Below are 72,089 nucleotides of genomic sequence, written 5' to 3' on the forward strand. Positions count from 1 at the left end.
ATAATATGAATATATATGAATTTTAATTCATGTAATACGGCTCATCATTGTTTTATTAGTGAGAATTATCTTATAGTGGTAATATTTTGAAGATGACTGCTTTGAAAATGCTCACAAATTCTACATTTCCCATTTTTCACAGATGAGGACACTTACTACATAGTGATGGACTATTGTCAGGGAGGAAGCCTCGCTGAAAAGATCAAAGAGAAGAGAGAATCTGGAGGAGAGTTTGAGGAGTCTCAGGTATCCAACATAAAATACATTTCAAATTTACCCTTATTTAGCTCTTATCCAGAGCGACTTATAATAACTGTGACAGTAGAATGTATTTATATTCCTTTGTCACCAACATTACAAACAAGGAAGAGTAAGAGGTTTGAGAGTCAAAGCCACAGTGCCCAGACTAAAGATGTAACAAATGCTCTTGTGGCTAGAGAAGAATTATGCATAAATAGAAGAATAATAGGAACAAATAACGGCAAGGCAGAAAAAGGTAAAGTTTTTCTCACTTTGCTAAAGTTAAAATGTGTTTGAGTTTATGTAAATTCATACAAGATTATTTAATCTCAAATTTTTTATTTTTTTTAATTCTGTGAGATCAATTAAAAGTATTTGTCATTTGTTTTCTCAAACTCTTCCTTTTGTGATAGATACTGAACTGGCTCGTTCAGATCTGTATGGCTATGAAGCACATTCATGATAAATGTCTACTTCACAAAGACCTGATGCCAAAGGTACTGCACACATTCACACTGATGGTTAACCATCTTAACTATCTTAACCCATTGCTTTTTAAATATTTTACATATATTGAGGAGGTAATGATTATTAATTTAAATCAATAATCAGCAACTCTGCAGTTTTGGATTTGTAATTAAAAAAGTAATTATTTGTCAGCATATTACCTGATCATGACGGAAGCACACTTAATAAGGAGCTAAAATACTAATACGTGGTTGATTACTGCTTTATTACTATTTATTTAAGCATTAATTAGTAAAGATAAGGTAAATATGTATATATATATATATATATCTCATATATATCTAATTTAAAGCTAAGATTTTACATTTTTTTTTAGACTATATTTCTGACTGAATTTGGAACAGTGCGCTTGGGTGGATTTGGAAAAGTTGGTGAAAAGTACTGTATAATTTATTTATTTTTTTATCTAACCTCATTACATTCTTCATTAATATATTTATCAATTACAATACAGTTGTTTATTACCCTGTAATATATATATTTTGTTCACACAGTTCTACTTCTCCATCAACCACTAATTCAAATCCTTTGGAAAAAGGAGCAATAAGTTACTTGGCACCAGAAACCTTGACAGATGGGATGTACAAATCCGAAAGGTAAAGAGCTTTGCACCATGACTTACCAGCCACCAGCCGAATGTTGGGAAACCTTTGGCTGGCTTAGTTGGTAAAAAGGTAAAACAGTCAGTGTCAATTTGGCTGGTTGAGAAAATAGTGTCCTTTCCTGTTTGACACATTACAGCAGGTGTATTGAACCATGTGCCATGAAGGGCTGAGAGTATGCTGGTTTTCATTCCAACCAAAGATGATTTCACTAATTAGTTCCTCCTCTGTGGTTGAAGCTGTGCTAATCAGTAAAATCACCTAGTGTTGTCTTGGTTGGAATGAAAACCTGCATACGCCCGGCCCTACAGTACATGGCACACATTCAATATCCCTGCATTACAGATTTTATGACTTTCTTTTCAAAATGCATTTTTTTTTGTCATTTTGGTAACAAATATTACATGGCTTGGCCCCAACATATACAGTATCTCAGAATTGTCAGTTCCCAAGTCTAGACTTAAGACCAAATAAGATAGAGCTTTTGTGCTGAGGGCCTCCAAGTTATGAAACGGCCTGCCTGAGAATATTAGAAGGGCTGCGTCTGTCACTGCTTTTAAATCACAATTGATTACTTTTTCCTAATTGTTTTATTGTCCTTCTCTCTTGGCTTTTATTGTTTAGTGTCTTTTCATGCTATTTCTTTTTTATTTATATATTGTATTTTATGTCATTGTTTGAATCTTTTGGTGTTCAGCACTTTGTAACTTTGTTAAGAAAAGTGCTATATAAATATATTCTTAGAAATTATGATAATATATTATAAATATATTATGAACTGTTTTATTAATATTATTAACAATATTATTATTGTTGTTGTTGTTATTATTATTATTATTATTATTATTATTATCATTTTGACAGCCAATGACTTAAATTGCTTTCTACTTCAAAGGTTCCTTATGTTTTAATTTTGCACTATCATTCATTTTCTAAGAGAGGGCGTCACCTTTTTTAGTGATTGCTATCTAATTTTGGAATTAAAGTCTTCATATTTTTCAGCTTGATGGAACAATAACACTAGTTTTGATTTTGTTGACATTAATCAACGTGAAGTCTCTTAAAAAGACAGGAATTATAAATAAGGAGATTTTAATATAATTACATGAACAGCCCCATTTCCATTTCACTGCTGTCACAAAAAATAAAATCTTTTGGTAATTTTTATACTTTTACTGAACAGAAGATTCATGTGGTGCTTTTTAGATCGAACACGTTTTATAACCCTAGGATTTATGTAAGCCTTTTAAAAACTTTGATATATTTTCAAAAATGCATTTCTGTTAATCTGAAAATAGGGCTTTCTAAATTATTGATAACTTTTGACTTTTTGGTGCTGTACATCTAACTTTTTGAAGACAAGTTCTTAACCTGACAACAGCAATTTAACAGTCCCAATAACAAAAAGATGATGACGCATGCTTTGTTTGCAGTGACATTTGGTCAGTGGGATGCGTACTCTATGAGCTGTGTACTCTGACGTTAGCGGTGAGTATTACCCAGAGTTATCGGTCTCATGGTCTCAGGACCTAATTTTTCTCTGTCTTGGTCTCGGATATCAGTTTCCAATTTCCTATGCCCTGCTTCACTTGTTTGCTTGAAAAGAGTTTATCAGTTTGATGGTCTGTTTTGACCACCCTCGGTCTTGGTCTTGTCTTTGGGCATTTTCACACCTAGTTCATTTGGAGCCTTTATTTTGGACCCTGGAGCATTTCCCCCCCAAGTTTGTTTTGTTTGGGCATATATGAAAGCAGCAATCGCACTGGGATGCAGACCAAAACAAGCGGACCAAAACCATCTTGAGAGGGTGGTCTCAGTCCGCTTCCAAACGAAGTCTGGCGAAGTTCCTTTCTAGTGAGAATGCAATCCGACCCAAAGAACCAAACCAAGCTTACCTGATGCATCTTCTGAGTAGAAATTGGTGGGTGAATGTCACTGTAGGCGCTCATTAGCGCGCCTTCTATGGAGGTGTCTGGAAACAGCGCGTCTTTGTCAAATCAAATGAAGCAACACATTGTTTTCGAGATGCAACCTTGATTCACATTCAAATTGAATATTCTGCTCATGCAGTAAACACTGGTATGCAAACCAGAGAATAACAGCAAAGAAAATAACCTGTCCTTGCTGGAGCGCCAGCCTATGCTCCATTGTGTTCCTGTGTTTTTTGTTTTGTTTTTTTCGAGGAAATAGAATTCCCACATGAAAATTCTGACCAATGAGGGACCAGTTTGATCATGCATGGCCTATGTTTACAAATCTTGGTCTGCTTAGAAGTATTGCTATGTGAACAGAAACTGAACCAAGGGTTAACTACAACATTGTAACAAATTAGTTGCTGATTCATAACAAAGCAAACAAATTACAGGTGTGAAAACGCCCTTTGTCTCAACTGGGGTGATCTTCACTCCAACTTTGATATAACCTCATTCTTTCTGCCGTCCTTTTGATCTTTTATAACTTTCCATATTTCCTAAAATTAATCCTCCTTCAGTTCTCAGCAGAGACCACAATCAAGCTAATCCCCAAGATACTGGGTGGTCCTTACCCGGCTCTCCCAGAGCGCTACTCACCTGAGCTTTGCCAACTCCTGAGTGACATATTCAGTAGAGACCTTCATGCAAGACCAACAGCCAAGGAGATTCTGGGAAGACCCTTTATTATTAGTTTTCTCTCAAAAAAGGTTTGACTGCCACCTTTCCTGTATTAGTATCACAGCTGTAGCCTTTTTTCCCAAGTGTTACAAAATACAACTGAATAGCCATATAAAACACAACTCGATCAACTGACAGCTGAAAATATGAGACTTTTTGAATATCTACCTATTCCTCTTTCTACCCGTTTGTCCATTAACACTTTCTATGTTTCTTGAATAGAGTAAAGCAACTTTGGAGGAACTTCAGATCAACTTGGACAGGCTGAGAGAGGTGGCAGACGGTTTGGAGCGTGTGCACCAGGGCACCACCATTGGCAGTCTGACGGGGGGAGTGATCGGGGCAATGGGGGGGATTACGTCTATAGTGGGCCTTATTCTGACCCCCTTCACTCTGGGGGCCTCCCTTATTGTTACTGGGGTCGGTATAGGGGTGGCTGCAGCTGGTGGGGCCACTGCTGGTGTCTCGAACATCACTAATATGGTCAACCAATCCTCTGATCGTAAAGCTATCCGAAGCATCATTAAAGAGTTTGATGAAAAAATTAGCGCTGTGGTTGTGTGGCTCCAGGAGATCACAGAGGGCTTAGAGAATATCAGGATGAGATGTGAGTCTGCTGACTTTGAGGGCAGCAGTTTCAGTCAAGAAAACCTGGCAAGGCTTGGCATCAGGGCAGGCAGAGGAGTGGGCGGCATTTCTGAACTGGTCCGACTAGTTCAGGTGATGAACATTGGCAGGGTGGCAGCACAGACAGCCAGGGCAGTTCGTGTGGCAGAGGTAGTAACAGGTGTGCTTGCTGGTTTATTTGTGGCAGCAGATATCTTCTTCATTGCCATGGATGCTAAGGAGATCCACCACATTAGACAGGCAAAGGCAGCAGTGGGAAAAGACAAAACCTGTTCTAAGGTAGTAGCTGCGGCTGACACCACAATATTAGTGCCCATCTCTGACAGATCTGCACTAGTGCCGTCCACATCGGAGGCCACGTCTGACCCTCAGGCTGATCCAATCAGATCTGAGATCATGAGATTTGTCCGATCAATCAGGGAGACAGCAAAGAATTTGCAGGAAGTCTTGGATGAGCTGAAAGGCATCCTCTCAGTTATTCCTTCATTAGAGGACTAGAGAGGCCATCATGTAACCCGAAGGTTACAGATCCTTCGATGTGTGCTTCCTTGGTGAAGTGTCCTTGAGAAAGCTATAGGCACTGCTTCTGGCTTCAGATGCTCAGATGGATATGCAAAGAAAATAAATTTTAATGTGTGACTGATTGCTGTAAATGCCTAAATAATACAAAGTTTGCAAGATTTTTCTGCCTTTATATTCATGTATTTACATTGATATTTCTCTTTTTTGTATTAAATATGACCACTCCATATCAAAATATACAGTTTTTATTAGTGAAATCAATCTAAAAAAAGATTAAAATAAATCAATGTAATTAATATAAATCATTACCGTAAATCCTCTAATATTGGCCCGGGCCTTTATTTACATCAACTGCAGAGGGTACCAGGCCTTTATTGGAAGCAGGCTTATATTAGAGACAGGCCTTTATTTCTAATTCCCTCTGTTTGATAAGTATATTTGCTCATATTTTAGTACGAAGCCTCCTTGTTTTCTGATCTGCTTCTGTTGGGGTTCTTTAGGTAGCCGTTCTTTTGTTACTGCAATGCATTACGATAAGTACGGTAATCGACGACGGCATGCTCCAGAGACTTCCGCCGGCCGAGCCATCTTGTGGCACTTGTACATTACTACAAACTACAGTTACAAACAGGCACCAGGAGTTTACCGGTATCCACCGTTGTTTGCATGTAAGCTGAAGCTAACTGAAGCTAAGAATAGAATCTATACAGTAATATCATATCGCCGTTGGAGGTTTCGGCGCGCCGAGGGCTAGTCTTGTTTCCTTTGTTTTTTTCCCCGGCCTGTATTTGAGGCCGGGCTTTATTTGTTCGTGTCGACCACGCCCCCGGCCATTATCGGATTTTAATTGACTACAGGCCACTATTAGAGGATTTACGGTAATTACCAATAAATACGTGAATAATGAATTGAAGTTGAACTGTGTTAACCACAGGGTCACTCTTCACATACTTGTTTCATACACTGAATCATTATGCCATTAATACCTATTTGTAGTTACATATCCTCTTGTATTTTATCTTTTGTACTTGATCAGATTTTTCATAAATGACAACTTAATCCATTATATTACTCATTAAAAAAAGATTGATTATTCATTTAAATATCTCCTGATGTGTTGTCATCTTTATTGCAACAGTGCAACTTTTTCTTGCTGCTTTAATCTGTTTCACCATGCTGGCAACTTGAAAATAGTTGCCTGATATCCATTTTCTGTAACCAAAAAAACTCGGACAATATTGACCATTGTCAACAGTTGGCTGCAGGTGAAGTCATCGGCCATCGAATGCCAATCTCATACAGTATTGGCACAGACAACAGGCACGCAGTTTAAATCTGACAATAGTACTACAATATTGTTGCTAGCAATCTGAACACAGAGGTTATGTCTTGTTTTTTTTTTTTTGTTGGTATATTCACGTACATGTGAATATACTCTACCAGTATTTGACCTCTTCAATCAGTATTTCAGTCTCTCCCCCCTCAATTTTCCATTGCGTGCAGTCGGCCAACTAAGACAGACCAATTCAATCAATTAAAAGATTTTTTTTTGACTGGATATAATTATGCAACTATTAAATCTTAATTAAATGATAATTCTAGTCGTGTATAGATTATATCAACAGGCAACCAATTAAAATATATTTTCTTTTTCTGCCTACAGTATTGATTGTGTCTGTTCTAGTAAATGTTGTAAAAGCGGTATGACTTTAACATACGGTGCTGAAAGAACAGGGTAGCTGCCGGATATTGCAAGACAAATGCGAGTACCGTCAATAGAACGTGCAGAAGTTACCTGTTGGTTAGTGCGCATTAGTCAGAGTTAGACAGTAGTTACAGTTACATCTCCCAGGAGGTATCATTCAGTTTCTTTTATTATTATCAGTACCGACCTTACGACCCATTGACGGTACTCGCATTCATCTTGCAATATCCAACAGCTACTGTAAAAGCAACTAGATGTCTCTGTTTCAGCTCTTTGCCACTGAAAACTGTACTGTGTCCCATATCAAGCCATGTATAGCTGGCAGAATGCCTTCAGAAAGGATTTAGCTCCCTTGATTTTTTCCTCATTTTGTGGTGTTGCAGCCTTAATTCAAATTGGATTAAATGGAGATTTTTTGTCAACTGTCTACACAAAATAACCCTAACCCCATAATGAAAAAATGTTTACAAATTTAGTTTGTAATTTTATTGAAAATTAAATACAGAAATATTTAATTTAAATAAGTAGTCAACCTTCTGAGTAAATACTTTGTCGAAGCACCTTTGGCAGTAATTATAGCCTTGAGTCTTCTTGGATACGTCTATCAGCTTGGCACACCTGCGACCTCATTTATAAAACTGTACGTAGAATAAAAAGTTACATATGTACAAAGGAGTAAAAGTGTGGATGCCAAAAAATTATATTTATAAAATTGTATGTACGCTATCCGTCATGCAAGTTTTCCGCTATAAATCTCAAACAACTTGTATTTTTGCATTTCCATTTTATTATGTTTGCTTTTATTATCACATTCTCTCCCCTTAATTGTTTTCCATCAGCTTCTTACACACATTCTCTACACATTACCCTCCCTGACCCATTTCCAGATCCTTCATTTTAATAGTTTTGTCTTCTTTATATGCACATCATCCTGTTTACACTGCTCATGGGTTACAATGACCTGAGGTTTCTACCGAAAACCAAAAGTGAAAGTAGTAAGATGTTTACATATGCTACTGTGACGCACACTGAATGTATGGTCACATATTTGTTTGTGTATATTGTTTTTTTGGCTGGACCGCAACAGCGGGCCCAGCCCTATAAACACGAATGTCTGTCACTCACTGACTGACTGACTGACTGACTAACTGACTGACTGAGTGATGAAGTTACACTATTGGTCGGCCGTGGCACGTGGCACATCATAGGCTTACAGAGCCAGAAATTTTAATTTCGTTTTCTCCTCCATCTTGTTTCTCTGTGAGATCGGGAGCCCGTTTCTCCCATAGACATATATACGTAGACGCCGCATTGTCTGCTTCGGCCCGTTGCTGCGATACGTCAACGTCGCCCGGTCCATATTGGAGCGGGCGACTGGCCTGTAAACAAATACAAGGAAACGGGGGAGCTGCGGTTTTTCTGGATAAAAAGCACTATAACGTTTACATTTCTCAACCGATTTCAATGAGTCGTTTTTATATTCAAGGGTTTATGATCATATATGCTCATTCACTTTGAAATACTGAAAAAAAAATCTAAATAGCGCATTTTTAAGTACTTTTTAAGTACACCATCATTGAGAAAAATTGAACAAAATCGGATAGCAATCATTAAAAAAGGTGAAGCCCTCTCTTAGAAAATGAATGATAGTGCAAAATTAAAACATAAGGAACTTTTGAAGTAGAAAGCAATTTAAGTCATTAGTTGTCAAAATGCTAATAATAATAACTAGTCCCTACCTGGGGATGCGCGCGCCACAACACAACAAAATGAGCTCTGTCAGTCCCTGCCTATGCCAACGCTCAATGGCCATGTGCAGTTTCAGATTGATTGGCCAACCCGTTGAGGAGCAAAATGGATGCGGACGGACGGACGGACAGAGATTTCCTCATTTATAGTAGGATAATAATAATAACAACAACAACAATAATAATATTGTTAATATTAATAAAACAGGTCATAATATATTTATAATATATTATAATTTCTAAGAATATATTTATATAGCACTTTTCTTAACAAAGTTACAAAGTGCTGAACACCAAAAGATTCAAACAATGACATAAAATACAATATATAAATAAAAAAGAAATTGCATGAAAAGACACTAAACAATAAAAGCCAAGAGAGAAGGACAATAAAACAATTAGGAAAAAGTAATCAATTGTGATTTAAAAGCAGTGACAGACGCAGCCCTTCTAATATTCTCAGGCAGGCCGTTTCATAACTTGGAGGCCCTCAGCACAAAAGCTCTATCTTATTTGGTCTGAAGTCTAGACTTGGGAACTGACAATTCTGAGATACTGTATATGTTGGGGCCAAGCCATGTAATATTTGTTACCAAAATGACAAAAAAAAAATGCATTTTGAAAAGAAAGTCATAAAATCTGTAATGCAGGGATATTGAATGTGTGCCATGTACTGTAGGGCTGGGCGTATGCAGGTTTTCATTCCAACCAAGACAACACTAGGTGATTTTACTGATTAGCACAGCTTCAACCACAGAGGAGGAACTAATCAGTGAAATCATCTGCTGTAAACTTTGGTTGGAATGAAAACCAGCATACTCTCAGCCCTTCATGGCACATGGTTCAATACACCTGCTGTAATGTGTCAAAAAGGAAAGGACACTATTTTCTCAACCAGCCAAATTGACACTGACTGTTTTACCTGTTTACCAACGAAGCCAGCCAAAGGTTTCCCAACATTTGGCTGGTGGCTGGTAAGTGTCCTTGAGTTATAGTAGGATCCTACAGTGGAGCTGAGCGACAGGACAGAATAAGTACAGATAGATAGAATAAAATACAAAACATAAATAAAAATAATCAGAGTGTCCTTGATCAATCAGTTTGTCCGGGCTGAGATTGGTTCAGAGGATGTGTTTTTTCTTAGGGAGCACATTCAGGAAACACAGTTTGGAATTGACAACAATCATTTTTTGCTCTTGTCATTAGTTGTGTCTGTCTTCCACAAACTAAGGCTGCACCACATTGCCAAACTGAACACTCTTAAATTACAGAGTGGCAACTCACGAAAAAAGCTGTGCAAAACAGTTTTGCTCCAAGGGTTTTAGCTTCCATCCCCGTTTTGTAAAAGAAGAGCATAACTTGTACAGGACAAAATGTAGAAACTTGCACATCTATTGTTAATTTTTATTTGTATTTTATTCTATCTATCTGTACTTATTCTGTCCTTTCACTGCTGTAACACCTGAATTTCCCCTCTGGGGGGCGTATCTTATCTTATCTTATAATTGTCTTTGTCTGTAATTGTCTGTCTTGGAGTATATCTGTATCCTTTCACTGCTATAAAAATATAGAAAGCAGACTGACTGCCAGTGTCTCACTATTTGATTTGTATTTGCCGATTTTGTTCCATTTTTCTCAATGATGGTCAAGTATTAGTACTTCATTTTCTGAGAGGGCTTCACCTTTTTTAATGATTGCTATCCGATTTTGTTCAATTTTTCTCAATGATGGTGTACTTTAGTACTTAAAAATGCGCTATTTAGATTTTTTTTTCAGTAATTCAAAGTGAATGAGCATATATGATCATAAACCCTTGAATATAAAAACGACTCATTGAAATCGGTTGAGAAATGTAAACGTTATAGTGCTTTTTATCCAGAACAACCGCAGCTCCCCCGTTTCCTTGTATTTGTTTACAGGCCAGTCGCCCGCTCCAATATGGACCGGCGACGTTGACGTATCGCACCAACGGGCCGAAGCAGACAATGCGGCGTCTACGTCTATGGAGTGAACTGCATTGAGCAAAAAATTCCACTCAACTGTCAGGACCTGTTGTGAGGACCTCACATTACGTCACTGGTTACACCTGTTCGACGAGCATTGTTTTGCCGACCGTGCTTTCAGACTATTGCTAACGTTAGAACTGCTAACGTTAGATCACGAAAGCTAGCATAGCTCATCCAAAGATATTGGCGTGACTACCAAGGAGGTTCTATATTAACTACAGTATCGATAGGAGCTAAGTCAGTATGATGGAATTTCGTATTTATTTGCATAAAGTTAAATCATCTTCAACTTTTCTAGCTCTTTGTCAACAGAACTGGAACAGCTCTGGGTGGAGAAAATAATCTGCGACACACCGATAAGTGAAAGTGAAATTAAATCAGGGCAGGACGGAGAGAGAGAGACACACACACACACACACACACACACAGAGCGAGAGAGAGTGAGTTCAACCCAGTTTTTTTATGTTATTTTATGTTGTTTTATGTTGTCCCAGTTATTTAAGTAATACTTTTCTAAGTAATAATAATACTAATACTTTTATACATTTTGAAGATGAGCGTTCATTTGGAAGTGGATGGTAAAAATATCCCTTCTTTGATTGCATCGAAAATATGTAAAATGTGTGAAAATGTGGCAACTATTCTGACAAAATGATTATTGTCATGACAATAACACTAACTACTGAATATTACTGAAATGATCATAGAACCTACAGTATAGCTTACAAAGTTGTAAAACTATAGAGGATATTTGTTTTATTATTGAAATAATCAAATTCATTTTTTTCCCACACAGTGGATACAAGTTGTTTAAGAATGAAACCCCAATATAATGAAGAATTGTCGTGTGTGTGTGTGTGTGTGTGTGTGTGTGTGTCACAAGGCGATAACCACAAAGATGGGGAGTGAACAGAGCATCCTTAAGAAGCATGGCTACATTTTTGAAAGAGAAACAGAAAATGGTGTTGTAGCCACAAAGGAAGGTGACACATTTCTGATAAGAGAGATCAATGTGTCTAAGGTAAGTGGTGAGCTCCTGCACTTTTTGCTTATATTTCATATTAAAATGTGAAACATGTATACACACATTCCAAAATCTCACAATCAAATCTTGACAGATTTTAGGATCTTTGAAAGAAGCCAGACAGGATCTTTTGGATCTTTTGGAAACCTGTTTATAGCCCTTCTTTATCCAGGGAAGATCAATTTGATCAGTGTACTTAGTTGCCCCCCTTCAATATAATGGGCGATAGATATTTCATCAGGGTATTTGAAGAGGATAAGTAAAAAATAGCATTAAATCACCTCTCAATTGACATTAAATAATATTCCATTTGTTTCACATATTCAAACCCAAAACATCAAGATGATTTGATATCAACTACAAGTCACAATTATCTGTATAACTTAACCCCCAGGTCTGTTTTTATTATCAGCTTTTTGTATCTGAAAAAAGTGCCGTCAGTTAGCCTACCCGCCGATGTCGTTACCACGGCAACCAATGCAGATAGCTTAAAGGTGCCCGAACACACAAATCCGACCTGCTCACTTGCAAATAACAGTGTGGACAGTCAGTCCTAAAAATCAGATTTGCCTGCAGTCTTTGATTTTTTTTATTCGAATATGTTAAACTAAAAATCTATTAATTGTCAATGAGTCAACCATATGAATGATCGATAATCATGGGCAACGCTTGAGAAGTGATTATTGCTCTGACCACCAGCCTATTCTGCCAGACTATTCTTATGTCAGTGGTGTTTTAAACAGATCCCCAGGAACACTGTTGCAGAATTAAAGGCAGAGATAGAAATCCTCAAGACAACAAGCCATCCTTATCTTGTTAGCAGCAAGAATTCTTTTCAAGGTAAGCCTTGAGAAATGTATTGAAAGTGTATTATTCCTTTTTCATGAATATGTTTTAAAATGTACAGTTTTAAGACAAGATTACACTTAATCCACTGGTGTTTTTTTTTATGCATTGTCATTGCGCGGGTCTAGGCTACCATGTGTCTCCTCCAAGTTGCCAGCCGCTTCTTTTCTGACAGCGGGGAGTTTTTCCCGGGAAAGCGTAACACACGCGGAGGTTCATGTTATCTCCCCCAGATAGCAGGAGATCTAACCATTTGATAAAATAAGATGCTAATATCCTTGCTCATGTACAGAACTTGAAGATGACTGCTTTGAAAATTTACAAATTATGTCTTCCATTTTTCATAGATGGGAACACTTACTACATAGTGATGGACTATTGTCAGGGAGGGAGCCTCGCTGAAGAGATCAAACAGAAGACCGAATCTAGAGGAGAGTTTGAGGAGTACCAGGTATCCAACATAACGCATTTTGAATTTACCCTTACATTTAACTGATTTAGCTTTTATCCAGAGTCACTTACAATGACTGCAACAGTAGAATGTATTTATATTCCTTGGTCACCAACATTAAAACAAGCAAGAGTAAGGGGTGTGCAAGTCAAAACCACAGTGGCCAGACAAGATCCACAAAATGTTGCAGCTTGATCAATTAAGAGTATTTGTCATTCGTTTTCAAATGTGAATGTGACGTGGTGGTAAGCCGCCTTGGGAATTTCACCCAAGGAGATAATCCAAGCAACACACTAAGCACTAGTATGCATACCCAAAGATGTGATTCCAAACAAAAAAGTAATGTATTCAAAAAATCTAAAGGAGACTGGAAGAAGGTGAGGAAGGAATGGCTTAGTCACAGAATTCAAATGGATAGAACTGTCTTTCCACTGTTTTCTATGGTATTTTGGCTAGTACACCAAAAAATGGCGTCTATGGTTAGTTTCTATGGTGACAACATAAGTTTGGCCATTAAGGCCATAAAGTGTGTCACACCGGCTGCCACACAACGTGAGTGGGTTAGCTTTGTAATGTTATAAGACTAATATTAGATGAATAAAATGTGACGACTTACCAACAGTATAGCGCGATTAAACTCAATCGGTCTAAAAATCCTAGAGTAGCCTCCCAGCTGACAGCAAAGCGATGGAGATAGCGTAAGTCGGTTTATACGGAAGCTAGGCCAACAGTACCAAGGTGTGTACCGTATTATGGAACGGTACACATAAAAATGGCCGCCACTCCGACCATCCAGGAGTGTTGATTTGAATGGGAAAGACCGCTCTATCCATTCAAATTCTGTGGGCTTAGTCAATGCTGAAATAAACTGCAATAGACTATTATGAGAGCAGTATAAAAATAGTTTATTACAATAAAAGGTAGAAAATACAGCATCTTATTTTAAGCTTAGACTACTTAAGTCTCGATAAAATCTACAATTAGTAAAAACTACAGCTTGCTAATAAAAACACTAGAATGGGCTAAGGCCGCTGAAGGGAGGTAGACTATACAAAGGCAGGTGCCCCAGGGGGTGCAGATACTCACCACATAACCACAGCAAAACCAAGTGTACAAGGTGCCCAGTGCTCTTACTCACAGCACGTAGTGAAGGGACCTCACCAAGGTGACTAACCCCACCAGGGCGGCGCTCAGCTCCACTGTAGGATCCTACTATAACTCAAGGGCACATAGCCCGTAGGGGAATGTTGTGTATACAAGTTGGTTTACAGACAAATCAGCTGCAGTTTATAAGAAGAGTTCCTGTCAGCGGTGGCAGGGACCTATGAAAGGAAATAGCATTGGTAAGGTGCCATGTAAACACTACAATAACCTTGGCGCTCTAAAGCACCCTATTTACCAGAGTCTGACTTATCACGGGCCGATTACAACCAGAACAATTACTTCAGCTAAATGACGCACCAGCCAGCGTTCACTCAGCCTACAGAGTATCTTCTGCTACCCGAAGCAGATGTCAGCAATGGCAACAAACAGGGAAGTTACCAGTCTAAAAAAACAGAATAGAGGGAATCTAACAAAAACAAAACATGCGAAGACCCAAGTAGCATGAGAGTACATAGCTACCTACCTCAAGGTGAGAAACTAGAGACCAGAGCAGGGAGACACATGGGCTCAGCAGTCAGTCAGGGTGCATGCAAGCTACCATACTAACTCCCTTTTACACAAGCTACACTATTTGAAAGGTTGGCTAGTGGGAGGCGTTGTTACCTTACCACACATGGGATCCTACTGGGAGTGCATTCAGGAAGAGTGTTCCCTGTAACATGAATATTTCACTTTGATAATAATAATTGATTACATTTATATAGTGCTTTTCTAAGTACTCAAAGCGCTTCACATATAGGGGGGGGGGGGGGGACTCATCCACCACCGGTGTGTAGCAAAAAATTGGGTGATGCACGGCAGCCAGTTTGTGCCAGAACGCTCACCACACATCAGCTATCTCAGTGGAGAGTAGAGGACTGAAAGAGCCAATTGGGTAACGAGGGATGATTAGGTGGCCATGATGGAAGGAAGGCCTGTTTTGGGAATTTTGCCAGGGCACCGGGGTTACACCCCTACTGTTGCGATGAGTGCCGATGGGATCTTTATTGACTACAGAGTCAGGGGCGGAAATTACGGGGGGGACAGGGGGGTCCGGACCCCCCCTTCCTGGGACTAACAGAGAGTTGTCCCCCTCAATATATCATTGTAAACATAACTATATAATTTTAAATAATATAATAATATGCATTGAAAGCACTTGTGCTAATTATAGACGCAAAACAATGCGTTTTTAAGTTTCGAAAGATTGCGTCCCCCCCTCATATGCCTCACAGTGGTTTGGTCCGCTGCCTACCTGACTCCCCGAACCCCCACACACATTAGCCCTCGGTACGAGTGTCTGTGGAGGATCTCTGAAAATGTGGCAGACCTCCAGTAAGAAGCTACTTTGCAAAGGTTAACTTAAAACAAAGGATGTGTCAGAGATTTTTCTTTACTTCTACCACTCAATAGAATAAAACACATTCACAATTGTAACCAGACTACATTTTGTTCGCTCCATTACCTCGCGGTTGAATCTTGTGCGTCAGCGTGTTGGTACGGAGCAGCCGCATCTCCTAATGCATGTATGTGTATGGAGGCAGGAGGTCTATCCACAATTAAAATCCTCATAACTCACTGAATTTTCGACCGATTTTCAAGTGGTTTGGTTTGTTACAAATGCCAGACATGTATTTATGATACAGGATACTTGGTTAAATTAAAATGCGGGTTTTCATACCAAAATACTTTATCTTTTGTAGATGGTAACAGTAATATTTCTATAATATAATATTTAAGATTAACTTACCCTATGTAATTAGGTTCTAAGTATATTTTTTTTTTCTTACTGCATGTAAAATGGCTGCCACTGTTATTTTGTTCATAATTTTGGAAATAAATGAAGACTTAATTAATAAAAAAGACATAATTACAACAAACATTATGTTAAAATATAAGTAAGTTTCTGGTAGGCGTTCTGGACTTTTACACATTGACAGCAAAACATTAGAGATCTCTTAAATTTTTTTCTGTTTATTGTCCCCCCCAACAGTGAAATGAAATATCCGCCCTTGCACAGAGTCAGGACCTCGGTTTAACGTCTCATCCGAAGGACGGTGCTCACTCACAGGACAGAGTCCCTGTCTCTGCCCTGGGGCATTGGGGATATTATTCATGAGACCAGAGGGAAGAGCACCTCCTACTGGTCCTCCAACACCACTTCCAGCACCAGGTGGTCTCCCATCCAAGGACTAACCACAGCCAAACCTGCTTAGCTTCCCAGGCAAGCTAGCGATGTGATGCAGGAGCTAACTCTTCCTTTTGTGATAGACACTGAACTGGCTCGTTCAGATCTGTATGGCTATGAAGCACATTCATGATGAAGGTCTACTTCACAAAGACCTGATGCCAAAGGTACTGCACACATTCACACTGATGGTTAACCATCTTAACTATCTTAACCCATTGCTTTTTAAATATTTTACATATATTGAGGAGGTAATAATTATTAATTTAAATCAATAATCAGCAACACTGCAGTTTTTGATTTGTAATTAAAAAAGTAATTATTTGTCAGCATATTACCTGATCATGATGGAAGCACACTTAATAAGGAGCTAAAATACTAATACGTGGTTGATTATGAATCATGGTTGAATATGTATATATATATATATATATATATATATATATATATATATATATATATATATATACATATTCAACCATGAATATGTATATATGATATATATATATATATATATATATATATATATATATATATACATACATATATATATATATATCATATATATCTAATTTAAAGCTAAGATTTTCAATTTTTTTTAGACTCTAGATTTAGACTTTAGATTTCTCACAAAATTTGGAACAGTGCGCTTGGGTGGATTTGGAAAAGTTGGTGAAAAGTACTGTATAATTATTTTTTTTTTGGTAATCTAACCTCATTACATTCTTCATTAATATATTTATCAGTTATGATACAGTTGTTTATTACCCTGTAATATATATATTTTGTTCACACAGTTCTACTTCTCCGTCAACCACTAATTCAAATCCTTTGGAAAAAGGAGCAATAAGTTACTTGGCACCAGAAACCTTGACAGATGGGATGTACAAATCCAAAAGGTAAAGAGCTTTGCACCATGACTTACCAGCCACCAGCCGAATGTTGGGAAACCTTTGGCTGGCTTAGTTGGTAAAAAGGTAAAACAGTCAGTGTCAATTTGGCTGGTTGAGAAAATAGTGTCCTTTCCTGTTTGACACATTACAGCAGGTGTATTGAACCATGTGCCATGAAGGGCTGAGAGTATGCTGGTTTTCATTCCAACCAAAGATGATTTCACTGATTAGCTCCTCCTCTGTGGTTGAAGCTGTGCTAATCAGTGAAATCACCTAGTGTTGTCTTGGTTGGAATGAAAACCTGCATACGCCCAGCCCTACAGTACATGGCACACATTCAATATCCCTGCATTACAGATTTTATGACTTTCTTTTCAAAATGCATTTTTTTTTGTCATTTTGGTAACAAATATTACATGGCTTGGCCCCAACATATACAGTATCTCAGAATTGTCAGTTCCCAAGTCGACACTTAAGACCAAATAAGATAGAGCTTTTGTGCTGAGGGCCTCCAAGTTATGAAACGGCCTGCCTGAGAATATTAGAAGGGCTGCGTCTGTCACTGCTTTTAAATCACAATTGATTACTTTTTCCTAATTGTTTTATTGTCCTTCTCTCTTGGCTTTTATTGTTTAGTGTCTTTTCATGCAATTTCTTTTTTATTTATATATTGTATTTTATGTCATTGTTTGAATCTTTTGGTGTTCAGCACTTTGTAACTTTGTTAAGAAAAGTGCTATATAAATATATTCTTAGAAATTATGATAATATATTATAAATATATTATGAACTGTTTTATTAATATTATTAACAATATTATTATTGTTGTTGTTATTATTATTATTATTATTATCATTTTGACAGCCAATGACTTAAATTGCTTTCTACTTCAAAGGTTCCTTATGTTTTAATTTTGCACTATCATTCATTTTCTAAGAGAGGGCGTCACCTTATTTAGTGATTGCTATCTAATTTTGGAATTAAAGTCTTCATATTTTTCAGCTTGATGGAATAATAACACTAGTTTTGATTTTGTTGACATTAATCAACGTGAAGTCTCTTAAAAAGGCAGGAATTATAAATAAGGAGATTTTAATATAATTAAATGAACAGCCCCATTTCCATTTCACTGCTGTCACAAAAAATACAATCTTTTGGTAATTTTTATACTTTTACTGAACAGAAGATTCATGTGGTGCTTTTTAGATCGAACATGTTTTATGACCCTAGGATTTATGTAAGCCTTTTAAAAACTTTGATATATTTTCAAAAATGCATTTCTGTTAATCTGAAAATAGGGCTTTCTAAATTATTGATAACTTTTGACTTTTTGGTGCTGTACATCTAACTTTTTGAAGACAAGTTCTTAACCTGACAACAGCAATTTAACAGTCCCAATAACAAAAAGATGATGACGCATGCTTTGTTTGCAGTGACATTTGGTCAGTGGGATGCGTACTCTATGAGCTGTGTACTCTGACGTTAGCGGTGAGTATTACCCAGAGTTATCGGTCTCATGGTCTCAGGACCTAATTTTTCTCTGTCTTGGTCTCGGATATCCTGTTGTGAGGACCTCACATTACGTCACTGGTTACAGCTGTTCGACGAGCATTGTTTTGCCGTGCCTTCAGACTATTGCTAATGTTAGAACTGCTAACATTAGATCACGAAAGCTAGCATAGCTCGTTCAAAGATGTTGGCGTGACTACAGTAGCGATAGGAGCTAAGTCAGTATGATGGAATTTCGTATTTATTTGCATAAAGTTAAATCATCTTCAACTTTTCTAGCTCTTTGTCAACAGAACTGGAACAGCTCTGGGTGGAGAAAATAATCTGCGACACACCGATAAGTGAAAGTGAAATTAAATCAGGGCGGGATGGAGAGGGAGAGAGAGACACACACACACACACAGAGCGAGAGCGCGAGAGAGAGACACACACACAGAGCGAGACAGCGAGAGAGAGAGTGAGTTCAACCCAGTTTTTTCTTTTCAGAATTAGAAAAGTAATACTTTTCTAATTCTGAATTCTGAATTCTTAACATCTGTCTGTCTCTTATTGATCTGAGTATATTAAATAGAATTTCCTATTTATTTAAGCATATAGCACCGGCCTTCGTCACAGGGTTATATATTACGGTGTTGCATTTTTTTTTATTTGATTTCGGGTAGCTCTCTCTTTTTTCACCATACATGTGTTTGCATCCCTGTATATAAACTCTGCATTTCAGTATTGGTTACTATAAAAGAGAACATCATTCAATGCTGTCAGGTTACGTATGGGCTTTACATTTGGGTATTTGTAATATATTATATTGTATTATATGTATTATTTGAAGTGACTGAAACCGTACAGAACAATTTAAAACTGAAAGAGTTGTTAGTGCATTGTTCAGCTAAGATCTATTTCAGCTTGGCCACTAGTGGACTGCTGAGGCTACTGCTTCTTAAGTGCTCATATAGTGAATTTTGACTTTGCACTTCTATTTCTGGTAAGGATGGCCAGAATTGATATACAGATTTTTAATTTCAATGGGATTACCTGTTTAAACACTGTAAAACACAAACTTGGATTTATACATTTTGAAGATGAGCGTTCATTTGGAAGTGGATGGTAAAAATATCCCTTCTTTGATTGCATATAGAAAATATGTAAAATGTGTGAAAATGTGACAACTATTCTGACAAAATGATTACTGTCATGACAATAACACTAACTACTGAATATTACTGAAATGATCATAGAACTACAATATAGCTTACAAAGTTGTAAAACTATAGAGGATATTTGTTTTATTATTGAAATAATCAAATTCATTTTTTTCCCACACAATGGATACAAGTTGTTTAAGAATGAAACCCCAATATAATGAAGAATTGTCGTGTGTGTGTGTGTGTGTGTGTGTGTGTGTGTGTGTGTGTGTGTCACAAGGCGATAACCACAAAGATGGGGAGTGAACAGAGCATCCTTAAGAAGCATGGCTACATTTTTGAAAGAAAAACAGAAAATGGTGTTGTAGCCACAAAGGAAGGCGACACATTTCTGATAAGAGAGATCAATGTGTCTAAGGTAAGTGGTGAGCTCCTGCACTTTTTGCTTATATTTCATATTAAAATGTGAAACATGTATGCACACATTCCAAAATCTCACAATCAAATCTTGACAGATTTTAGGATCTTTGAAAGAAGCCAGACAGGATCTTTTGGATCTTTTGGAAACCTGTTTATAGCCCTTCTTTATCCAGGGAAGATCAATTTGATCAGTGTACTTAGTTGCCCCCCTTCAATATAATGGGCAATAGATACTTCATCAGGGTATTTGAAGAGGCAGGGTAAACCACTTAGATAAGTAAAAAAATAGCATTAAATCACCTCTCAATTGACATTAAATAATATTCCATTTGTTTCACATATTCAAACCCAAAACATCAAGATGATTTGATATCAACTACAAGTCACAATTATCTGTATAACTTAACCCCCAGGTCTGTTTTTATTATCAGCTTTTTGTATCTGAAAAAAGTGCCGTCAGTTAGCCTACCCGCCGATGTCGTTACCACGGCAACCAATGCAGATAGCTTAAAGGTGCCCGAACACACAAATCCGACCTGCTCACTTGCAAATAACAGTGTGGACAGTCAGTCCTAAAAATCAGATTTGCCTGCAGTCTTTGATTTTTTTTATTCAAATATGTTAAACTAAAAATCTATTAATTGTCAATGAGTCAACCATATGAATGATCGATAATCATGGGCAACGCTTGAGAAGTGATTATTGCTCTGACCACCAGCCTATTCTGCCAGACTATTCTTATGTCAGTGGTGTTTTAAACAGATCCCCAGGAACACTGTTGCAGAATTAAAGGCAGAGATAGAAATCCTCAAGACAACAAGCCATCCTTATCTTGTTAGCAGCAAGAATTCTTTTCAAGGTAAGCCTTGAGAAATGTATTGAAAGTGTATTATTCCTTTTTCATGAATATGTTTTAAAATGTACAGTTTTAAGACAAGATTACACTTAATCCACTGGTGTTTTTTTTTATGCATTGTCATTGCGCGGGTCTAGGCTACCATGTGTCTCCTCCAAGTTGCCAGCCGCTTCTTTTCTGACAGCGGGGAGTTTTTCCCGGGAAAGCGTAACACACGCGGAGGTTCATGTTATCTCCCCCAGATAGCAGGAGATCTAACCATTTGATAAAATAAGATGCTAATATCCTTGCTCATGTACAGTACCAATATAAATTTGAATTCATATAAGGGCTCATTGTTTTTAGTGAGAAACATCTTATACATAGAGATAATATCTTGAAGATGACTGCTTTGAAAATGTTCACAAATTATGTCTTCCATTTTTCATAGATGGGACCACTTACTACATAGTGATGGACTATTGTCAGGGAGGGAGCCTCGCTGAAGAGATCAAACAGAAGAGAGAATCTGGAGGAGAGTTTGAGGAGTACCAGGTATCCAACATAACGCATTTTGAATTTACCCTTACACAGCTTTTATCCAGAGTCACTTACAATGACTGCAACAGTAGAATGTATTTATATTCCTTGGTCACCAACATTAAAACAAGCAAGAGTAAGGGGTGTGCAAGTCAAAACCACAGTGGCCAGACAAGATCCAAAAAATGTTGCAGCTTGATCAATTAAAAGTATTTGTCATTCGTTTTCAAATGTGAATGTGACGTGGTGGTAAGCCGCCTTGGGAATTTCACCCAAGGAGATAATCCAAGCAACACACTAAGCACTAGTATGAATACCCAAAGATGTGATTCCAAACAAAAAAGTAATGTACACAAAAAATCTAAAGGAGACTGGAAGAAGGTGAGGAAGGAATGGCTTAGTCACAGAATTCAAATGGATAGAACTGTCTTTCCACTGTTTTCTATGGTATTTTGGCTAGTACACCAAAAAATGGCATCTATGGTTAGTTTCTATGGTGACAACATAAGTTTGGCCATTAAGGCCATAAAGTGTGTCACACCGGCTGCCACACAGCGTGAGTGGGTTAGCTTTGTAATGTTATAAGACTAATATTAGATGAATAAAATGTGACGACTTACCAACAGTATAGCGCGATTAAACTCAATCGGTCTAAAAATCCTAGAGTAGCCTCCCAGCTGACAGCAAAGCGATGGAGATAGCGTAAGTCGGTTTATACGGAAGCTAGGCCAACAGTACCAAGGTGTGTACCGTATTATGGAACGGTACACATAAAAATGGCCGCCACTCCGACCATCCAGGAGCGTTGATTTGAATGGGAAAGACCGCTCTATCCATTAAAATTCTGTGGGCTTAGTCAATGCTGAAATAAACTACAATAGACTATTATGAGAGCAGTATAAAAATAGTTTATTACAATAAAAGGTAGAAAATACAGCATCTTATTTTAAGCTTAGACTACTTAAGTCTCGATAAAATCTACAATTAGTAAAAACTACAGCTTGCTAATAAAAACACTAGAATGGGCTAAGGCCGCTGAAGGGAGGTAGGCTATACAAAGGCAGGTGCCCCAGGGGGTGCAGATACTCACCACATCACCACAGCAAAACCAAGTGTACAAGGTGCCCAGTGCTCTTACTCACAGCACGTAGTGAAGGGACCTCACCAAGGTGACTAACCCCACCAGGGCGGCGCTCAGCTCCACTGTAGGATCCTACTATAACTCAAGGGCACATAGCCCGTAGGGGAATGTTGTGTATACAAGTTGGTTTACAGACAAATCAGCTGCAGTTTATAAGAAGAGTTCCTGTCAGCGGTGGCAGGGACCTATGAAAGGAAATAGCATTGGTAAGGTGCCATGTAAACACTACAATAACCTTGGCGCTCTAAAGCACCCTATTTACCAGAGTCTGACTTATCACGGGCCGATTACAACCAGAACAATTACTTCAGCTAAATGACGCACCAGCCAGCGTTCACTCAGCCTACAGAGTATCTTCTGCTACCCGAAGCAGATGTCAGCAATGGCAACAAACAGGGAAGTTACCAGTCTAAAAAAACAGAATAGAGGGAATCTAACAAAAACAAAACATGCGAAGACCCAAGTAGCATGAGAGTACATAGCTACCTACCTCAAGGTGAGAAACTAGAGACCAGAGCAGGGAGACACATGGGCTCAGCAGTCAGTCAGGGTGCATGCAAGCTACCATACTAACTCCCTTTTACACAAGCTACACTATTTGAAAGGTTGGCTAGTGGGAGGCGTTGTTACCTTACCACACATGGGATCCTACTGGGAGTGCATTCAGGAAGAGTGTTCCCTGTAACATGAATATTTCACTTTGGACCAAACTCTTCCTTTTGTGATAGATACTGAACTGGCTCGTTCAGATCTGTATGGCTATGAAGTACATTCATGATAAATGTCTACTTCACAAAGACCTGATGCCAAAGGTACTGCACACATTCACACTGATGGTTAACCATCTTAACTATCTTAACCCATTGCTTTTTAAATATTTTACATATATTGAGGAGGTAATAATTATTAATTTAAATCAATAATCAGCAACTCTGCAGTTTTTGATTTGTAATTAAAAAAGTAATTATTTGTCAGCATATTACCTGATCATGATGGAAGCACACTTAATAAGGAGCTAAAATACTAATACGTGGTTGATTACTGCTTTATTACTATTTACTTAAGCATTAATGAGTAAAGATAAGGTAAATATATATATATATATATATATATATATATATATATATATATCTCATATATATCTAATTTAAAGCTAAGATTTTAATTTTTTTTAGGCTATATTTCTCACAGAATTCGGAACAGTGCGCTTGGGTGGATTTGGAAAAGTTGGTGAAAAGTACTGTATAATTATTATTTTTTTTAATCTAACCTCATTACATTCTTCATTAATATATTTATCAGTTACGATACAGTTGTTTATTACCCTGTAATATATATATTTTGTTCACACAGTTCTACTTCTCCGTCAACCACTAATTCAAATCCTTTGGAAAAAGGAGCAATAAGTTACTTGGCACCAGAAACCTTGACAGATGGGATGTACAAATCCAAAAGGTAAAGAGCTTTGCACCATGACTTACCAGCCACCAGCCGAATGTTGGGAAACCTTTGGCTGGCTTAGTTGGTAAAAAGGTAAAACAGTCAGTGTCAATTTGGCTGGTTGAGAAAATAGTGTCCTTTCCTGTTTGACACATTACAGCAGGTGTATTGAACCATGTGCCATGAAGGGCTGAGAGTATGCTGGTTTTCATTCCAACCAAAGATGATTTCACTAATTAGCTCCTCCTCTGTGGTTGAAGCTGTGCTAATCAGTAAAATCACCTAGTGTTGTCTTGGTTGGAATGAAAACCTGCATACGCCCAGCCCTACAGTACATGGCACACATTCAATATCCCTGCATTACAGATTTTATGACTTTCTTTTCAAAATGCATTTTTTTTTGTCATTTTGGTAACAAATATTACATGGCTTGGCCCCAACATATACAGTATCTCAGAATTGTCAGTTCCCAAATCTACACTTAAGACCAAATAAGATAGAGCTTTTGTGCTGAGGGCCTCCAAGTTATGAAACGGCCTGCCTGAGAATATTAGAAGGGCTGCGTCTGTCACTGCTTTTAAATCACAATTGATTACTTTTTCCTAATTGTTTTATTGTCCTTCTCTCTTGGCTTTTATTGTTTAGTGTCTTTTCATGCTATTTCTGTTTTATTTATATATTGTATTTTATGTCATTATTTGAATCTTTTGGTGTTCAGCACTTTGTAACTGCATTGCACTGCATTGTAACTGCTTGCAAGAAAAGTGCTATATAAATATATTCTTAGAAATTATAATAATATATTATAAATATATTATGAACTGTTTTATTAATATTAACAATATTATTATTGTTGTTGTTGTTATTATTATTATTATTATTACTATCATTTTGACAGCCAATGACATAAATTGCTTTCTACTTCAAAGGTTCCTTATGTTTTAATTTTGCACTATCATTCATTTTCTAAGAGAGGGCGTCACCTTTTTTAGTGACTGCTATCTAATTTTGGAATTAAAGTCTTCATATTTTTCAGCTTGATGGAACAATAACACTAGTTTTGATTTTGTTGACATTAATCAACGTGAAGTCTCTTAAAAAGACAGGAATTATAAATGAGATTTTAATATAATTAAATGAACAGCCCCATTTCCATTTCACTGCTATCACAAAAAATTTAATCTTTTGGTAATTTTTATACTTTTACTGAACAGAAGATTCATGTGGTGCTTTTTAGATCGAACACGTTTTATGACCCTAGGATTTATGTAAGCCTTTTAAAAACTTTGATATATTTTCAAAAATGCATTTCTGTTAATCTGAAAATAGGGCTTTCTAAATTATTGATAACTTTTGACTTTTTGGTGCTGTACATCTAACTTTTTGAAGACAAGTTTTTAACCTGACAACAGCAATTTAACAGTCCCAATAACAAAAAGATGATGACGCATGCTTTGTTTGCAGTGACATTTGGTCAGTGGGATGCGTACTCTATGAGCTGTGTACTCTGACGTTAGCGGTGAGTATTACCCAGAGTTATCGGTCTCATGGTCTCAGGACCTAATTTTTCTCTGTCTTGGTCTCGGATATCAGTTTCCAATTTCCTATGCTCTGCTTCACTTGTTTGCTTGAAAAAGAGTTTATCAGTTTGATGGTCTGTTTTGACCACCCTCGGTCTTGGTCTTGTCTTTGGGCGTTTTCACACCTAGTTCATTTGGAGCCTTTATTTTGGACCCTGGAGCATTTCCCCCCCCCCCCCAAGTTTGGTTTGTTTGGGCATATATGAAAGCAGCAATCGCACTGGGGTGCAGACCAAAACAAGCGGACCGAGACCATCTTGAGAGGGTGGTCTCAGTCCGCTTCCAAACAAAGTCTGGCGAAGTTCCTTTCTAGTGAGAATGCAATCCGATCCAAAGAACCAAACCAAGCTTACCTGATGCATCTTCTGAGTAGAAATTGGTGGGTGAATGTCACTGTAGACGCTCATTAGCGCGTGCCTTCTACGGAGGTGTCTGGAAACAGCGCGTCTTTGTCAAATCAAATGAAGCAACACATTGTTTTCGAGATGCAACCTTGATTCACATTCAAATTGAATATTCTGCTCATGCAGTAAACACTGGTATGCAAACCAGAGAATAACAGCAAAGAAAATGACCTGTCCTTGCTGGAGCGCCAGCCTATGCTCCATTGTGTTCCTGTGTTTTTTGTTTTGTTTTTTTCAAGGAAATAGAATTCCCACATGAAAATTCTGACCAATGAGGGACCAGTTTGATCATGCATGGTGTATGTTTACAAATCTTGGTCTGCTTAGAAGTATTGCTGTGTGAAAAGAAACTGAACCAAGGGTTAATTACAACATTGTAACAAATTAGTTGCTGATTCATAACAAAGCAAACAAATTACAGGTGTGAAAACGCCCTTTGTCTCAACTGGGGTGATCTTCACTCCAACTTTGATATAACCTCATTCTTTCTGCAGTTCTTTTGATCTTTTATAACTTTCCATATTTCCTAACATTAATCCTCCTTCAGTTCTCAGCGGAGACCACAATCAAGCTAAACCCCAAGATACTGGGTGGTCCTTACCCGGCTCTCCCAGAGCGCTACTCACCTGAGCTTTGCCAACTCCTGAGTGACATATTCAGTAGAGACCTTCACGCAAGACCAACAGCCAAGGAGATTCTGGGAAGACCCTTTGTTATTAGTTTTCTCTCAAAAAAGGTTTGACTGCCAACTTTCCTGTATTAGTATCACAGCTGTAGCCTTTTTTCCCAAGTGTTACAAAATACAACTTAATCAGCATATAAAACACAACTCTCAATCAACTGACAACTTAAAAGATGAGAAAATGTAAATATCTATCTATTCCTCTTTCTACCCGTTTGTCCATTGACACTTTCTATGTTTCTTGAATAGAGTAAAGCAACTGTGAAGGAACTTCAGACCAACTTGGACAGGCTGAGAGCTGTGGCAGACGGTTTGGAGCGTGTGCACCAGGGCACCACCATTGGCAGTCTGACGGGGGGAGTGATCGGGGCAGTGGGGGGGATTACGTCTATAGTGGGCCTTATTCTGACCCCCTTCACTCTGGGGGCCTCCCTTATTGTCACTGGGGTCGGTATAGGGGTGGCTGCAGCTGGTGGGGTCACTGCTGGTGTCTCGAACATCACTAAAATGGTCAACCAATCCTCTGATCGTAAAGCTATCCGAAGCATCATTAAAGAGTTTGATGAAAAAATTAGCGCTGTGGTTGTGTGGCTCCAGGAGATCACAGAGGGCTTAGAGAATATCAGGATGAGATGTGAGTCTGCTGACTTTCAGGACAGCAGTTTCAGTCAAGAAAACCTGGCAAAGCTTGGCATCAGGGCAGGCAGAGGAGTGGGCGGCATTTCTGAACTGGTCCGACTAGTTCAGGTGATGAACATTGGCAGGGTGGCAGCACAGACAGCCAGGGCAGTTCGTGTGGCAGAGGTAGCAACAGGTGTGCTTGCTGGTTTATTTGTGGCAGCAGATATCTTCTTCATTGCCATGGATGCTAAGGAGATCCACCATATTAGACAGGCAAAGGCCAAGTCTAACCCACAGGCTGATCCAATCAGATCTGAGATCATGAGATTTGTCCGATCAATCAGGGAGACAGCAGGGAATTTGCAGGAAGTCTTGGATGAGATGAAAGGCATCCTCTCAGTTATTCCTTCATTAGAGTACTAGAGAGGCCATCATGTAACCCGAAGGTTACAGATCCAATTCCAGCAACAGCCAGTGTGTGCTTCCTTGTTGAAGTGTCCTTGAGCAAGTTACTCCCAGGCACTACTTTTGGCTTCAGATGCTCAGATGGATATGCAAAGAAACAAATTAATTTTAATGTGTGATTGATTGCTCTAAATGCCTAAATGATACAAAGCTTGCAAGATTTTTCTGCCTATATAATCATGTATTTGCATTGCTATTCCTCTTTTTATGTATTAAATATGCATGGCCACTGCATATCAAAGTATACAGTTTTTATTAGTGAAAACAATATAAAGAAGATGCATGTAAATCAATGTAATTAATATAAATCAATACTTTAATTTGAATTTAATTTGAACTGTGTTAACCACGGAGGGTCACTCTATATACACTTACTTCATACACTCAATCATTATGCCATTAATACCTATTTGTAGTTACATATCATGATGTGTCCTCATGTATTTTATCTTTTAGACTTGATCTGATCTGATTTTTCATGAATGACAACTTCATCCATTATATTACTCATTAAAGAAATTATTGATTATTGATTTTAATATCTCCTGATGTGTAGTCCTCTTTATTGCAACAGTGCAACTCTTTCCCGCTGCTTTAATTCATTTCACAGTCACTGCAACTTGAAAAAAATAGTGGCCTGATACACGTTCATTTTCCACAACCAAAATAAGTCGGACAAGTGGCAGCATGTCACAGCAGCAGTTAAAACCTCTTCCATCCCACTGTCCTGCCTACGGGTGGGTTTGTTCAAAGGGTTTGTTTGAGGTCACATGAGTCATGTGACCTCAACAACTAGACATGAATGAGTATGAATGAGTCGATAGAGTCACATGTGAATAGCTGTGAAACTTCCAGGATGAGATGTTGAAACCTGGCATTGTCCCTAGGGTGACGCCCCTTCTCCAGGTTGTGAATGGCTTCATTTTTTCCACAGTAAGTTTTAATGAATCTAAAATACATTTTGCATTTGTCTTCACCCCAGGTATTTTTTATGACCTCCGCATGAGGCTTTAGAATGCGAAACACATGGCGCCTTCTTCATTTCCCCTTGCATCCTCCAGTTCTCCATTCACCTTCTTTCATCCCTATGTAGACCTGCTCCATCACTCCATTCACCCCTCCATTCACCTCCCCATGTCCATTTACATTGCCAACTCTACTCCATCCCCTTCTCCCCTTACATCTACCCCCACACTGTCTCTGCACTCCTTTCTTGATGTTTTATAATGTCGTAGTCTTTGATTTGCATCTTTAGGAGCTAAAGAAAGGAAAGAGAGAATGTAAGAGGAAGAGACACATATAGGACAACACACAACAGTGGCACCTCAGGTCTATATTAGGGATGGGCAATACCAAACTTTTGTATTCGATATCGATACCGATAATTTATGTACCAGTTTTACCGATACCGATACCAATACCGATACCAATACTAATACCAAGAATTTCTTAAATTAAGAAGGTTTTTAATTATGAAAGGGAAGTGTGTGTGTGTATATATACTGTATATATATGTATATACAGTATATATTTTTTCTCTCTCAAAGTCCTAAATGGCAGGTTGGTTTGGGAACAGTGGGTTGCAGGGCCTGTTTTGGGGGTTGGGGAGGGAATGTAGGAATCATTTAAAAATATATTAAAATGGCATATGTATTTCAATTGTCAACCTGTTAATAAAATATATAAAAAAAACTGTATGGAAGGGAAAACTGAATTCTAATAGTCATTATTTAGGCTAGTTCTTTTTATTCTGATTAGCCTCCTATTACAACCCAATTTAAAATATGAGATTGTGATGATGATGTTGTAGCAGGATAGATGTTGTTAGCAATTAAAATTCTATTAAACCCACTAGAGTTGACCAAATAATGAACACTATTTTTATTTAGGCTTTACAGAAGTCTATTACTGCATTAACCCTCTAGACCCCAGTAGAATTCTAGAATGTTGCTGCAGTTCACTGGGAATTCTCACTTAAATCAGCATTTTCTTGCTCATTCCAAACAAACAGCTATATCTCAAAAATAAAAATAAAAAATCGACAATCACAAGTTTTTCCATTAAAAAAACCCACAACTTTCCCTTTAATTTGGTACCAAATACATGGCAAGGCGATTCAGGGCGTCTCCTTAGTTCAGTGTCAACATTCACAGTATGACAACAAAACAGATCCTTCCTATCTAAGCTAACGATAAGCTTTCAAAATACATACAAAACCGCCAGCGCCTCAACCCACACAGTAATAAGATCAGACTATAATAGTCGCCAAACAAATATGGAAAAAGTCGCCAAACTTATATGGAGAAAAGTCGCGGCAACCTGGCCAGTCCTCCTACCGACTCTTTGGCGCACCGCCTCCCGGAAAACAGCGTCCGTCTCCAGCGGTGAGAGCAGGTAGGTCCCGCTGTTTAGTGAAGGTGATCTTGTGTCTTGTTTTATCGAGCAAGAACAAGCGATTTCGATCAAAAGACTTACCAACTCAACTAAAAGACTCACAATGTCTTTGTAACTTTCCACTACATACGGTGGGTCAGGTTCTGTCTCACAGCACAATCTGACAGCTTCCAGAAGGTTTTAAAAGCGTGACGCTTAGCCGGCAAAACCATTTTTAGATCTACCAGTGGAGGACTACTTAACCCGGGGAAAATCAAACGTCTCAGTGTCACCAGATAAATTTTCCAGTTCCGGTTCATCGATGACAACTTAAAGTATATAAAACAAAGCTGATAACTTGATTTTCAGTTGTTGGTACATTTTAAACGATGGGACTGAGCGACCATACAGTAGTGTGGTCTCTCAGCCCAGTTGCTGTTGGGCAGATGCGCTACAACAGTGCAGAGAAGACACAGGAGTGACGAAAAAAAACAAAAACTGAAATCGATAGATTTCTAAGGGAATCGATACCAAATGAATAGTGTATCGAAGTATCGAAATATCTAAGTATCGATACCACAGTATTGATCCACCCATCCTTAGTCTATATTAGAGAGTGTACAATGTATTAAATGGAGCGGGTGTCAGAGCAAGAACAAATCTCATTTCATGGTAATGTGCCGACAGTTTCTAGCTTGCTCTCCAGGCGTTCACTACATATTGTTTACTGCTCTGATTTTAATGGCTTGTTGGCCACGTCATAAAATATGACTCAATATCAACACCCGTGACCTCGAGCTCAGCTCTTATCTCCCTGCTTCAAAGAGGCGAGCACTTGCAGTGGTCCCAGCAAATATTTTCTCAACCTGCGTCAAGGCCAACAAGTCTAATAGACGTCGAGTCACAACGTGACTTTATTTCGACCATTTGCCGACATGACAACATAATCGTAGGAGAATGGTGATTTCGAGGAAAACTTGTTTTACAGTGGTGTAACCGAATAAACACTGTATTAAATTACAAGGATAGAATTTTGTAACATGAGTGCGAACGGTAGTGTTTACGCATGAATCGCAATGGTTATTATTCTAAACGCAGTATGCTATCATGTATATGGCCAATATAGGGGCTAAAATAGGTTTATCTTTTATTCCAGCGTTTCCTCTAGTTGCCTTTGTAGGACAACACACTGTAACACTTAGTAATCCCTTCGGCCTCCGACGCATGCGCCAACGGTGAGATCAGTGACTTGGGGAGTTCGACGGGAGGCGAGCTGGTCAGGTGAGTTAACAAAAGGCACTTTGATTTAAAATGTAAATGTATTTGCAGACGTGTTATGCTTTTACCCTTTGCATTCTAAACGGTTGAGATTAAGGCTACATGGCTTTTTGTCTAGATAGCTGGTTTTCGTATTTGTAAATAAGAATGGGGGGGGGGACACAGCTAGCATGCTAGCTATGTGTTATGTAGTGGAAAATGAAACACGTGCATATTCATGTGGCACAGTAGTTTTCCCGTGTATTAATCCTGTGAGTTTTTGGTTATTTTTAGGACCCAATCTTATCTATTTTTCCTGTCTTTATTCATAGCGAGGGGGTGGTAGCTGCTGATGTTGCTAGCTAAATGGGCTTGGTGTAGTCGACAGAAAGCCCTTTAGGCTGGGGCACTAGATGGTGTTTTTTTTAGATCTTCAAAATGTTTTTTGTGTTTTCTCTATATCCAGAATGCTTTCTTTTGTTGAAGAGTATTATGTAATGTAGCTTTCTCTATGCCCTAAATGGGTTAAAGATTTAAAGTATTCCATAAAAAAACACTACAAGGTATCATAGAAAGCCATTAAATTTTGCTTAATTCTATTTTCTTTAATAAGTTTGTGGGTATTTAGTGGCTTCGCTGAAAAGTACATTTTATATAGGTTGAAATGTCATCTATAAAACGTTGAAACGACGTGGATTGATGTCGTTTACAGGGCTTAAAGCAAAAAAACATTCTGAGCTTCCTATAAATTAAATTACTCCCTATAAATCATGCTTATAGAAAAAGCATGTTAATTAAATTTTATATGCAACTCTGTGGGCCGCTGTGGTGTCCCTGTTTGACGTTATCAATATACATATTACAAATCCGTGTGCATGGTCTACTAATCCGCAGGCATGGTTTACTAATCCATGCGCATGGAGCTGTGCGCAGTTTACCAATTGGTGCCTGTATGGATTTCCACATCTATTATTTTTTTCTTACCAGGTGACCCCTGGGGAGCTCTGTAGAGAACAGCCAAAGCAATGCCACATTTTTATGCTGAATGACGATTGTAAATTGTCAAAGACAGATCACGTTCCGGTCTGTCATTGCCACTGGAGCGGCAGCTGTAACTGTCGCTCCCGGTATGGTCAGATATGAGGAGTGTGTGCATAGCGGCGTTGTGTCTGGGATTTACCTCATGTGGAAAGAGCACTTTCTTTCTGATGGTTGAGCACACAGTGCAGAACAAACACCCGGTTCCCTTAATTTGTCGCACCGAGTGTTAAACGGTTTCCCGTCTCCTATTCAATCCATGCCTATCGCCGTTTGTTTTTTACTCCTGTCTCAGTGAGGCGTGTATCTTCACCAGCTTTCATAAACTTAATTTCCATATTTCAGCTGTGCTACACTACGGAATTGGTGCGGGTTGCTTCACTGAATATGATTGGATAAAACGCATCAAAAACAAAAACCCACGTGGAGTGAGTTTTTTTTTTTTTTTTTGTCGAAAATAGTTTGTGAATCTACAACGTCCATTTGCAGGAAATCCGGCACCTGGCCGGAGGTCTTTAAGCCCTGTGTCTATGAGCCGTTGAAACGACGTGGGTCGAAAGACCGGCGTCAGAAAAACTTTAATATCAGCCCCTCCACTAGACGTCTTATCGACCTCCAGGACCAACGTCGATTAGACCTCTGATCGACGTCGAAATGTTTGCTGGGGTGTATCACTAATACACAAATGGAGCTAACCGCAACACATGCATACATATACACATGCACACACACTATGGAGATGCACTAACACACATACGTTAATCAGTCACACACGACAGAATCAAACACACACACTTGCATAAACCAAGGGTATTGTTTAGCAATTTTAGCAAGCATTCAGTCCAATATCACTGGCTCCAATTTCTAATTTCACAGACAGAGGAATGAATGAATGGCAGGAAGCATAAAGGAAAAATGGAGGAAGGTGTGAAGTGGGTAATGGGTATGAGGGCAGAGATGAGTGGCAAATGGGTGGGGGTGTTGTTTGTGCAGTGAAAGCTACAGCAGGTGGAGTGAATCTCCAGCCAGAATTGATTTTCACTGCACTACCAGTTTACAAGGCAGAATCAAAGTCAACAACAAATACAAGCTCAGATCAACATGAAGCTGTGAATCGATGGAGCTCCGACTCTGTGGTGTGTGAACGACGCTGAACTGGCTGTTTTAGTTGAGGCAAATACAACACACACTCTAGAACAGATAGAAGGAAGACTGTGTGTGTGTGTGTGAGAGAGAGAGAGAGAGAGAGAGAGAGAGACAGAGAGAGAGAAAAATTGCCTATGGAGAGGATAAATTAGGGACCAGAAAGACATCTCATAATGAGAAACAGAGAGGAATGACTGGAGGGAAAGTGTGGGAGAATAATAAAGAGTGTAAGAGGAGATGGGAGAAAATGAAAGTTAGAAGGAAAGGCTTTTTAAAGAAATATTTCATTGGCCGCAGTGGCTTAACAACCAGTTTTGAACAAATTCCCCCTCCCGAATCCAGCTCTCATAAATCGAGTGTGCTTTTACTCGGTCCTCCAGGGGAAAGAGTGCAGATTAAACGATTAGTGGGATGCATCAGTGCTTGGTAGGAAGCCTTGCTGGTTAATAAATAAAGGAGGTGGATGAATTAGGAAGTTAAATCATCTATTGTTATTAATGCCACAGCCGACAGCCAACCATGTGTTTTAGTGCAGACGGATGGGGTGTGTCTGTGTTGTGGTTCACTTACGTTTTAAGGGATTGGCTTGTGGTTTCTGTATTTCATTTACATATCTTATGATGCAATTCCTCACATCTTCACAATTTTGTTCATCTCTCAGTGTGTCTTTTACAAACTGACTATCAAAAAGACTATGTTGTTTCACTTTAACATCTGTGCCTCTGTGTAATCAAGTGATGAGCCTGTTTTCTGTGCTTCATGTATTTCATATTTTGTTAGATTTTTTTTTTGGTAATAACAACTCTTTAGAACTAGGAAAACAAATGTTTATTTTTCTGTTATTGGAAACTTTTCAGTTATGTAGTTTCATGTTGTACAGATATAATTTGCACTGTACCAGGTATTTTACCATGTAGCCTGTTACTTGTACCGCCATAGCAGCCTGTACGGTGGCCCTGAAGTGCAAAACACAATAACATTTCACAAAACAACTTAACAAAACTGAAAACCGTGCACAAATAGTGTTTTAAACCTTGCATGACAAGTCACAAGACAACAGCTGATTGTTGATTGTTTGCAAAGCTCGAGGATGATCCCGAAAAACTTCAGATTCATTTTGAGCTACTGGCTCGAATTGAACGATTCACCAAAAGACTCGCTCTGCCCAGCAATAGCATCCACGGCTTTGCAAACAATCAGCTCCTATCTTGTGATTGGTCACGCATTACCCATCACCGCTATTCCCACTTCCTGTTACCTTTAGTGACAACAAAGACATCCAATCAGTAACAACAAAGTAAGGACCTACCTTTTCCGTTTTCTGTGAAATGCTGATTTGTTTTCTCTTTTGCTGTTGTGCTTTTGAACTTTGTTAATTTGTTTTGTGATTTGTTAAGTTGTTTTGTGAAATGTTGTGTTTTTGGTTTTAAGTTGTTTTGTGAAATGTTGTGTTTTGTGATTTGTTAATTTGTTTTGTGAAATGTTGTTGTGTTTTCGGTTTTGTTAAGTTGTTGTGAAATGTTATTGTGTTTTGCACTTCGGGGCCACCTTAAGCCTGGCTATGGGTCCTGATATTATGGTGTTTGAAGAGCTATAAAACCAAACTTTTCCGAAAGGGCCTTTTGAATAGTTGAAACAGAGATGCAAAGCCAGGTAAAAATATCATAGACAAAAGAGTTGAAAAGCCAGGTAAAGGCCATCAATCATCAATCCAGAACCCGAAGCCTGACCCGGCAGACATGGAGAACCAGGAACCATAGACCACTCTGTCCCGCGCAACAACAACACTGGATGGTGAGTTTTAGTCAATAATATTCCTTATCATACTATAAAGCAAGGAATCTCTGTCTGTATGTGTGTGTGTGTGTGTGTGTGTGTGTGTGTGTCCATCGCATATCTCGAGAACCGGTCATCCGATCGACTTCACACTTGGCGGGTGTATTGCTGGGGACCCAAGGAAGTGCAGTGTCGGATTTGGTGCAATTTGGACACGTGACACGTTCAATATTAAAGATCACATCCCCGGTCATATTGTGCACCTATTTAACAATACATGCCAAAACAAATACAAAAAATCCATTTCTTTGTATTCTTATATCAAAATTCAATCATGTTTTCTTCCTGTAAAACAAAATATGCTGTGTGCTTACGTAAGCATGCCCATAACCAATTTCAACCAATAATATCATGACATCCACCCATCAATCAATCTTCAACTTTTAGCGCACAGAGCTAAGATTCATTAGTTAGCTAGCTAGCAACAGCATGGTACTTCGGTGTGTCTTCGGGTGTTATGACACACCCACTTTTCAACGTTCAAATCAAATTCCTCCCAACGTTATGTCCCGCCTGTCTTTCCTGTTTCACTCGGAAATACGTCACGATACGGAAGTTAGATACTCTCGAAATGCCATTTCATCTCGACTTCAATAATCTTTGAATAAACAAGCCAACAGCGCTCTGTGCAGCAGCAGGGCGAACGGGCACTGCACTAGTACTGTAGAATCAGAAAAATTAAAGCAGGCAATGCTACAATCATAGCACAAGTTCAGGCTGGTCTGGTTACAAGAAGTTACAAGAATTGTTTTCTTGGCCTACATGTATTGAGTGAGTGCCATATCACTTAAATCATTTGCAATTGGTTTCCAAAGGATCTATGATGATGTAAGTGCTAAGGTACTTTGGGGAAACCAGTTCCCATTAAGAAGTGATAGCTATTGTAGTGTGGTGGGTGTAGTACAGCAATGTTTAGTACATTTGGCACTCCACCCTGTCTCAGCTAGTGTGGAGAGATGTCAGTATGGAGGAGAGAGATAACCAAGCCCACAGCCTGTCATCTGAGTCAGATAAAGCATGGCTAATTCACACAGGAGGATCAAAGCTAGCCCCTCAGTAATATGGAGCTTTAGCCAGCTAGCTTCAATCCTAACATCATGGTCTGTTAGTGGATGCTAACATGAAAGCTGTAATATGGGATTTAGACACATGGTTAATATGTGGGCAGTAATATGCTGGATTAAAGAGCTACTTCATTAAAACAACACAAGGATATTTCAGGAGCATGTAATTACAGAGGCTCAAGTTCCCCTTTTACCTGAGATGAGATGATTTTAGGAGCGGGCGAGTCCAGAAAAGAGAGCACTAGCCCAGCTGGAGAGTGAGATTGGGCAGCAAGTATCCCATGCATGAATCTACACCAGCATTTAGTTGAGGTGTAATAGAAATGTCAGTGCTTTCACCTTAAGGGCTTGTCACTGACTCAGCCTGCCTATTGGAGCTGTGCACTTTTGCCATAAAGTAACGCTCAAAGCTTAAGCAACAGGGTTGCAGACAGGCAGCTCTTTAGCTCTGTAGCTCACTGACAGAAGTGGCTAGTTAATGTAAACAACACAGCAACATTTCAAATGAACCTCATGCAAAAACCAAATGTATCAAAATATACCACCATTAGAGAGTAAGGCCTAGACCAGCCAAGCTGCTTATGCTGGTGGCTAGTTTAGGCTTCTCATGCTCTAATCATAAATGCTTGTTGAGCAGGTGACCAGCTCAGCATATCCTATATTTTTACCACTCAAATGCTAGCTGGTCTACCAGCATCAGTGTTCTCATTTACCACCTTAAGGCAAATTTATGGTTTCTGCGGTGCGCCCGGTGTTCACGGCAAGACCGTTCTCTTCGCAGAGCCACAGCATTTTATGGTAAATGCGGTAACAGCGCGGTGTTCGTGGAGAGTGCAGAATCTCCTCCGATTGTCCATTTTTGCCAGTTGTCAGCTGTCAGTTTGCTCGAATAGACTACTTCCCTGGTAACCAACTAACATAGCAACCATTAACCAATCATAGCCTCTGAACTGACTGCGGTGTTTGCGGAGGCCTCCGTAGAGTTTCATTTTTTGAGAGGAGCGCGGAGCTCAGTGCGGACCCTCCACAGACCCCCTGCGGAATCCGCACTCGCCGCACAGACCCTCCGCACCGCGAACACCGGGCACACCGCAGAAACCATAAATTTGCCTTTAGGCTGCCTTCACACATAACTTTTTTGTGTGGAAAAAGTACTGCCTGAAGCGCTTTTTGTGAGGAGAAATAAAAAGCGGATCACGACAACGTCACCTGACGTTAGCTGAGTAGCTGGCTAGCTAACCAGCTGGTTAGCACTTCTAGCAGACAGAACAGTGTTGTGAAACAAACAAAGGTTTACCAGATATTCCCAATACACATCCAGTATAATCCACACTGCCTTTATGATTGGTGTTACGGTAATGGAAATTCACTTATTACAACGTCCAATTTCTCCACCGGCACTTTGACTTTCTCTATCTTTGTTGTTGTTATGGGAAACGGCGAGCCTCTGCTTCATCGCAATTGGTTGGCTGAGAAAAATGAGGTTCATGTCACCCGGCGCTTTCTGAAAAGTTGAACATTTTTCAACTTCTGAAAGCGCTCCGCTCTGCCAAAAAAAAAACATGCCGGGCGCAGCACTTTTTCAGAGGCGCTGCAGTTGGGAAAAAAGCGCTGCGTGAACGCAGCCTTAACTAGCATCAGACCATCTCTGCCCAGCTGAGAAAACCAACCATTTTCTTTTTTTTTTGCAGGCTGTAGTGTGTATAATAGGGATAGAATTTTAAAGCATGATTTACCTTGTTAAAATTGACCATTACATTACTTATACTTATACTTATACTTATACAGCGCTGCCAGGATCCTGATGAGAGTGCGAAAACACGAACACATAACACCAACTCTGTTTTCATTGCACTGGCTCCCTGTCTCCTTCAGGGTTGACTACAAAGTCCTGCTACTCACCTACAAATGCATTAACAGACATGCACCTCCCTACCTACAAGAACTGATTACCCCACAAACCTCCACCCGCACTCTCAGATCTACCAACAGCTTGCTCCTCCGGGCCCCCAGTACCAGCTCCGCACCATGGGGGATCGGGCCTTCTGCTCGGCTGCACCATCTAAGGGCAGCGCAGACCCTGGACTCTTTTAAGACAGGCCTAAAAACCTTTTTATTCAGGAAGGCTTTTTCGTGTTAACTTTTGTTAGCGATCTCTTTTTTCTTTGTGTTTATTTTTATGTTTTTAACTCTGTAGCACTTTGAGATTCACTATGAATGAAAAGTGCAATACAAATAAAATGCATTACTATTATTATTATTATTATTATACTGAGCTTGCAATAACAAAATATCTTTATCTAATATATGAGGTATACAAAATTAAACAAACTTGTGGTTTTTATGCATGTATATCATGATCTGCCTTGTTAAACTTGAATATTACATTATCTATAGCCTACTGGGCTAGTAATAATTTGCCTGGGCTGGTGCCGAAAATCCAAATCCAAAAAGTTCCACCCCTGCAGAGACTAACATGGCTTCACTTCTGGTATTTGTGTTAGGTATCTTAGCAGAGGCTAACAAGTTAATGTAGACATAGTGGGCTGAAATCCTCTCTGTAGAGTTTGTTTATTGACAAGCCAGTATCATCAAATGTAATGTTAAGTGTTTCAACCGGAATTTTCAATATAGCCAATATTCCCCAGCCAGTGCTTTAAATCTTAAATCTGCAACTATCCAGTAAATACAGCAAAAGATAATGAATTTCATAATAATGTGTTTCAGTAGAACTGTGTCCCTACCCGGTTCTCAGAAACCAATCTAGCGTGTTCTGCAGAATCCAGCAGGGAATATTTACACAGCTAACTGGCCAGACTGCTATCCTGGGGGGAGGAGATTTGAAGTGGATTGCATCACTCTTGAGCATAAATCTGTACATGCTTCTTCACTTATTTGTACTTACTAATTTGTACAAAAAAAAAAAAAAAGTTTATCACCATCCTCCGTATTAAATGTAACTGAATGCTCCCAGTGCTCCTCTCCATTCGCTGGCCTCTCACAGCATCACTCATTTTCTGGTACAGACAGAATGATGGAGACAGAAAGGGAAGCAGATGCATCCAAAATAATAGTCAGAAATACTATAGATTGTAAGATAACTTAACATGTAGGACTGTGCTATCAGACTGTTTGAGTCACAGAGATAGTGCATAGACAGTGCATGGACAGACAGACTCCAAGCCAGACTACAATAAAGGAAGTATAAGAAAGATTAGAGACGGAGAGAGACGCAGACTGAATAATCAGTTCTGAATTCTCTGAGTCGGAAAGCCCAAGGAGAGACTATTTAATATTTTATCAGACTTCCTACTCCTGTCAGTCAATCTTAATATAATTGGCCAGTTATTACAGGTGACTTCTGACCTCATAGGTCACTGACCCTAGTCAATTCTACGAATGCCGGGGTGTAGTCAGTATTACCCTATCTAACCTCTAGAAGAAAGATCAGAGAGAGTGAAGACATAGAAAGAAGAAAGGAAAGGCACAGTAAGTTAAGGAAAGTCAAGGAAAGGAAAGGGTGGAGAAAGTCAAAGAGAAAAAGAAAAAGTTGCAGTAAGAAAGAACTGTTTAAACAGAGGACTGGAGCCCACCTTGCCTTCATCCTCCCCAAAATCTCTCATGTCATAGCCCTCTTGCACTACCTACACCAAGTAGCTGTGGCTGGTCGAATCAAATCTACACTACTACTGTGCGTTCATCCCTCCATCATGCTTTCATCCCTCCATCATTCTTCTGTCATCCCTCGCTCCAGTGCCTCTCACAGGCCAAACAGTCACACCCAGAGGAACGCTCACACAGCAGAGAAGAAGGATTTTATATCCCTCCAAATCTGTTTGTCTTTCTTCTCTCTCTCTGTCGCTTTTATTTCTTTTCTTTTCTTTTATTCCGCTGTAGAGAAAAATGTATAAGAGGAGAAACACCTTTTTAATTAGTGTATCAAAGCCTGAAAGTTTGTCCTTTGGAAACTGTTGTTGAAGCTCTTGTTTATTTGATCTAATTTAATGTACTAATTTAAAACAATAACTGGGGAGAGCAAGTGGTGGAGAACAATGAGCAAAGGAATGTGTGGTGTTGGCAAAAGCAGGCCTTACACACACACACACACACACACACATACACACACACACACACCCAAACAATGCACACAGCCCATTGTCTTGTCCATTTGGGTGAGTTCAGCAAAGGTGGGACATCATATAAAGTGGTACACCTTAAGGTTTTCATGCATAATTCACTCACCAGTCCAATATATTTTTATTGAACCAGTGAGTGAAAATCAGCGTAACTGTTACTGACCCACAGCAGTGAAACCATATGATCAAAATCACATCATATCTTTGGTGAAGGAAACTTCACCTCACTCACTCTCCAAAGCAAAAAGGTCTGCGGAATAATATTTTTTTATATTATGTATTTTTTTTGTTTTTTTCTGGATGGATGGTGGATGATGCTTGAAAGTGAATAAGTCGCACACTGCTCTCTGCTTGCTGTGACTTTACATTTATTGCACTGTTTTTACAATTTATGGCACCAACATTTTTAACTTTACATTTATTGCAACAAAGTTTCAGCTACAATGAGTTCATCAGGTCGTTCTGCCTTTTAGATAAAAATTTAAAAAAAAAACATTATCAATACGATCTTTGAATTTTTAAAGTCAGTCTTTTTGGAGTTGTCCCACTTTATCAGACCCAGCTACATCAAGTATAACAGTCTTTTAGGCTTTCACAATGGAGGAAAGAAATCCGATTTACATAAGGAGACCACCTGTACTCAAGCCAGGCAAGGATCTGGTTCTTGTAGTACTATTATTTTAAATCAGGTCTGAAACATTAGCCTATCTGTATCAAGCTGAGCTAATGTAAATTGATACTAAACAAGTCCTCATATAAATGGCCATGAATTGGATATAGCAATGTGTGGCACTTGTCAGGTCATATCACTCCTGATAGTGTCAGTCTGAAGAGTTTCCTTCTAGAAGCCGATACCCAACATCCAGCAAAGTGACACCTACTGTATGCATCCAAACTGTCTGCTGGAGTGAAAGTTAGACCAATTAAACCAAGACCTTTGGTTTCGACTACAATTATCGGAATATTTATAATAGTATTTATAAGAACAACAATATTTAGATTCATGAATATGTAATCATAAGAAAAATTGATGAATGCGTTTCCTACCATCCATTAAATGTGGAAATTGGAATATGCTTCTTAATTTCCCATGCTAGGTGATTATTATCATCTGTGTTTCTAGCCCTATTCTGGCTGGCTGTGTTCGCCCTGTGGCTCCCTGAGGGCTCTGTGCCGAGAGAGAGAGAGAGAGAGAGAGAGAAATGTAATGAACCCACTTCATCCACAGTCAGGGGGATGGAGACACAGTGTGCACTTATTAGAGCTGGATCCACACAGGTCATCTGGGTATTTGCAAGGTAGAGCAAAGTCTTCAGTAAAGCTGCCAGTCTTTCTTTATGCTTGTCGAAAGTGCAAAGTTAGTATCAGTGTTACAGTCTGTAGAGTGGAGACCATAATTGACATTTCAAACGTGATGTCAGGTAATGAAAAAATGCAAAATAGATGTTTAGATTTGGCTCCAATTTGTTTTGTTTATACAGTGGTATACAGTGTTCTTTATGTTACTTACTCTGCTACTTATTTGATCTTAGGGAAATAATTCATCATAATGCACACACAAGGATTCACTTGAGCACACATACACATGCAGCACAGCATAGACATATGGAGACGCATAAACAAACACACCCACACACACTCGCATGCACACCAGTGTTATCGTTCAGTTCACTTGCAATTAAATCAAGCAAATTAGGAGAGATTTCTGCAGCGTTAGAAAGTGAAAAGGCTCTTCGTTCCAATCTATAATGAAACAGTTAAAAATAAACAGCCGATGAGTAATAGGTGAGCTGCGATTTCAATTTAAAAAATTTTATTGATTGAAAGAAGTTAACTCAAACTCCCACACATAGACACGGTTACACACACACATACAAACATATATATATATATATATATACACACAAACACACACACACACAGGCCTCATTTAAACTAGAGAAAGACCTTTAAACTACAGACACTGAGCCTTATTTCTCAATACTTGCACACATAAAGATGAAAAACACTAAAATGCCTGACAAACCTAAATGAGGAAATAACCAGATAAAACATTCATACCAAATGGCTCAGTGCTCAGTTGCAGCTGAGGTGTTTTACAGTGAATATGATGACTTGTGAGTGCAGGTTTGTTAATGCTGTGCTTGATGAATGAATGAATGAAGGCACAGTGTCTTTTTCTTTGTATGAGGAGTACTAGAGCGATCTTCTGTGTACTTGTACCAGGAACTTTACAGCTCTGCCAATTCACTGCCATCTGCGCCCGTTCACTCAATTTTGCATCATAGTACCCAGGGGCTGTCAATCACCTCATCAACCTGGTGCATGGTAAAGGACAGTGGCCGGACAAACTGGTGCCGTGTGTGTGTGTGTGTGGTGTGTCTGTGTGCATGCGTGCGTTTCGTGAGTACTTTAGTCCTGCAACAGCTGTCACTCACACATTACTGCTTTACCCCATGACAGCTCATGGCGTTACTGGGCACACACACACACACACACTTCCAATCCACATTATTGACTTTCCCCTCTCTGTTCCTCTGTTATCAGCTAAAGCCATTCAAAACACTGTCTTTTCACAGCTTCTGATGAAGAATCATCACATTCATTTCACACACACACACACACACACACACATCCTCTCCACTTGTTTATTTGGCAACCTCTCCTCATTTATCAGCAACAGAAGACCTCACTTCATTTAAATCCCCTGATAGCGTTGTCAAGGCAACCACCATGGAGAGCAGAAGATGGGAGAAACTGTTGTGAAGTAATGAAAATGTACTTTTATGATTCCAGTTCTTCAAAAGGAATAGAATAAATCATGTGATTTCTAAAGCTCATGTTTGGAGTGAGAAGTGAAGAATAAGAGATTGCTGCTTGGCTGTGCTACACTGTGAACTTTGAATTATTTTGTAATTGGGTTTTTTTCTCAAAACTCACTTAGCAAATGAGCTTTGAACAACTTAACAAGCTTTTAGAGAGCTTTAATACGTTTTTATTGACATGTATCACCGACATGTTTTTGCAGTCACAGTGTCATCGCCTTTGCACAGACATTGTCAAAGGTAGAATGACAGAGCTGTGCAAAGAAGCTGTAGGTGATGTGTGAATGATAGTCAGAATGTAATTAGTCTGAGATGCCCCTGCTGTTTTCAAGCAGAAAAACTGCAAAATAATAAAAGTCCCCTGTGTGATGATGATGGGTGGTGGCTGTCAGACCCTGTTTGGCCTCCCTGAGTCCTTTTACTGTGCCGTGGAGAAAAATGTACCCAAATTTACTCAGCTTTAAGTAGAAAGGAGGGCTGCTGGCTGAGCCCAAAGTGTGGCTGTCTGATTCATCACTGCTTTGTACCTTTTGACAAAGCAGTCAAAACCATGTGACTTCCTGCCTGCCTACGGTACATTATTCCACCTGACCGCGGCTTCATGGACCAGTGTTAGCATCCTGTAGTCAGAGTAGTCACTGTGCACCCATCACTGTCTGACACACCGGATGTTACTGTAGACATTGCAGCTTCTGTACCATGAGACTCCATGGTGTGCAATGTCACGCTGAACTGGACGGAAAAAGCTACAGTGCTTTGCTACCAGAGAGTGACAGACAAAATCACTGAGAGTCGTCCAAATGTCTCACAGGTTTTGCTGCACTGTGGCTTCAATGAGACAAAGCTGCGGAACACAGAAACTCTCAAACAGCATTTCCATGACGTTGGACATAAACGTAGACGCCTCAACTCACCGTGATTGTCACAGCTGGGTAAGAGTGCTGAGATGTTTAGTATAGACTTGTAAAACTTAAATTCTTTCTTTTTGGAGTAGTGAGCATTGTTTTATATTCATGGACCTGGTCGTCTTTATGGGAAAAGCCTTAGATATTGGCTGTAACCTTACTGGTGCCCAGTTACAGTCTTAAAACTGCGGTCAGCAAGTGCCTGACTGATTGTTACAGTGGACATTTCACAGTCTTCTGTTTCATCCCCATGCACAGCTATTTCCTTTCTAGACCATACTGACTATTAAGCCCTACTACACTGCTACAACATGTCTGGTTCAATTCACAACCATGGCCACACTCTTGGTGTAGCTTTTGCTTGAACCAGCTAAGCTCATCCACATTAGATATATATACATATTATTGCCATGCTCAAAACTAGGTCAAAATCAACTGCTTCATCTGGATTAATGACAACACACGCTGCTTTAAAAGGGAATTTAGAAGAACAGAGTGAGGTGGAACACCACCAAACTTTATTACATGCAGATCAAAGACTTGCTAACCTACAAAAAAAAAATGAATAATGATAAAATATTAAAGAGCAGCAGTATTTTTTCTGAATGTATTGCTGCAATTTGGCATAACTCTAGATTTTTATTGCCTAACATTTTTCTCATAGTGAATTCTACCACTACTTAAATATGTATATAACTTTTTAGGCTTGATCTCATCGTCTGACCTTTTGGATACTGTAACTGATGTGATACCATCATCCAGTCCCCTAGATATTATTCCCATAAAATTTGTCACAAATGTTGAGGGATGTATAATCCATAGCTTGCTGTCTATTATGAATAGCTCTCTCCACGCTGGTTGCATTCGTGACTATTTCAAGATGTCAAATGTTCAGCCTCTCCTGAAAAACTATTTACTAACATTATTAAAAATTTTCACTCTGATTTCCATCAATGTCATAGTACTGATTAAATATCTGTCTCAGGGATACTAATGATCTCCTGTGCTCTGTGTTGGTTGGCTGCTTGACCTAAGTGCAGCCTTGATGTGATTGATCATGCTATTCTAAATGATAGATTGACTGGCGGAGTGTGCTGCAGCGCTCCTGCATTACAATTGATTGGTTGGTTAAACAGCCAATGCTGTTCACTCAAGTCCCTGCGAATACCATGTGACCCAGTTCTACCTTACAGAACAGTATTTGTCTGTTTACTTGTTTCTATGCTGATTGCCTGTGTGTGCATACTCCCCTTTTCTGCCCTGCCTTGCTTGTGCATTCATGTGTGTGTGTGTGTGTCCACTTTCTCATTCGTCTCTGAGCGTGGAGGTCACACCCTAAATTGTCCTCCAATCCTTTGTTAACCAGATACCATCATATCTCCCTCGCTCCTTCCCTCGTCTTCTCATCTGCTTCTTCCTCTCTCCTCCTCTTCCTCCTTCAGGAAACTCTCAGATGAATCTCTTCCAGCGCTGATAGATGGAGCCGAGGCCAGGCTCAAATAAACAGAAGATAGAAACACACCGCAAAACAGACAGATATCAGGAGGAAGGTGGACATGTCACCTCGCTACGTCTTAGAAAATGAGACGAGTATGCTTGTGTGTGTGTGTGTGTGTGTGTGCATGTGCGTGTGCGTGTGCAATATAGATTTGAAAGAGATGGAAAGAAAATGATAGACCATTTTTATCTCTCTCCAGCTTTTTTCCTTGACAGCAATCTACCATATTTCAGCCTAAAGGCTTGGTCACACTACACGATTTTAACACTGATTCTAAGCCCAGCTGGAGCATCCTGACCGCCGGAGTGAGTCGGGGCTGGGGGAGGGGGCACTTTGGCCCAACGGCCGGTCAGATTATCCTGTAGTGTCAACAGGCTGAAGACTGGAGACTTCTTCCTGACGACCCATTACCAGTCGGAGCCCGACAAGATTTTTTCAAACATGTATGGAATCATCTGGCTCATTCTGGCTGAGCTTGTGTAGTGCCACACTGTAGATTATTTACATAAATAGAGATTCCCAACTCCGATTGCTCCACTCTTAATAAGTTGATGCACAATTTTATTTGGAGGAATTCATCTCATAATGGCAGTCTGCCTGGATCAGTCCACATAAGTATACAATTACAAATTAAGTGAACGAAATCTCAAACAAAATTCTTCATCAGTTATCCTTGTGATAATGTGACTTCAAAATACATTTACAATACAAATGCAAACTACAGCTTCTATACTATGAAGCAAGGAAGGAGATTTGTAATTGTATTTACAGTGAACTGTTTGTGATCTTTGCCCCAGTGCGTAGTGTGAGTGTTTGTGTGTTAATCCAGCATGTGATCAGAAAAGCAATAACATCATGAGTGGAAGGCTTATTCAACAGTTTTTCTTTGGCATATCTTATAATAATAATAAGAGAGTGTGAACACTGTGTGTGGTGTGTGATCAGGTCAGTTTGCATCAGACACCAGCTGTGATTCAAATATATCCTATTAGGCCCCTAATAGAGGGAGGGCCAGGTTGGCAGCTACACACTAATGATTTACCAGAGGGCTTTGATATATATACAAGTCATGATTAACTTTGGCTTTGAAGTTGTTTTTAGACCTTTCTGCTATGATCATGCTGTATAGCGTGTGTGTGAGATAGTTTGTGTGTGTAAAAGGAAAATGAGCTTGTCCTCTCCTCTTTGTCTTTGATCTCATGTTATTAGCTTGTCTCTTTGTAGTTGTTGTTTAGTCATTATGAAGGGCCGTCTTCTTCTGTCACACACATCTGATATGGCCTGTTTGATTGACAGGTCCACCATGACCATCAATCCAGAGCCCACTGCCTGATGTCAGCTTGTCCTCTTTCATCCTCACTTCATCCAAACTGAAAGCTCTTTTCTCTTTTTTACTGCCCCTTTCTTTTTCACCTTCTGTTTTTCTTCTCTCTTTTCTTCTCTGTCTGCCACCTGTAGGTGGGTTTGTGCTGTTAGCCTAGTGTGAAACGACACATTGCTCAGAGTCAATGAGCTGCTTTGAACTTTGTCACCTCGGACAGCAGCCGGCTAAGTCACAGAGAAAATAGTCCTCATTAAGTTGTTCATACTTCAAAAAACTTGACAATTACTTCACGCCTTTTGTTATTTCTCTTTTCCTCTCTCCTTTTCTCCGACTTTCTGACATTCCTTTTCTGTCCGCTTCATTCTGTTTAGTGTTTAGACACTAGAAGTGGAGAATCTCCCAACTGGAAAATAGAAAGAACAGTTGGCTTCACCTCAAGATGGAGATTAAAATTGTATGATGTTTGCCTCATTAAGCTTGCACATCAACTTTAAACATTTACCTTTGACGTTTTCAGCTGCTATAACATGACACAATAAGTTCTCTTTTGGTTTTTATGAAGGAAAATAGACAGTCCCCCTCCTACAGTATTTTATTAATCAGATAGCAGAGAAGAGATAGTCAGATATAAATAATTACACATCAAAGAGATTAGATTGTAATTGATCCATACAGCATATAAGAGTGTGTACTGCATCTTCCAGTATTTCATTAGATGGTACAGAGGAGATATGCAAGAATGTAAGGAGAGAGAAAAGCAACATGGGGTTTGAACTGTATATTATCAGCTAGGTAGGCAGTCCACATAAAGAGGGAGTTGACTGACAGAGAGGAGAATGAGGAAACCATTTAAACCATTATTCTACTGAGCAGGCAAGCTCTTTTTCAGCAACACCCAAGTTCACCCCAAGTTCTGACTGCCCTTCCTCTTTGCTAAACCTGTGACTGTCTCCCTCCTCATTCTCCTCTTAATGTAAATAAATCACTTATCAGTTACCAGTTTTTATTAAAATGCTTTTTAATAATTTCACCAGGGGTATTTCACCTATAATCTATAAAATAAGAACTCTTATCTCTGGTATCTGGTTAAAGTTGATTTCCTGAGAAAATTGTTCACAATGATCATTAGTTCATTAGATATATATATGGGATAATACCAGCGATGTGTATATTTAACAATTTTGGTTCATTCAAGTGGTTTACCGTAAACCTTGAAGGGTATTATCCTGCTCGTGATATGGGCCCTTGCCAGATATTAAAAATAAGAAGTGTTTATTCATCTTTTCTTGGAGTGAAATGTTATTTGGGCTTTGTCTGCAGTTAATCCAGCTATTTGAGTAAATAGTCCCTTTGCAAATTTGTGTTGCTGCTTAGCAATGCACACACACACTCCTTCAGCCTTCCAAATAAAGAACTGGAATACTTTGAGTATTCCCAAACTGAATATAAACAGAACATTTCTTTGCCAGCTCTTTCTCATTGTAATTAGGGAAAAAATACTAATGTGCATTTGTCTGCTGCAGTTGGATTTGAACTTAGTAGCAGCATGTTGTCACTGGCTGGTCAGCGAATGCAACAGTCTGGAACCAGAATGGAGGGATAATGGTGCTGGATACACTACAACATCAAGGCTGAACAATGTTCTTTTGAAACAGATGTTTCTTCATGAGCTGTGTGTGCTAACTTGGTCATTTTGATGGCAATTAGAATACCAGTGTTCTAGCTTTTCATTTTCTTGCTTGCTCATTGCCTAAAATCTTGTAAATGCATTAATTCAGAACAGTGATCAAACATTTTAAACAGAGTTATCCTATTGATTATTCTCCCAGGCCATATGGTATAATGACTTTTCATGATTTGTTTTAATTGAATTTAAATGAACACCTCTTTGCTGCTAAGTCTATCAAACAAATTAATCACTTGGAAACTTACTTTCCCAACAGTATCACTCACTAAGGCACTAAGGACGATGATTAAAATGAGTTATAATAATTAACATAACAATGATTCAGCATCCTCTCAGATGGCAAATTCAAACTCATTAAATGTGCAAACAAAGCATTCTTCACAGATTCGGGAAATGTGTGAGATAATATAAAATGTATTTACAGAGCATATTTCATACCCAGGTGCTTTGCAAAAGTATAAAATAGCGAGTACAAGTGTAAGGTATGGTTAAAGGAACTTTATCAAATGCAGCAGTACAAATTGTTTTTAATTTTCAGTTTGTCTGAAGACATTTGGCTCATATGGAACAAGCATATCACATAATTAAGTGCCAGGCAGTAAGAGATTTACAAACCAGTAAAAGAATTACAAAAATGAATCTGGAGCTGCTTGGGAGGGAGTATAGTGACTTTAAAATTGATGTAATATGGTCTGTTTCCCGAGCTGCTGCTATTTTTTATTTTTTTTAATAAGTTACAGGCGTTCAATAGCTTTTTTTAGGCAGAACAGAACAGAGCATTACAGTAATCTAATGCACTGGTAATAAATCATGCACTAGTTTCTCTGAGTCAACCTGAGAGATAAAGCCCCACACTTCAGCAATATTGTTTCGGTGATGAAAACCAGATCTGGTGATTTTGCTGACATGAGCAGCAAAACTGAAGTCAGCATCTAAAATCATCTCTAGGTTTTTACCTGGTAGTTAAACTTCAGGGACAGGGAGTCCAGAGGATCCAGATTTCTTTACTATTTGATTTTTGGTACAAGAACTAGAATTTCTGTTTTATTTCTATTGAGATTGAAACATTATGGGACATCCATGAATGATGCAGGCACCCCTTGGGCCAATCAGTAACAAGTAAACAGACATTGCAGTGCCCCCTTAGGTCAATCAGTGCAATTTTAAATTTGTTGGAGTGGTGCAATGACACGCATCAGTGCCGAAGTTTCTGATCAGTGGCGTCCAAGATAATAGTTCAAGATCAATACAGTTAATCAATGTGTTAAATCAATAATGTCTTAGACCCAACTCATGAGGTGACAAGGAAATATACAGCTATGTTTTGTACGGCTATACAGATAATATACAGCAGCTGTGTTTTTCTGTGCTTGTAAAGCCACTGCCCCCTTACATACCTTGGCCTTTTTTGGATTTATGCTTTCTTTTTTATTTTACCTTTAACCACAAGCCAAGGAAACATGCTGATTTTCGTCTCTAGTTCAGGTCAATGTGCCTCAATTATTTCTGTGTTTAAAATGTCCTGAGTTGATGAAACTCTAAACCAAATCCAATTCAAAATGCCTAATGTTTTTACATATTCAGAATCAACACTGTTTGATTGTTGTTTGTTGAACAGCTTTTGTTTTGCACACATTTACAATACTTTTCTTAGAAAGTGGTTGTATATTGTTTGATAAACAGGACCCGTTATTTCATTTTATTTGGATTCAGTTTGATTCAGATTTGATTTTGCATTGACAAGATTTGATTTCAGAGGGATTTTCCTCAGTAGTCTGTAATGTTTGGCTGCAGGCTTGGATATATCCTCCATAGTAGCAGGTAGTCATGATAACACAGTGGCCAGTATGGAGCCTCTCAGTATTAAGTCCTCTCCACCTCTGTCCTGCTGTGAGGCGGCTATAGTACCTGTCAGATGAGAGGCACTTAGAAACCCTGGAGAGAGAGAGAGAGAGAGAGAGAGGGGGGGGGGGGGGGGGGGGTCTTGGAGGAAGTGGCAGCTGGTTTTAACAGCCACACAGCAGGACGGTGTTTAACACATTATCGAAAGGGCAGTGCACATACATACTGCAAATAGTGCAGAAACGCATACATGAGCAAACACTGATCCCCTCTTCAGCTCCTTACTTACGTGTGTGATATGTGTGTGATATTCTGAGCAAGGACATCCCACACACTTCAGCACACACACACATGTTAAACACTCCCCTGCTCTGTTGGCTTTACAAGCTACAAGGACGACAAGAAGGAAAGGAGGAAGGAAGAGTTGATAGGAGAGGAGGAGGAGCAGGAAGAGTGAGAGAAAAAAGATAGAGAAGAAGAGGAGAAAACACTGCCAAAGCCATATCTACCATAATGACTGTTTTATTCACTGATGCTCTTATGCATGTCTAATCTGCCATGATAGTAATTGTGTCTCGGCTGGTGAGTTTGATAATTATAAGAACGAAAGAGGCGGCTGACACGCTGCCTGGGAAGAAAATGCAGTGGTTTGACAGAACGCATCAGATGTAATTGCACTCATTATGAAAAGGGCCTCCGCTTGAAATGCAATAAAGTCAGCTTAGGCCATAAACACTGGCTCGAAGCTGGTGCTCATGGGAAATGTAGGCCATTTCTCTCCCTCTCAGTCTCAAACTCTCTTATTCTTCTCTCTTATTAATTTTCTCAATCTTCCTCTCTAAGTGTGTCATTCTCATTTTCTCAGTGGATGCTGCTTATCAATAATTCTGTGTTTTTTGCTTTTTTTGTAACATCGACACATTGTCTGCCAAAGGTTTTTAAAAAAATCTGTGTCATTTGCAGTCAAAATATTGTGGATTTCTTGTGTTTTTGTGCAATTTCTATATTGTGCGTAATAACGGAGCTCCTGACTCTCTATCCCACTGTCTGTTATGTAACATTAACTTACTTCTCCTCTCCTCTCTTCTGTTTCTTCTTACCTTACCTAACCTCTCCCCCTCTCCCCCTCTCCTGCCTCCCTCATTTTACCTCAGCTTTCTCTCCCTATACCTCCTACCTTCACTCCTTGGCTTCTGCATCCCTCCTCCCTTCCCCCCTTCTGTCACCTTCACTGTGATAAAAGGACGGAGGAATCACAGGCTAACGGCAGAAATACCTCCTCTATTACCTTCACACACACACACACACACAGACACTTTCTCAACATGACCTCATCCACTCTGCAGGGAGAAAGGGGGGGATTGAGGCGTCATGGAGCAGCAAGGTAGTGGAGGATGGTCGCGGAATCACTCTATTCCCATGGGAGGGAAGAGAGTGTAATGGCTAGTGGGTGGAGGAAGGAGGAGAAGGTGGAGAAAGGACAGGGCAAGTGGGATCAGAGAGTCGTCCCCTTCGCCTGGGTTTTCCCCCTCAGCACTGTGTATCGGTTGGAGGGGGTTCAGTTAACTGGTAAAGTGAAGCGTCCCTCCGGTCCCACCTAAACTCTGCCTCGCTAACGAGCCGCTCTCTAGGAAATTGGCAGGGATATAGGCTTAAGATTTATTTCATCATTTTCCACACACGCGACCCTGACCCTTCACACTCCAGATCCCATTAATGTGACGGCGCTCTCATCTCAGGAGAGACCACAGCCCACTGGGTTAAGTCCATTACTCCTCCTCTCTTTTCACTCATCATCCCTCCCCTCTCCCTCTAGCCATCTGCCTTTTTTCTTCGACAATTCTTTATTTTTTTTTGATGTCACGGCTCTTTTTCCAAACCATTTCCCACCCCAATCTCTGGTACTTTCTCTCCAACTTTATGGCCCTCTCTCATTCTCTTCTCCCACCCCTCTCCCTCCTCTCCCGGTTGCTATCTCTCACTTTCTGCCCTCATATTTCATTCTGTCTCTGCCTCTCATTAGGCCCTCTATCTCTCTTTTCCACTCGGCTCTCCCTCCTGTCTTTAGTGTGCCTCGCTTCCCATTCCCTACCTCTACCTCTTTCTTTCTCTCAACCTGTTTTTTTGTTGTTTATCTCTCTCTCTCTCTCTCTCTCTCTCTCTCTCTCTCTTCTCCCCTTTCTCTATTTTCTATTTTCATGCTGCATTAAATCAGTGAACAGTGTATAGAAACCATATTAACCCCCAGAGAGAGAGAGAGAGAGACAGACCCAGAGAGATTCTGACAGCGACTGGGTAGAAGCTGGGGGAGCTCATCTATCTCCTGGGCTTTCTCTCTCTCTGCCTCCCTCCCCACACAGCTAATTCAATATGTGGAGAACAGGACAGAGCGCTGTTCCTTTGTCAACACATTTCATTAAGCAACATTAGCAGCGCTATCAAAGAGGTGACAGGGAGGAAATGATGGATTTAAATTAGAATGTGGGAGATGAAAAGTGAGAGCAGGAAAAAGCTAAAGCTGTATGTGTGAGTGTGTGTGTGTGTGTGTGTGTGTGTGTGTGTGTGTGTGTGTGTGCGACACTTGTCCCCAGCCACTTACAAGCAGAATTTACATAACCCATTTGAGTTTTCATTATTTCTCTTGGAGGGATTTTGTAATTGGATTTTTTTCACAAAGAATTTCTTAGCCCTCACTTATCTGAGAGGAGAGTGGTACTATTAAATTACCTTTTGAAGTAGTTACAGCTGGGTGTGGTTTGGAAATGTTCAGTCCTGATAGTGGAATCAATACCTTGTGTGAAAGACAGTATTTCAGCCTTACTTTTCCTAAAGTCACCTATTAGCTTCTGTAGATGAATCCATGTAAAAATATCTAGCTGGATTTTTTTTTTTATTATATAACAATTGTAAACTCATTTACAGGTTACTAAAATGATTTATGAAATATGGTAGTGCTAAAGTTGAACTGTATAGTGAATCAAAGTGCTGTTGAGAGGGGCAGGTGCAGAAGGATGGATGCTGTGGTTTGATGTCATGACACAAGAAGTTATGCTGTGTCGTAGCAAAAAATAAATAAATAAAAACACCTTGGTTTCTTCATATTGAGGTACCTGTGTGAGATGGTTCACTCTAATGGCACTGAAAACTGATTTTGGTAGTGTTTAAAGGTCCCATATTCTACACTTTCCAGTGTTTTATTTTATGTCTTGAGGTCCATTAAAAACCGTTTGTGTGGTGTCATGTACCAAAAACACTCTCAATCCATTTTTACACACTCATTTTCCAGCATCTCTCTGAGCCTTACCAAGAACAGGCTGTTTCTGTCTCTGTGTCTTTAAGGCTCATTAATATTAACGACCCCTCTGTTCTGATTGGCTAACCGCTTCAAGAGTGAAACGTGAGACACCACAGCCCGGCAGCTACAGGTAGGGAAAACTCTCCGGTAATAAACAATGACAACCGCTCAAACGCTTTGAAAAAAACACTTTGTTAGTCTATTATTTCTTACAAAAATGATAATGAGCGAACCTTTGTGACGCCACGAAGTTACGGAAGCTTGTTGGCTCGATTTTCTAATATGGATTGTGTGGATTTAGTTGGCAACCGTGCATTTTGATACTTTCATAATGTTTAGATAGCACATCCAACTCCTTTATAATCAAAGAGGCAAGGAGAATCCTGTTTTACACCATATGGGACCTTTAAATAGTCACTGACTCAAGAGTTTCTTCAATTGAAGTCATTTTAATTGTAGTCGTTAATCGATTGTAGGGATGGGACGATATATCGAAATTCAATATATCGCAATACAAAAATGTGACAATACATATCGTGGGGAAGAAAAATGAATCGCAATATTAGCTAGATTTTATTCTGCTGTAGTAATCACAAATGAGACGGCTCGCCCATCACAACTTAACAAGCTCTCCATTATTATTATTTGCACATTGGAATGACATTTTTAAATTGTTGTTTACATTCTAACAAACCAATGGCATTGCTAGAAAGATTTGTGTCTCAGTCATACTTTGTTATTGAACTTTTATTTATTACATTGTATCGTGGTTGTATTGAATTGTGAACCCCATATCGCGTATCAAATTATACCGTGAGATAAGCATATCATCCCATCCCTAATTGATAGTCATTATTATTGTTATTATTTCAACATGTAAAGTTAAATCTCTTGTCATTTTGTAAGCCTGATATAAAATTCCCTCCACAATCACTGGCACCCTCGATAAAGCTGCTGTCACTGTTGAACCTGGCACAGATTTAAACCTGATCTTCGGGGATGTGGCTGCCTTTGGTCCAGTGCCACAGGAGAGCTTTAAGTCTGGCGACGCCTCTGGTTAGCACTTTCTTAGCTAAAACAGTGCCAGAAACAAGTGTCAAGAGATGTCTGGCTCCGCGAGACTCAGCCTGAACAGCCTCAAGATGTTGTTATTCATTTGTATTTACTGACACATCTTGAGTCTGAATGTAAAAACCTTGAGGAAAACATTCTGAGCGGCTAAAGGCTGCTGCTTAAAAACAGATTCTGATGCCATGCCCTTGTCCTTGGTTATATAAAACACATATGCATGTATTATAGAAAAATCCATCAAATGCTAAAGTTCATTGGATACATTTTAATTACTGTTAGGTTTTAACATACCCCTGGTCTGTGTGTGACAGTAAGATGATCAATCAGCCACAAAAGAGGTTCTGTTTTCATAACAAACACAGCAGCACTTTGACAAAACATGGTGCTCTTGACAACGCATGCTGACTTCACATCTGTCCATTTATAATGTGTCACAAACAAGCACACACACACACACACACCTACCTGCTCATTTCTCAAAGTCAGTGTGCGTGTGTGTGTCTATCTGGCTGGATGGATGGATGGAAAAGGAAGGAAGGAAAGGAGGGAGGGAGGAAGAGGATAACATCGATAACATGTTATAAGCACGTACACAAGTCTGGAGTTATGGCGGATTCCTACACACTACACACACACACACACACACACACACAGCACACACAGGTAATCCCTCAAATTCCCCTGTGATTCAAATAGTTTCCATCTCTTTTCATCTGTCAACTCTCCCCCTCATCCTGTTTTTTCTTTCCCTCACTTCCTCCCTCCCTTCGTTCCTTCCCTTCTCCGGCAGCTATAGGGAGCAGTGATGGAGTGAGTGTGTGTGTCTTATTGTTTGTCATGAAAATAGGATTTCAGCAGATGGATGGAGAGATTCTGGAGGAGAAATGCAATCTAAAGAAAGGCAGCACAGAAAGGATGGATTGTTATGGTTACAGGCTTCCTGTCTCCCAGATGGGGAAGTAGTGGGAGCAGTGTTGCTCTTTGTGTGTGTGTGTGTTTGTGTGTGTGTGCTAATATAATTTCAATGTATGCGTGTATGCTTGACGTTTGACTTATGTGGGAGGAGAAATGGCGATAAAATGTAAAGTAATTCTTGCATTGAAAACAAAAGAAAAGAACAAACCAGTGACGAGAGAGAAGAAGAGAATGAACCTTAATCTGTTGTTTGTAATCAAAAGCTCACATTCTGTACATCTCTGGATCTACACACAGATACTGCTTTGTGGAGGATTATCTTTTTTTGGTAGATGGCAGCTCATTTTCGTTTGCATACCTTCCTATGTATTTATATAGATTTTCAGTGTGTGTGTGTGTGTGTGTGTGTAGGATAGAGTGAGAGAGAAAGAGAGAGAGAGATTGTGTATTCCCCATATTAATGCTGCCCTCCTCTTCGCCCTCCTTCCTTTCTCTCTCTCTCTCTGAGCTGTTGAGCGATATAGAGATGATGAGCCCAGTTTCCCCATGGGGATCATGAACATTTCATCTTATTTCATCTATATTCATGTTATATCTTATCTTATTTCATCCCATCTTATGGACATGAATATGGATGCTGTTTTGATGGGATGCTCTCTAGATTTCTGGGATGACAAAAACTTTACTTTTGCGACGCTCTTGTTCGCTTCCTCTATTCCTCCCCCCCCCCCCCCTCTCTCTCTATCTCTCTCTCTGTCTCTATCTATCTATCTATCTATGTATCTAGCCTTATGTCATTAATCAGAAAGCTTGGCATTACTTCCCTTAATTGCAGCAGCACCTCTAGAGCAGAAGGAGACAGAGGTGAATATTGAATATTGTGCAGCGTTTATTAGAAACATGTCAGTGATTAGCAATCCCACACTACAGAAAAATTATGGCTCTACACACACACACACACACACACACACACACTGTGCCCCAACAGGTCTTTCCTAATCACTCCCTGATTAGAAAGCATTTATATGGAGCCTGAAGTTCATCAGACACATTTAATACAAAGGGAAATTGTCTGTTAATTAATGAAAGCTCTCTCTTTATCTCATTCTCTCCCTTCATTAGTTTAAGGCTGAATGATGGAGGGAACAGAGAGCGATGCTGTAACGGAGAATCTTTCACCAACTTGACTGCTGCCTGACTGATTCCTCTCCATCTTTGTTGGATGGTTCAGCTGAGAGTTTGGCTCTGGGAGTGAAAGAGTGGATGAGTGTGTCTGAAGATTGTAAAAGATCTATTTCCAGATCTAGGACTCTGTCAACAGCATTACGCTGCTTTCCGCTGTTTGGCTCTCTGCTTTGACTCTCTCTCTGGGTTTTCTAACATACTCTCTCTCTCTCTCTCTCTCTCTCTCTCTCTCTCTCTCTCTCTCTCTCTCTCTCTTGAATATCACTGAAACTTTCAGAAAATAATGTCCTCAATTACTCGGTAAGGTATTGCAGGGGCAATAGTTGAGTCAAGTGTGTGTGTGAGTGTGTGTGTGTGCGCGCGTGTGTGTGTGTGTGTATCTAAACCTGGAGGCCAGATGAGATTCTCAGATTTTCTTCCACTCCACCTCCCATTGCCACGTCTCTCCTCTTTCTTTTTTCTCTTTCTCCTCTTGTCTTTTATCCCTTTTTAATTCTGCTTTACTTCACTCTCTTGTGATTCTTTACACTCTGATTAGAGTAAGGTGAATATTAACAGCCTGGCCCATATGTGAGGCCATCTCCCTCTTTTCTCACATTCACTCTATTCCTCTTTCTCTACCTCTTCTTATTCGCTCAGTTTTGAGCATATGTCTAGGTAAATAGAGCTTCCATGTAATGCATAGCGGTGCAGGATTCTCCTCTATCTCTTTCGCTTTCTCCATTTGACAAGGCAGAGTTGATCCTGTCAAATATCATGCAGATTAAGTATCTCTGCCTCATGCTTGCTGACAACTCCTATTTTCTTTTCGAGTGTGTGTGTGGGTGTGTGTCAGTCAAATCCCCCTATCTTTCCTTTTTCTCTCTCACCTCTCTCGGCTCTATCTCTCACTCATTCATGCGCTGTCAACAACTTTCATATCCATCATTTCTCAGTCCAGCTATCTCGGTTTCGGGTTCCTCTCCTCCTTTTCCTATTTCCCTCATTTCCCTGCCCTTCCTCTGGCCGGTCAGGAACCCTATGGGGACAGATGTGCATGCTGGGATTGAAAAACTGACCTATGAGCCACTTAAGTGTGCTACACCACATTTTACTGCACCACTGTAAACTACACTGTACCACAATATATTACACAGCACTTCATTATACAGCAATACAGTATAGTACAGTATAGCACAATACAGTCCCTTACAATGCACTGCAGTGCAGTACAGTACAGTGCAGTGCAGTACAGTACAGTGCAGTGCAGTACAGTACAGTGCAGTACAGTACAGTGCAGTGCAGTGCAGTGCAGTGCAGTGCAGTACAGTGCAGTGCAGTGCAGTGCAGTGCAGTACAGTACAGTACAGTGCAGTACAGTATAGTGCAGTGCAGTACAGTATAGTACAGTACAGTACAGTGCAGTACAGTACAGTGCAGTACAGTATAGTGCCGTACAGTATAGTGCAGTGCAGTACAGTATAGTGCAGTGCAGTACAGTATAGTACAGTACAGTGCAGTACAGTACAGTGCAGTACAGTATAGTGCAGTGCAGTACAGTATAGTGCAGTGCAGTACAGTATAGTACAGTACAGTGCAGTACAGTACAGTACAGTGCAGTACAGTACAGTGCAGTACAGTATAGTGCAGTGCAGTACAGTACAGTGCAGTACAGTACAGTGCAGTACAGTACAGTGCAGTACAGTACAGTGCAGTGCAGTACAGTATAGTGCAGTGCAGTACAGTATAGTACAGTACAGTGCAGTACAGTACAGTACAGTGCAGTACAGTACAGTGCAGTACAGTATAGTGCAGTGCAGTACAGTACAGTGCAGTACAGTACAGTGCAGTACAGTACAGTGCAGTCCAGTACAGTGCAGTGCAGTGCAGTACAGTGCAGTGCAGTGCAGTACAGTATAGTACAGTGCAGTACAGTATAGTACAGTACAGTACAATCATACAATGCACTAACTGCTCTAACATTCAGTACACAGTTAAGTCTAGTACAGTATACTACATTGCGCCATGCGTAGAAAACAGTGCAGTACACAATAGCACACCACAGTGTCTTTTCCAATCAAAATGATAGTTAATACAAAGGTTTATATGTTTATATGATGTTTAATTAATGTGGTGTACATTTTATTGCCATGAAATCCTAACAATAAAAATTTAATTTGAGCCCTGAAATCCCCAGTTTTCATCACTCTGCCTTTTTATTAATCAAAGGTTATGAGTCAGTGATACAAACGCAAAAAGCATTAGTTGATTTTTTTATGTTTCTTAACATAGACACCATGTATTCTGCACATATGGTCTTTTACAATTATTGCAACAGAACAACTTAAAAAAGAAAGGAAGCCTGTTTGTTCAATCATAATGTATTTCTACAGTGTCTAGTCTCTCCTCTCCTCTCCTCTTTTCTTTCTTCTTGCTCCTAATAGAGTGTTTTTGAACTCATGCAATTTAACCTTCATCACACAGGAGAGCTGCAGATACGTGCCTGTCATCACACACACACGCACACACACACACACACACACTCACAGAGATAGGGGTGCAAGAGGGGGAGAAAGTTGAAGGCCGACAAGAATAGAATGATAGAGGTAAACATAATGAGGCAGCTTTGAGGACAGAGCACAGGAAGGCGGAGAGGAGGGATGGATGGAAGGGAAAAAAGCTACAGATGACACACACACACACACATGACAGCACACTGTAGGACAACAGAGCAAACCAGTCTCTGAAGAATTAGGGCCATCTTCATTACAGTAATTAAACTTTTCAGAATTTCTTTATGTTCTTTTAGGTGCAGGTCAAAGCAACTTCCACACACCAGAGACACATCAAAATAATCTCAATGTATAATCTCAATATTCTTAACTTCCTCGTGCTAGAGGAAACATGACATGACAGAAAAGTCAGCTCTCAATATATTATCCATTAATATTTATTATACAATAGCCTGTCCACCGGAGAGGATTCTGGGAGCTTGAGTCAGTGGGATGTGAGTGACAGTGTTGTCAGGCGGTGATGGTTGTCACTTCTTCTCTCCATCAAGGTAGCAGAATCCTCAGGCGATGCTGGCTTTGGTGTTAATCTGTCTCAGAACAATGCAGCGCTCCATGACTGGCCTGAATCCTACAACTGAGTCATTATATCCACATCACCTCTGTTTGCACCGTTAGCTGTGCTGTCACTCCAGTGTGTGTGTGTGTGTGCGCGCGCGTGTGTGTGCGCGTGACAAACTAATGGCCATAGGGTTTCGCCTGCTCTGCACCCTGCCAGTCTTTATTGATCTGAGTTAAACATGAGCCAGTGTTTGATATTTGACCTGTGGCTCAGATCGATAGTTTCCCTTGTGTGCTTGGTGAGAAACACATTGCCTTTCTGTCTGCCTGTTCTGCCTGTTTACTACCACTTCCTCCTGGGCACACACAAACAAATGCGCACACACACACACACACACACACACACACACACACACACACACACACACTGAATGCCCATATCAGGCCTTGAGATTTGATGTTGTACGAGTGCGCTCACTCTAGAAGACAGACTGTAGCGAAAATGTTTGCAGTCAGAATTCAACTCTTGTCCCAGTCTGTTTATGCTAGTTCATTGTCAGCCAAGGCATCCACTTTCTATGGCTTACCATGTCTCCAAGTGTGACCTTGACTGGCTCAGGCAGGAGCACCACCATCAATCCATTATGGGTTGAAAAGTACTTATCTTTCTACAGTACAGTATGAATCAGCCTACCATAATAACATATTAAGGCTGGCCAACAACATCGTCTCTGACCCCAACCACGTCCTGAACAGCGAATACAAACTGTTACCATCAAATCGGAGATATAGGGTTCCACGATTTAATAGGGTTAGACTGAAGCACTCTTTTGTACACCAGTCAATCCTAAAATTAAATATAGAGCTTAATCCCAGATCAAATGTACATTGAAGGGCCTTGAATATTGTCTTTTGTGATTGTAATGATATGTTGAGTGTATGTATCTTTGTGTCCTGTCTTAATTTTTGTCTTTTCTGTGATGTTGCAAATGGAGCTGCTGTGATGCAAGAAAAATTTCAGACTGGATCTGACAATAAAGTATTATCATCATCATCATCATTATCATCATCATATGTCTCTCTTACTGCCCCCTAGTCATTTACTATCAAGGTCCAGATTTTCCCGGCTGGTCAATGAATTTGAACAAATAATCTGCTGCCCTCAATCCAGTTACATCTACATTACATCTTTACTGTACTGCATTAACTTAACAATTACTCTTACAAAATATGTTTTTATAGCCTTTATCTGGGAAAGTTAAACCGACAACCTCCCTGTCAAAAGCTTGCTTCTTTATCCTTCATGCTACTGCCAACGTCTTATCCCCTGCCTCATGGCCAGCTCCAATGCCTTTATAGTGGTTGAAACACTATTTCATTCCAGTTACAGAAACACCTCCACTGTAGTTTTCTTGCAAAACCTTCTTACAAAATCTTTTTTTTTTTTCTAACTTTTATCTCAGGGGTTCTAACCAGCAACTTTCCAGTTATAATCTCACTTCTCCAACCTGCAGGCTTTCACCTCCCGAAGGTTGATGCTGTAATGTGAGTTTTATCTACGCTGTAGTTACTGTGGTATACTCTGGTGAAAAGTTATTTTATAGCAGTTTGACCCATGTACACACCAGCATATTGTCTGATAACAGTTAAAGTTAATTTACAGTAAGGTAAAAGGGTAATAAACCCACCTCTTACATGGGCTGTAACCACTGTTGTATATTCTAGTAATAGATTGATTTATATCTGTTTGACATACATAGGCACCACCATACTCCCATCATAGTTAGTAATTAGATTAGTCTATCTCTCTGCAAAAGAGGTGGTAATAGGCTACTGTTCATTGGTGTCACAGGAGTAGTAATTACAGTGTCAAACATTAAATGAACTGTAGCTACTATTCCATTATTTGTTGTACCGCAGTCTGACCTGTGTGTCCTTACAGCAACATATCAGTGTTGCTTTACTAGTTGCTCCACTATCACATGTGTCCTCCAGTAATAGCTTTGCGTCTTTTTCTAGCCTCATGTGTTGTTTTGAAGTTACTAGAGGCTGATAAGCTGCCAGCCTGGCACCCCAAGCTGTGTTTCATTTGTTTTCTTTTTTCCCTTCCTCTCTTCTCCCTTCACCAGTGATTCATTTGTTTTTCTGTAGAAAGGGATGAGGGCGAGAGGAAGGCATCTTCACAGGTGGCTGCCGTGGTAACAGAAGGTGGGGATTAGATTTCACACCCTGTGTGAGTTTGTACGTGCGTAGAAAAGTTATTTCTCAGTGTGTGATAAGAGACTATAGAAAATCTAACTCTGAGCCGTAGGTAGAGTTTATCACTGCCTCTAAATCTGGCACACAGGGGATTCACAGCACATAACAGATCCTGCCAGACTCTCCTCCTCACCTGCTGATTTCTCTCTTTCCTCTGCCTCTCTTACTCTCTATTTTAATCACTGTGTTTCTGACAGCATTGTGAAATTATGTCCTAACGCTGAGTTCTTTCTTGGAACTTTATACTTGAATCAACAGCTGTTTTCTAATGAAGAAGTTTCATGAGAAATTATGACTTTTTGGAGATACAGTGTTTTCCTCTGGCAGCAACATCACTCGTTGCTTCATCAAATCCAGTTCTGCCATAACAGTGTCATCCATGTAACCTCTCCACTGCCTTTGGAAGGGCTTTGATGTTGGTTGGATGTCTGTAGTGCTGAAAGAGAGAGAGACAGTGAACAGGCCATTTGATCGTGTGCCTCTGTCTGTGTCTCTCAGTACGTGAATGTTTTCAATCACAGTTTTCTGACTCATTGCCCAACAAAAGGACCTCTGGCACGGGCCGCTGTGTCGTGCCTGTCCAAAACAATTGGGTCACACCGACAGAAAGAGAGGTCCTTCGAGACTCATGTTGGGCCACAGTGCAAAGTCCAAAGACCGTTGAGAGGGAGGGATGGAGAGAGGGAGCAGCCAGAGCATCAGAGGAGAGTCAGAAAAAGCGGAGAGAGCGAGTACCCAAGCGAACGAGTGATGTACTCCAGCGCTTTAAAGCTGTAGGTGAAGTGAAGAGAGAGATGAGAGAGGAAGCACTCAGTCAGAACAATTTAGGGTTGTGAGGGGAAGAAAAATGAGAAGTCAGAGGAAGACAGAGAAAGAGCCAAAGATTAATAAAGTAAAAAAAAAAAAAAAGAGGAGAAAAGAGGGATGGCAGGCGGGATGAACAGGCGGTCGAAAGAGATGAGAAGGAACTCTTCAGAAGTGAGACAGCAAAGAGGAAGAGGGAGAGAGACTGAAATGACAGTGTGTGGTAATGGCTGTGGTGGGAGAGCGAGAGAGAAAATAAAAGAAACACTTGAAGAAGGGATGGAAAAAAGTCAGAGAGAGAGAGCGAGAAGGGTGCATGTTCCTGGGGGGTGTGTGTGTGTGTGTGCCTGCTTTGATGCCATGCTGCAGATGTCTTTATCTATTGATAGACAAATTGTGATAGAAATCTGTTCTGTTGCCCCTACTAAATAACTGAGAGATACACACAGTTGTTGTCTTTTTTCTATAGTTTGAGTTTGATTCCTCAATGCGACATCTACATTTTGTCAAACGCAGCACCTTCTTTTATAGTATAGTACTGATATGACAGTAAAACTCACTATGGAATATTATGGGATAGGAGGGAAGCCAATTGAGTATGGAGACAACTCCGGTTTGAGAGTCTATCCTTGAAAATACAGAAGAATTTCAAGTAACCGTTTTAGATATGTAGTGATATATCCATCTCTATATATATCAAACCCTTGCTCTTTCATTCCACTTGTCTTGCCTAAACGATCAGTGTGTGTCAGACTCTACACTTGAACTTTGAGAAACTGTCAGTGGAATGTTAAAAGCCTCCTTCTGGAATATTAATACGCTTTCTATCTGGCATGCCAAGAACTATTCCTTTAGATTGACCGTCTCGGTGTGAGGCGGAGAACACCGCTTCTTCTTCTTCAAGGCTTATTATGACCTTCACAAAAAGAAACAGAAAGACATACAGCGATAGATTGATAGACAGAGAGAGGGAGAAGTCTTCTTAATTGGCAGTCAGACCCTGTCAATGTCAGATGTCTGAAGGAATGAGTGATTTGCTAAGCAGTGAAAGAGACTGTTATGGATTGACAATATCAGCAAATATGAGGCAGTTTTGAAGGAGTTGACTGACCTATTTACTGCAGTAGCATTAACATGATTGCCAATATTGAACCAGCTCTCTGCAGGGACAATGTGTGGTCAGACAGTTTGCTGTTTGACTCCACTATTAACTGTCCCTGTTACAAATTGGAGGAGAAGACACAATGTCACTCATCTTCTGTTTTCATTTATTGTTTTCATAATGTGGCCATTATGAAGCCCTTTGAGACTGTAACAGCAGTGGTTAAGGGCTATACAAATAAACTTAACTTGCCTTGACTTGTCTCTGAATGTGTGTGTGTGTGTGTGTGTGTGTGTGTGTTATTGAAAGTGACTGGTCCCCTTTAAGCAGGATGTATGGCCATTGTCCTGCAGCCTTCACAGTGGTAATTGATTGTGGGTCTCAGTCTGTGAATATAAAGAACTTTGGTCACAACTAGTGTGGAAAATGTCACTTTTCTTATGGAGGGTTTTATTTTGATGGCTTTTAGTGGCTTGTTCTCTCTTCATATCCTTGCACTTTATCGTCTTTGTTTTGTTCCCTCCTTCCTCCCTTACTCCCTCCCTTCCTTCCTTCCTTCCTTCCTTCCTTCCTTCCTTCCTTCCTTCCTTCCTTCCTTCCTTCCTATCTTCCTCCATCCCCCATCTTCTTCTCTGTCTCTGTACTGATTAGTGGTGGCGATTGTCAAATTTTGGCAATGAGATCACTAATTCCAGAAAAATGTCTTCACTGTATTCTCATCCCCTTATTGTCTGTGAAGCACTCCATAAAAGTGAAAATACAGATAGAGGTTATAGCGTAACACACCCTGGAGCCGGAGCATGGCAAGTAAAACAAAATGTTGACTGAATATTTTCCCTCAACTTCTAACTTGCTAAAGGGAGAAAATAGCTCTCAAAGGTGTGTGTGTGTGTGTGTGTGTGTGTGTGTGTGTGTGTGTGTGTGTGTGTGTGTAGGCTGCACTGCTCTGTTGCAGGTAATGGCACTGACATGGTGTCAAGCCTCCCTCCCTGGGGTGTTGCAGTTCCTCCATCTATCTGGTGAGAAACTCCACCTGGGTCAGGCTCTCCTCGTTGCCCCGGTCCAGAAACCTCGGTGACCCCCTGCGTGTGCCTCTTCACTGGTATGCTGGGGTGAGGCCCGGCAGCCTTTGGTGTGCTGTGCTGCATTGCAGTGGGTATCTCTTTCTGCCGTGTCCTCTCAAATAGCGGGCTGCTGGTGGTAGATAACCCCTCTGTGACGCTTCCCTGCTGGCATCTAACACTAAACTCTGTTTCCTCCGCTTCTGGGTTCACTGCTCTTCTGCAGTACCACTTTAAATTAAATCTTTCAATGTGATTATTTGGATCCTGAACCCAACACCAGCAGCAGAGTACAGTGCTATTGATGATCTTGAAATGTTGTCCTGCATTCCTCATCTGTGCCATCAAGACAGTTCTTCCTTATATTACCTATTTAAAACTATTTCCTCTGCTTCTGTCTGTTTATCCCTGCCACTAACTTCTCTATCTGCCTTTAATCTGTGTCTGTTTGTCTCTGCAGAAGAGCAGGTGAAGGTGCTATGACTGGTTTCTCCACTATGCCATCAGCCAAATATGGGACCTCCGTAAACTCAACCCCCCCATGCCTCCGGCCATCTCAGCATTGGTCCATCTTTCATCTTTTGCTCTTATAATCTCCTGTCCCTCACTCACATCTCTCCCGTCAGTGACCCTCCTCTGTCCTCTAGATCAACAGCTCTAATAGCTGGTTCACCGTTTCCCCGTGGCTAGACACCCAAGCTGTTAGTGGCGCTGTAGGGAAATTCACCTTTGACCTCTGCTGACATGGACTTTCTTCTTTCCCTTCTCTCTCTGCCTTTCTCTTTCTCCTTTTTGTCTCTTATTCTGCCTCTCTTCTCTCTTTCTCTGCGTGTGATGTTGCAACGGAACTGAAACCGTCAACATGTCAATCTGTATAGTTATCATTTACTAAAAAAAAAATGGAAAGAAAATCAAAATCATGCTGACATGCCTGTGCAAGTGTAAATGTTTCCAAAAAAAAAAAAAATTCTGTTCGTATTGTCTTCATTTTTTATTTTTTGGCTCACTCATTTTTGAGGTTAAAATTTCTTTTCCAGACATGGCAGAACAAAGAAATCCTGTGATCATGTTGAACTCCTCCAAACCTTGACAAACCAGCCTCCCCTTTAGAAACAGATAATAAGGGGAATCAGAGAAATTGCACTCATGTCTTGACTTTGAAAAAGAAGACATACAGTATAAAAGCAGTAGCACCCGAGTGCAGGGGAAAAACATCAAAGCTTATCGAGGGTTGTTTCTAAAAGAGTCAGATGTCTCTAGTGATTTAATGTGTTTACATGCAGAGCATTATCCCATTATTATTTTGGATGCTCAACTACTATTCCATTTTTAAGACGGGGCATGTCAACATCAGATCCCATTTGCAGTCACCCAACTCCTTGATTAGGAGCTGATTAAGATATGTATCTAGTGTATAAAAACATCTGTCGCTACACTGAGACATTTTTATCCTCTATCCCATTTACTGGTACTTTTCATGGTGTGTGAGCGTTCCCCTTTTCCCTATGTGGAACGTCAGATGTATGATTGGATTTACGGATGCCCCCCCAAAGGCACTTGAGCTGAGATGCGAATTGTTGTGCGATGGAAATGTCGCATTTTGCATCTCGCACTGTGGGATGGCCCAGGCAGATATCATCCTGCAGGCTGACATGCTTTATGATCATGGTCCGTTCTCAGGCAGCCGGATGCTGCTTTCCTCTGGAGTCAGTCAGGCGGAACTGAAGTTCTCATGCACAAGTTTAGTTACAGACACAAAGCTCATTAAAAAACAGTCTATCACACACCACTGCTCACTTTCAAACATCTCTTGCGCGTTTCCCCCTTTCCCGTCTCTATCTCTTGCTTTTCTCTAACACACACACACACACACACTTTAATCTAATTTCATCAGTCTTGTTTTCTCACCTCTTCCCCCCCTCACTCTCTCCCTCATACCGTCTGCACTGGTGATGTGGGGGATGCATGAATTTAAATTTCCTGCTGGGACACTCCTCTCCTCTCCTCTGCTTTGTTTCTTATATTTTGATCTTTATTATTCAAAATTAGCTCCCCTAGTGCTGGCCCCTATCCCCCATCTCCCTGAACCCCCCCAGAGGATGCTGGGATTTATAGAAATCAAGAGAACATCTGACTGAAGTGGGCCCAGTTTGCATCCTTTGAACTCAGAGAATGGCAAGTCTCTGACTAAGATGAAGTGTCACGGCTGCTATAACAGCACAATAACTATGTTCCTAATGAACGCATCGGGGATCGGCTTTTCCATTCACAAGCAAGAAATTTCCCTGAGGTCAGCATCCAGTACAAAGGCATTTTTACCCAATGCTTGACAAGGTTAATACATTTTTAAATTCAGTTAAAATCTGAAACCACACAAGCAAAAACACTCCCCACTCCTCTCTTTACCTCAGCACTCAAACCACATTTATATCAAATCGCTGGGTCTGAAAGCTGTTAAGTGCATATGATTTCCTAAAAGTAAGCACTATCTAAACAAACCATGTTGTTTATTATAGTATGCAGGGTGTGAAAATATCATGCCCCATGATAATTTCATCTTGTGTATTGTGTCATCTTGTTTACCTCTCTCTTTTCTGGTCAGGATTTTTTCAAAATAAAATCAAAATTTTAGGCTACTAAAAAAAAAAAATTTAAGATGCATTTTTACTTGTCAACTCTACTGTAGACATTACATTTTGAAAGCTCAAGTTTGGTACAATAATATTCTTTTGTGATTAATGTTTCAAAAAGAAGCTTCACTGGTTGATCCATAACTTGGTATTGTTCAATTATTATTTTGCACATTTGATTCATATTGTAATGCTTAAAACGTACAAACATCTTCAATAATGCCTTTAGTATTAAAGGGAAACCTTGACATTTTGAATTTTAGTAATTTTTTCCTCACCAGGTCCCTGCTGCAATATAAGGAGAATGTTTGTGTATTGGTGCTTAACTGGAAAAGCAGCTTGTTAGCAATCTTGATTTAAACAAATTGGTATTGCAAACCACATTGGTTTCAATGAGGAAAGCCAACAAGTCCTCTCTCCACTGAATCATATCCCCTCTCACACATCCTCCGCCTCCACTTGCTCTAATTTGCTCTCATCAAAAAAATTAAAAAAATTAAAAAAAATGAAATGCCTTCTGCCGTTCTCCTTAGCTCTTTCTTTTTCTTGCACTTCTCTCGGAGGAATGTTGTCACGGCCCTCTCTGACCCTGCATTGGTTGCTTGTGATGTTGATTATCCTGGAATTGACGCTTATTCTAAGCTGCACTCATTGTAGATTTAGTAAGTTGCTCTGGACAACAGCTAAAAGCCTAAAATGAATGAATAAATAAATAAATAATGATTGAATGAATAAATAAGCCATTTCACAGTAGCTGAAGTACAAATGCTGGATCGCTTTTCCTAGATAGGGATGAGTGCCTGGTGAAGAACAATACTTAACCCAAATTTAAATGCCATGGTACCTTTTTAACTGACATAATAATGTAGCTTGTCACTGCATATTACCAAGAGAAAATAAGAATATGGGTACGTTTTTTTGTTTAATCATAAGTTTTTAAAGTGATAGCTCTGTTAGATGTGACATTTGTGGTTTCTGGCCCCTATATCCCCATGTGGATTCATGACTGTCCTGGTTGACCATTGGTCTTGTCTCTGTTTGGCCTCGAGGATCAAGCCTCTATATAAACTAAGGCCAAGAGGAATTTGAAGACATATTGTATCCACATGAAAAATGCCATCTTCTCGTACAGTATTGCAGACATGCAAGTAAAAATAAACATGAAACATTAACAAAGTCCGTTTATTAATTCATAGATCAATATATAATATATTGAGTAAGAATCATCAGGTAGCACCTGCTTTCCAGAATAGATATATCACTTTTTGGAGTTTTTGTATTTGTTTTTGTTGTTTCTTCTTCTTTGACATTATTTCTGTCAGACAATAGCCTACCTCTGAGGTGGTATATCCTGTCTGTGATTACCAAAAAAAAAAAAAACTCATGAAATTATATTTAGGGAAGTTTGTTGGAAAATCAAAATAGGCTATTGTACAAAAAAAGTTCATAAACTGAGACTTCAACCAGGCAGCGGTTATCCCAGTGACAATTTTTGGGATGTTCAAGTAAAACTCACTGCATCCTCTTTCGGTCTTGCATCGGCAATAATCTCTCACTTTCTGCAGGAAATCAAGCTTGGCAGATCTAGGCAGAAAAATACAATACTCAGACGTAGCTATTTGACTTATTGGCGTTATAGTTCCATATATGATTTTAGTCTCAGCAGGCTGCACATCTAAAGGTTTCCAATATGTATCCGCCGTCACCATACTAGGAAGTGAATGGCGCTTCGTGTGAGTTATTTCCCATTTTATTTATTTGCAATCAGGTTATTTGATCGCATAGCTGCCAATGGCTCACACGCAAACTCAAACGAATGAATAAATCTCTTCCACAAGTGGCTTTGATGCAGTTTGCCTCATCTGTCACTTTCTGTCTCTGTCATGAAACAGAGTGTGAGTTGGACTGCGGCAGATTAGAGAGAGATGACTGGGCTACTGCTGGTCACGACTGAGCCACATCTGTCATATTACTATATAGCCTAGTGTCATGGATATATATACAGTATATATGCTATATATGTACGGTAATCATGGGGTTATGCCGCGTTCACGTCATACAAGTGGAAGAACGGGATGATATCTCGTTGCTGAAACGTTCACGTGTTGGACTGGCCCAAATCTAAAATCGTTTTATTTGTGAATTTAAAATCAACCTTAAGTGAACTGCAGTAGCCTAGATAGCCTTCCTACTGTACGGTTTTAGTGGGCTGAGTCGAGTTGATTGTATTAATGTGAATACAGCCTAACTGAGAATTGGAGATATCGGATAGCCTATCGAAAAACTTCCACATTACCACTAGGATCCTGACGTGGCCGGGTTTTCCCCGCCGGCAGTCATGTTTAGGCGGGAAAACCGACGTGACATGCGCGCGGTAGGCTATTAGGTTAGGACGGAGTATAAAGGGTCTCTTTGAAGTTTTACATAAAACAGCCTATTTCAGCTTCTCTAGCGGTAGGCCCGGCTAGACGTTCAGCACCATGGACAGCGCCCGTACTCTCACTCGTTAAACTGCTTTTTATCAGTAAACATTTTCAAGGGCGCCTAGTTTTTACTGTTAGAAACAAAACTGCGAAGGCTACTTCCATGCATATGTTTCACCTGCATTTGCCCAGACCCTGGACGGCCCGATTAACTGAAGCAGAATTTTTTTTTTAAATGCCCAAATATAACCTAGTTTTTAGTTTCCCCGGAAAAGCCCAATTCCCCACTCAACTACTGGTCAGCCGGTAGGAAGCCCGGCACTGAACTTTAGCTGACACAATGCTTTTACGCTCAAATAATCCCTAATTAAAACACATTAAAAACTTCCCTTCAAAGGGCAGTGGCCTTTTATCAGCCAAAGCTCGCAAGGTTCGTGGGAGAAAATGAAACTCAGCTATCCTGGAAATACAAAACTGCAAAAGAATAAACAAATCGTGTCCAAACTATCCCAGAGGCTGTTTTTATGGAATACTATTTCCAAAAATACCCACTGCATCAGCATCGCCACAGCACGCCACAGCCAAACTGCAACACCGAAATGGATTCAAGAGAGAACTGTGCATGATATCAACCGAAAAAAGTTATGATAATGAGAAAAGCTTTCATCTGAAATGGAAGAAGATAAGTGAACAAGTCACTGTATCAAACTCCTGGGTTCTCCTGCGCCAAATGCAGAGAATGAAACAGAACTGAGCTGCAACACAAATACTCCAGCAGCCCAGACAGAGAAGTGAGTCCTGGACTCTTCACACAGAGCGATCCGACACGGAGACCAAAGCTCATTAGTGAGCAGCGGACAGTAGCCTATCTCCGTGGGTTGGACAACGGTCGCAATCAATAAAATGCACGCTGCAGGGCTCGCACGCCCGCGCACGCACGCACGCACGCACACACACAGAGAGAGAGAGAGAGAGAGAGAGAGAGAGAGAGAGAGAGAGAGAGAGTTGAGTCAAAGATTAAATATTTAAACATTGTCGTTATTCTCCAAAAAATGAATGCCCTAGTTTTTGTGGCCCATTTATGAATTGTGTTTGTATTATAAAGCGAGAGAGGCTTCATTTCATGTCACCTGCCGCTGTCCGTGGTGCTGAAAACGCACACCGCGCTTTTACAGCAATCCATCCGCCGTGGGATTAAAAACTGGAGAGGTCCCACGCGCCAATACAGCGCTGCGATGTTATGGTTTATGTAACTTAATTGTATTTACTATAGTGGACACCGGCTTGAATTCCATCACTGAAGCGCGTGATCAAAATGAAATTGGAGCTATACTAGTACACACAGTACATCGTTTTGACACGGCTCCCAAACAGCCAGGGCCGCCTGCGCTCCAGTGTGAATGTAAAAAA

The 72,089-nt window shown here is 39.9% G+C and overlaps 2 protein-coding genes across 5 annotated transcripts; both read left to right on the top strand.

Annotated features, from left to right (window-relative positions):
- The first annotated feature begins 1,325 nt into the window (after nucleotides 1-1,325).
- Nucleotides 1,326-6,236, top strand: LOC144542428 (uncharacterized). The gene is made up of 4 exons (XM_078289212.1): nucleotides 1,326-1,364; nucleotides 2,804-2,858; nucleotides 3,862-4,050; nucleotides 4,244-6,236. The coding sequence occupies exons 1-4, from the start codon at nucleotides 1,348-1,350 to the stop codon at nucleotides 5,144-5,146; spliced, it is 1,164 nt and encodes a 387-aa protein (XP_078145338.1). The 5' UTR covers nucleotides 1,326-1,347; the 3' UTR covers nucleotides 5,147-6,236.
- A 4,672-nt stretch (nucleotides 6,237-10,908) lies between these two features.
- Nucleotides 10,909-28,492, top strand: LOC139918926 (serine/threonine-protein kinase Nek4-like). Of its 4 annotated transcripts, XM_078289206.1 has the most exons (16): nucleotides 10,909-11,069; nucleotides 11,513-11,650; nucleotides 12,397-12,493; nucleotides 12,847-12,950; nucleotides 16,365-16,448; nucleotides 17,079-17,180; nucleotides 18,608-18,662; nucleotides 20,106-20,243; nucleotides 21,008-21,104; nucleotides 21,532-21,635; nucleotides 23,490-23,573; nucleotides 23,937-23,998; nucleotides 24,115-24,216; nucleotides 25,666-25,720; nucleotides 26,733-26,921; nucleotides 27,117-28,492. In XM_078289206.1, the coding sequence occupies exons 6-16, from the start codon at nucleotides 17,164-17,166 to the stop codon at nucleotides 27,909-27,911; spliced, it is 1,698 nt and encodes a 565-aa protein (XP_078145332.1). In that variant the 5' UTR covers nucleotides 10,909-11,069; nucleotides 11,513-11,650; nucleotides 12,397-12,493; nucleotides 12,847-12,950; nucleotides 16,365-16,448; nucleotides 17,079-17,163; the 3' UTR covers nucleotides 27,912-28,492. The 4 variants fall into 4 exon arrangements, with proteins under 4 accessions (XP_078145332.1, XP_078145333.1, XP_078145334.1 ...); XM_078289207.1 differs by lacking the exons at nucleotides 10,909-11,069; nucleotides 11,513-11,650; nucleotides 12,397-12,493; nucleotides 12,847-12,950; nucleotides 16,365-16,448 and adding an exon at nucleotides 16,907-16,960; XM_078289208.1 differs by lacking the exons at nucleotides 10,909-11,069; nucleotides 11,513-11,650; nucleotides 12,397-12,493; ... (1 more) ...; nucleotides 16,365-16,448; nucleotides 17,079-17,180 and adding an exon at nucleotides 18,963-19,140 and having other exon boundaries at nucleotides 18,540-18,662.
- The last annotated feature ends 43,597 nt before the right edge of the window (nucleotides 28,493-72,089 follow it).

Source organism: Centroberyx gerrardi, chromosome 16 (genome assembly GCF_048128805.1).
Source record: "Centroberyx gerrardi isolate f3 chromosome 16, fCenGer3.hap1.cur.20231027, whole genome shotgun sequence".
NCBI classification, from domain to species: Eukaryota; Metazoa; Chordata; class Actinopteri; order Beryciformes; family Berycidae; genus Centroberyx; species Centroberyx gerrardi.

Coding starts and splice junctions, on each gene's coding strand:
- LOC144542428 (XM_078289212.1), top strand. Junction 2,859..3,861: donor TGTGTACTCTGACGTTAGCG/GTGAGTATTACC, acceptor ATCCTCCTTCAG/TTCTCAGCAGAGACCACAAT. Junction 4,051..4,243: donor TTAGTTTTCTCTCAAAAAAG/GTTTGACTGCCA, acceptor TTTCTTGAATAG/AGTAAAGCAACTTTGGAGGA.
- LOC139918926 (XM_078289206.1), top strand. Junction 21,636..23,489: donor GAGAGTTTGAGGAGTACCAG/GTATCCAACATA, acceptor CTTTTGTGATAG/ATACTGAACTGGCTCGTTCA. Junction 23,999..24,114: donor TTTGGAAAAGTTGGTGAAAA/GTACTGTATAAT, acceptor TTGTTCACACAG/TTCTACTTCTCCGTCAACCA.